The sequence below is a fragment of the Mytilus californianus genome, unplaced genomic scaffold (genome assembly GCF_021869535.1).
Source record: "Mytilus californianus isolate M0D057914Y unplaced genomic scaffold, xbMytCali1.0.p SCAF_2, whole genome shotgun sequence".
Taxonomy (NCBI): Eukaryota; Metazoa; Mollusca; class Bivalvia; order Mytilida; family Mytilidae; genus Mytilus; species Mytilus californianus.
Genome location: NW_026262668.1, coordinates 27,761,053 through 27,833,141, shown reverse-complemented (window position 1 = coordinate 27,833,141; position 72,089 = coordinate 27,761,053). Strand labels below are relative to the sequence as shown.

Genomic DNA, 72,089 nt, shown 5'->3' with positions numbered 1-72,089 from the left:
TTCAAATCTAACGAGATCTAGATATATGTATAAACATTAAATCTATCTACTGAAGAAGTCCGTAAGTTGCTCTCTAAATAGCTCTCTCTTTGCTTTGTTGTTTGTTTTGTTGAGTTGCTGTCTCATTTGTATACGATAGATATGAACAGCAGATTTATCAGTCGTTTTTGGCCTTTGTAAATTAGAATATAAATTCTTTCCTTGCTACGATCTTCTATATCCTTTCTGTAAAGAAGAGTTTACTGCTTGAAAACTTATCAATTGGTAATCAAACCACGATAGTTTACCGATACTCAAGTCTCATTTAGAATATACAAATACTCCCTCACTAAATAAGATAAAAAGAAATAAACCGAGGGAATCAATCATGAACCCCCAACGTAGCGAGACAGGGTGCGTCGACAAGGTAAGCGTCTTCTACTGTGCATGCATCACCACGCAGGGAATGGAAGACACAATTCAATATTTCAAACTGGTATGATTCTTCGAAAGTTTGATTAAAAAAAATCAATACTTTAAATGTTAATTTTTTTAAATTTAGGAAGTTATTTTTACTACTACAACTAAAAATATGTAAATTTGCAAAAGCCAATAACAATTTCTAATATTTATTTTTCTTATCAAAATTTCAAAAACTAAAACCCATTTAAAAATACTTTGACTATCTTTATTATTGTTGGTTACTTTGCGTCCTGTAGCAAATGTTCCATGCATATCCAGGTCGAAAACACGTTTACAAAAAATCTAAAAAGTAAAGTTCTTTGGATAGGGGCAGACAATTTGCCAATCAGAATTTACGACCATCTATGGACGCCAACAAAAGTTGTTGCAAGGGTTGTTTAACATGCAGAGAGACATCTATATGTGGCACCCATTTAGTTCGGACGTGAATGCGTATTTGTACATCCTTAACAGCAAAATATACGTCTCTCTAAAGAAGAGTTTAACTGCTTGGTGGGAGAAGTCCAGGTGACAATACTTTTATATCCCAGTCGTTCTTTGGAGTGACATTTTGAAGTTGATAAACGTAATACGGACCGCACATTCATATATTTATTCAGTGTCCATTTTATCATCCATACATCAATCAGTTCGTCAAGAAATCGACTTATTTTTCAATATATATCCCCATTCATCCGAAAGTATTTTTTGAAAAGAAAACCTTGTATATTTGTTTTACTTGCAGACGTTCATTTATAAATGCATTTAAAAAGTGGACAGATGTGGCAAACATTAACATCCGGGAAGTTGGTGGAAGCGACGCAGACATTTTAATCGATTTCAAACGCCTCGATCATTACGATGGAAGTCCATTTGACGGAAAGGGTAAGAATAGGGATACACTTATGGAATAAAGTAAATTATTGAAATGTTAAAAAACAAAAATCCCCACAATGTTAAAAAATAATGGAAAATAGTGAAAAACAGGAATTTATGCACTCGAGTTTATGCATCTACCACTGACCTTTTATCTAATATTACCAAAAATACACTCACTTGAATGTACGTATTACAGGGAAAATGCTATAAGAAAAAATTAATGTATGCATGCATGAATATGAGATGTTTGCTAACCCTTTAATTTTCAGGTCAATTCTTCTGATATTTTGGAAATTGGAATACAAACACACACACACACATATCTTAAAGAAATTTTGAAATTTATTGATACAACCATTTATGCTTACTACTATATTACATCATACTGTACATGAATAGAATGATAATAGACAAACATGGCATATAATATAAAAATTAGAAGATGTGGTATGATTGCCAATGAAACAACTCTCCACAAGAGACCAAAAACAAATATGATATACAGCAACAAACGACAACCACTGAATTACAGGCTCCTGACTTGGGACAGCCACATACAGAATGTGGCGGGGTTAAACTAGTTTGAAGGCGCGCCAACCCTCCCCTAACCTGGAACAGTGGTGTAACAATAAGAACAAGCTATAAAAATCAGTTGAAAAGGGCTGATACAAAGCAGAAATACATCTAACAAAAAACAGAGTGGATGTGGCAGGGTAATTGTACATCCCACAACAAAAAGACTCTAAGTACAGATCTGAGAGTACTCGCAGTTACTGACAGGCTAGTTCAAAGCCAATAACAACTAATAAACAAATCATGCATCTAAGACTAAAACATTAATCAGTACACATCAAGCATCCAATGGATTATGTGTAAAGACGTCATTAACAGTCAGAGTAAAACATGACCTTGTGCAATGCCAGGATACAGGTATCGACAGATTGTAGAGCCATAAATGTGCATATGTATATTACGGTTACATTTACGGTTACATATATGTAAAATAATTGATTTAAATTACACAGGTCGGACACTTGCTCACGCTTTCTTTCCTGGTGCACATGACATCTCAGGTGATACACATTTTGACGATGACGAACAGTGGACACTTGGTAAAAAGGAAGGTACAAATTTGGAAATAGTAGCTGCTCACGAGTTTGGACACGCACTTGGTCTGGGCCATTCGACGAATTCAAAAGCTTTGATGGCACCATATTATCAAGGATATGATCCCGACTACAAATTACTGTATGACGACATTTATAGAATGCAAAGTCTATATGGTGAGAGTTGTATACAGTTTGAAAGTGTACTAGTATATCATTTATAATGCAATTCAGCCCATTAATTTTCATTCTAAATGGTGGGTTGAAAATATAAACTTAGACACATAAAACGATGAAAACGAAAATAATTAAACAAAAGAGATTTATTAATCTAGTACCACCCAACAGAACGTTTTTAATATTGAAATGAATATGAATATTTCTTTGCGTTCCTTTTCTCCATTTTGATTTCACCTTTATTCTTATTATATGTAAAAGAATTAAAACACAAATAATGTTGTACGGTACTGACTATCTCGTAGTCTTATGGTAACGTGCCCACCTCTAGTGCGAAAGGTTGTGGATTAAATGTAAATAATTCAGGGTTTCCCCTGGCGCCAGTTTCGCATTTTGCAAAATAATAAAAATTGTGGGATTAAAATTCATTATTGGAGAAAGAAATTGGCGAAAGAAATATAACGGTTCGACTCGATCGTCAACCTTGTTTACTTTTTTCGGGTTTCTCGGACTTTTTACCAGTATCAGAAAATACTTGGAATTCACCTTGGGCTCTTATTTAATTTTTATCCTTTAAAATAACTTAAATAAAAATAATTGTGGGTACTTTACAATCGTTTTAGCGCACGTGTTTGAAGCATAGTTTTTACGTCTCAATTTTTTTAACGATTGTCCGTTGTTATGAATAAAAATATTCCCAAGTAAGGTCAATCTCTGAATTAAGTCTTTATCTTTCTACTAGACGTGAAGTATCCGATAAACTTATTTAAGATGAATCCCTTTTTCCTAGAAGTCAAAATTGATGATTTTTAATGATCTATATTGCGATTTTATAGTATCTTGTAAAAAGTGAATGTTTGTTATTATAGAGTGTTTATTTATTATAATGTAGATTAAAAAAATAGATGTGTAAAATTATAATAAACAACAATGCGGCGCACTGATTTTTTTTGTTAGAAAGAAGGATAAATTTAAACGAAAAATATGATTATGTTAGTTATGCGAAATAAAATTGAAAGTGGTGAAATATAAATTGTTGTTGCGAAAGAGGTGGCGAAATAGAAAATTTAACCTTGGGAAACCATGAAATAACTATAAATTGATATTTGTTGCTTCCTTATGATTTCATTAAAAGCTAGCCATTCTTTCACCCATTCATTCATTATACGTTTAGAATGTATGTCAAGGAACGTATATATAAATCTAACATGACTCTAATGCTGTACCCATTTGGTTGAAAAATTACAAAAAATAAAGAATTTTCGAAATGTTGTCGTTTGGATCCGTTTTGATCTTCGGTATGGAAGTTAACAACCAATAGATTAACACAAAAGGAAACGTTTGGAATTGAGATAAGGAATAATGCCCTATTTTGTTTGATGCTACATGTATCTATTGCACATTATTTTGGACACCATACTTCATGCATATTCTAGTGGACGTCATTTGATTGGCAACGCTTGGTAAATCCCTTGGTGTTGCCCTGCCTACGATAATAGGGGTCACTGTGTGTTTTCCGATCAGTGCTTTCGTTCTACCGTTCCGATCAAGTTAAATTTATGGTTTAAGGATGTTCGCTAATCTGTTTCAAAATAACAAGCTTTTTAAAAGACTGTTATAAATTGATAGTATATAAATAAAGGCAATAAAAAAGAAGAAAAAAATGAAGGGTCCGTGTGCTTGTTTTCGAGATATAAGCCATTGAAAATTTGGCGGGAACTGATTCTCTCTAGACTTTTCATATATTTAACATTGGCACCCTTTTTCTTTCAAAAACTATGAAAAAATAACGAAATTTATGGGATTTTCAAATATGGCTTTTTAAACTATATGAAATAAAATTATGAAAAAAAAGTAGGGTTTAGCGGGCAGAATTTTTAATGGCACTACATGGACAAAACCAGAGGATTCCGAATATCTGGCAAAAATTCAAAAAGAAGAGAAGCTAACATCCTTAAGGTAGAAGTAAAACATGAAGTTATTGTCGCATCGACTAGAGAACTCTTTTGACCTGGATTTCGCGATGCACTATAAGTGGCAATGAGATACACGTAGTCGGTGCGTGATGTCCTGTAGACAAATATCCTGTTTTTCTCTATTTAAATTCATTTTTGTCATAGCGCTGTTTGTCATTCTTCGATATACGATTTTTTGTTGCCCTTTTTCTTTTCATGCTTTTTTAAACAAGATAAAATTCACAAAACATTCATAAGTATATTCTGTATTGATGTCAAACAGAAAAAAGTTTTATGGGAAGTCATGAGCCGACAGCGTTTTATAACAGATTTTGAATTGAATAATTCTCATTTATACTTCTTTATATAGGTGGCAGAGCTGCTACTAGACCAACTTCTCGTCCACGCGTGACAACAAGAAGACCAAGAGTTACAACAAGACGGCCCTCTACGAAACCAAGTATCTGTGATCTGAAATTCGACTCCATATTTATGAATGGTATATCATCAATTTAGAAGATCTATCACATGTATATGAAATTATTTATTAATCGGCGATTCGGCTCAATGTATTCCAAAGTTAAAAATTGTTATACAGAATTTTTTTTTAACATTTTCATTGATTTAAAGAAATATGGTTTATAAAGAATAAATGAATTCTACATTTTTTTTCACTTTAAACACAGACCACATAGACAACAGTGTATTTGATACAAAACTAGTACAGAAACACACTAACGAATAGATAAGTTATAAGAATACAACCCTGAATGATAACAATCTCAACATTATCTTAAACCACAGGTGATGATCGTCGAATTTACGCCTTCCGGTATCGAAAAATCTATCAATTTGAGAGTGACAAGAATGGTATAGAAAAGAGCTTTACTAAAGTTTCGAGGAAAGTATTAACCCCAAGGGTACCTATCAATACAGGAGCTGCAGTCGTAGACAGGTACAGGAGACTGTATGTATTTAAAGGTATGTCATTTCTGAGCCAATAGACTATTTTCATATTACCGACAGGTTACCTTTTCTGGGGTAGGTCATCCTGGTACCAAGTCAAGTAAGAGCAAGGTAAAGAAGTAAAATAAAGCTTGCAATTGGTATAATTTTTTGGGAAAATTAACTGCTTTACATTTTCTTTACATGACAAAATCATCGGAGAACAGTAAACTTTCCCCTCAAATTACACCGATTATGTGTTTGATTTTACTTATTTTGGTTGCTCTTAGTTGACCGAGTACCAGGATGTCTTACCACAGAAAAGGTAACCTGTCGAAAATTATATAATTCAGAGTCAAAAGTCGGTAATATGAAAATAGTCTAATGAGTCATAAGGTGTATTTTGAATGATCTGTATTTTAAAGGTTGATATTTCACATCGTATTGATCAGAGCTAGGAGTCTTTAGCCCAATAGTGTTCTTCCTTGCTGTCTGTCATAACTGCTTTTTCACTTAATGTTAATAGCTTAAATCAGGCCGTTAGGTGTTTTCGATTGAATTAGTTTACATTTTGTAATCCCAAGGCCTTTTATAGCTTATTATGGGGTTTGCTTATTGTGCAGAATGTGCGGTGAATTGTCATAATTTGTATCCTTGCACTTTGGTCTTTTGTTTAATAGTTGTCTTATTGGCAATATCACCAGAGTTTTATATAGACATTGGTGTTACATTTGTATATACAACTGAATAGTTGTCTCATTATGTCCTTATTTTATCTAAAATTCATTTGTTTTATCCAAAAGGTACAAATATTTGACGTTACTTAAAATTAAACATACCAGACTAACAACTTTCTGAAAGTTTTTATTTTATTCACTCCTATCCAGGAACTCTCAAAACCAAAAGTGTTGAATAAGTCTCTAAATAATATGTGATAAGAAAAGAGACCAATAAGTCATCCAAATTTTGACTGAGAGGCAGTGAAGAATGAAACCCCGTTTAAATCAAATAAGTTTCTTAATTTGTTTATATTGAAACGGAAAATATACATTTTAAATGTTTTTTTTTCTAGAAAATATAAAATTATAAATTTAAAAAACAAATACATAACACCATCCTTGAAAAATGTCATACGTGTAGTAAGTGATGGAAATGGAAATTTTATTTTATTCTAAAATATTTTCAATTAAATTGATAAGTTATTGATTATGAAGAGGATTTTCTTTTTAAATCAAAATGAAATAGAGTATGGACTCTTTTTTAATTTTGCATATTTTTTCTCTCAAAATACGAAAATATTTTCTCATACGAACAATTTTATTTTGACTCTGATTCATCCAAAGTACTGAGAAGATAAAACTACACATAAAAAGGTTGCAATTTGTACCTAATTTGTACTTGTTCATTGCTACAAAAATCTAGAAATGGACTTATATAGTACATTTATGCATTTAAAAAAGAAAATATGTTGTAACGACTATTATATTATTTAGTTGTGCGTTTCTCTGTGCTGAGTGTTCTTGCGTTTGTTTGTGCTGTATTTCTGTCACGATATTTTTTAACATTGCCATATTAGCGGGAGGTTTTGGCTAGCCATAAAACCAGGTTCAACCCACCATTTTTTCTTAAAATGTCCTGTACCAAGTCAGGAATATGGCAGTTGTTATCAAATAGTTTGTTTCTATGTATGTTGGCATTTGTTTTTGTTGCACTTCAGTGTTTCTGTTGGTCCGTTGTTTTCCTCTTACAGTTGATGTGTTTCCTTCGGTTTTAGTTTGTAACCCGGATTTGTTTTCTTTCAATCGGTATACTACTGTTGCCTTTATTGCATACCAAATCTTAATTTCAATGCTGTTCCTCTCATTACCAGGAAGCAAGTTATTTCGATACACAAGATGGCGACTAGATGCTGGTTTTCCAAAGAGGATCACCATTCCTTTTTTCCAGAATGTAGATGCAGCTCTCGAATATAATAATATCATCTACGTCTTTAAGGTACATTTGTAAATAATTTAATTTTAGATGTAACACGTCTTCTGATTGGCTGAAAGTTGTTTGTCTATCAGCTCATAGACATAATTTTGTCATGTGACCGTGACGTCATCAACGTTTTTTCATGATTTACTCCTTAAAAATGGAATTTAAAATTAAATTATAAGGAATGACTGTAATATTTTTTCTGTCTATTCGAAATAATCTCAAAAAAGTGGTGCACACTTTTAAATAACACGCTACGCGCGTTATTCAGTGTGCTCCACATTTTTGATGTTATTTCTTCATAGACAGAAAAAATATTACAGTCATTCCTTAAATATATATAAAAATACTTTTTAATGAAGACAATTTTATTTAGAAAATTAATGAAACGATTAACCTATCAATCAGATCTGTTAGAAATTAAACTGTCATTCATGTACAGTACACCCAGCATCTGAAGGTAATATCGTGTATAAAGCAAATGTGTCTAGGAATTGTCCATTTCATCTTTCTATTTGGTTGAGAAGACTTATTGCTAAAGGTTATGATTATACTGTTGTTGAAATTTCTTTTCTTTCTTGATTATGACGATAAACGTATTTTAAGTAAAGTACTGCTATTGTTTTATTAGTATTGCGTATGGTAATCGATAATCGTATTTTCTTACCTCAATTTACAAAAGGATTGTTGGGCGGAGGGTATCGTTTGTGATATCACTCATAGTTCTAGTTGCACTTCCTTTAATCGACCTTTCGTCTTTCAACCTGTCACATTTTCCATGTGTCTGTCCTTATCTAGAAACCTTGTAAGTGGTTTTCATTGATTATATATGCTTTGATCACGCAAATAAAAAAAATCGTATTCTAAAGCTGCATGCTGACTTTGACAAAATTTATAATGCTATCTTTAAAGCGGTAATTATACATTTCAACTGAAAACTTAAAAAACAACAGTTTTAAGCAGAAGATCATTTCCATGTGTCAGTAACTGCTAGTAGTCTGTTGTTATTTATGTATTATTGTCATTTTGTTTATTTTCTTTTGTTTCCTATTCTGACATCGGACTCGGACTTCTCTTAAACTGAGTTTTACTGTGCGTACTGTTGTACGTTTGTTTTTTCTACATGGGCTAGAGGTATAGGGGGAGGGTTGAGATCTCAAAAACCATGTTTAACCCCGCCGCATTTTTGCGCCTGTCCAAAGTCAGGAGCATCTGGCCTTTGTTAGTCTTGTATCATTTTTAATTTTAGTTTCTTGTGTATTATTTGGAGTTTAGTATGACGTCCATTATCACTGAACTATTATACATATTTGTTTAGGGGCAAGCTGAAGGACGCCTCCGGGTGCGGGAGTTTCTCGCTGCATTGAAGACTCATTGGTGGCCTTCGGCTGTTGTCTGCTCTATGGTCGGGTGTTGTCTCTTTGACACATTCCCCATTTCCATTCTCAATTGTATATACAATACACCGTAGATCACTAAGACCATGTCTCATTTTCGTTTACTCCATATCTCCTTTATTCAGGTTTTTGACGATAAATCACAGGTTCTAGTTTTAATATTATATAAAAAAAAACATAGCAACAAGTCTGCATTGTGCCTTTGAGACATCTTATATTCTTATATATCTTTGTGGACGTGAATCATTGATTTTACTGTCGTAAATTTAGAATGACCTAAATGATAATGCTTGGCAAATAGGAAAAGAATTAAATGCATGCATGCTAACCATATAACAAATGTATGTACAAATAAATTTTTAAAGAATGGTGTTTTATAGGATGATAAATTTAGTATCTGGCACGAGAACTACAGTAGCGGCCCACCTTCTGGATATCCCAAACCAATCAGTAGCTACTGGAAGGGCATACCCAACAATATTGAAGCCGCTTTGAATATCAATGATGGCTATACATACTTCTTCAAGGGAACCAAGTGAGTAAAATATGCCATCTGTATGATGTTTTGCTTATAATATGTGTATTATCTAGGTTCTCTTTGCTTTGATTTTTCTATTATATCCCAACTCTAGGATGTTCGGCTATACTGCAACAATCTTGTCCGTCTGTTCTTCCATCACATATTTTCGACACACTTTTTCTCAGAAACTACATAACAGAACGATTTCATATATGGTTAGCAGCTTGATATATTGATAAGTTTCAATTGTAACGTGGAAGCATTTTTCGGATCTGTCAGATATCGTCTCCCATTTGCCATTGTACTTTGAATGTACCAATATCTTGAATGAACTTAGAATTTTTCGTTTAACATTTCTCCAATACTACAAAACAGATACTTTGTCAGACACTTACTTACTATTTTAGGAACTTTGGATTAAGAGCGCATTCTTTTTATATATGGCATTACTTAAATCAAGCCTTTCTAATTTTTGAATCCGTACTTTTGTTTGGCTGAAAGCAATCGAGAGGCATTCCAATATCAAATTGTATTTCTCAATAAAATTCAACATTCATTACAGCACTTGCTTTTCATGGGAACGTCACAACAATATATAGGAAAACAAACGAAAAATTTGCTGTAACTCGTAATTTCATGGTTGTAGCATAAACATGTAATGCTTCTTTTTGTAATTTTATAGGGTTTTAAAAGCGTTGATCGTGCGCTTCATACAAAATGTGATACGGTCAACGCTTTTACGCCTCAATAAAATTACAAAGAGAAGCTTTCAATTCTCAATTGAATCATCGAATATCAATGTGGTTTGTCATTAGGAGGTTACCATTTAATAGTTTAGACTAACAAAATATGCTTGCAACAACTATTGAGTATTGCCTTCATCCTTTTAATATGATTAACATTTCTACAGTATGAACTAATAGCATTGTAAATAAACTCACCACAGCTACCAAGCTTTAGAATTTGTACGACAGACGCATGTTTCATCTACAAAAGACATATATGTGACGGTCGAATAAAACATGTTAAAATAGCCAAATGATGTATGAAGTTCAAGAGCATTAAGGACCCAAAATTCCACAAGGTTTTTGCAAAATACAGCTAAGGTAAATGCCTATCGTCATTGGCAACTTCTTAAAAATGAAATATATCCTAAATCCAACCACTAGTCAGCAAGTGAAATCTTTAGGCTCCTTTATTAAACAGTCTATGGAACTGAGGACAGGGGGCACTTGAGGTCATTTGTTGTGTTTAATGTTTTGTTTTATTTTTATGTAAATGTAGATGTCATCATTATATTGTTGTTATTAAATGTAATTGTTATGCCTTTGACCCTCTTATGGGTGTAATTTGTGCTTAATAAAGAATTTAATCATTTGTTTTAACTTTTGTAGGTATTTTAAATACAACAATAGATACCAGAGGACAGAATATCGGAAGGATAAAGCACCGGGATGGCTTGGATGTGGAAGGCCTGTTCCCAAATAATTTATACTTGAAGGCATGTACGAATACATGTTGACTTTACTGTATTGCATCAATGCTTTAACTTTTAAAACGAAATACCTCTATTAGCATCTTTCAATAACGCTAGAAGAAAACATTTTGAAGTTATTTTGATCAGCAACAAGTATTAGGATTGCGGAAAAAAACGTCTAGCTATACTGGGGAAAATCATACATCAAATTTTTCAGTTGTGTTAAAAGAGAAATTTCTTTTATTTTCCTGGTTTATCATTAATATATAAAGGAAATATGTTTGTCAGAATAAAATTACAATGTTTTTTTTGTATATGTATAGTTACTGAAGATGGCACGTTATATAAATAAAGGCAAACAGCTCAAAACTATGAACAATGTTATATGTGTATTGTAGCATAGAATTCAATAAAATGCATACTCATTTTTGTTATTAAAATGTTGTAGAATTATTTATTGCAGACTTCATAAATCAGGCCGTTGGTTTTTGTCGTTTAAATTGTTTCAAATTTTGTCATGTCGGGGCTTTTTATAACGTACTATACTGTATGAGATTCTCTCATTGTTGAAGGCCGTACGTTGACATACAGTTGCTTTACATCCACATATCATTTGGACTTCGGTAGATAGTTGTCTCATTGGAAATCATACGGCATCTCCTTATTTTTAATTTCAATCTGATTGCAATGCGCCCAGTGATTCACAATGAACAAAGTATGCTCCTCCTTTCTATAATTTAGGTTTTATGGTGCTTTGTTTGAATCTGATTTAAATATTGTTTCGATGTATTTGCATTCCATTAATCTTTCTTTGTTTATTACATATAATCTGATTTCAACGTGATAAACAAACTGACCTTTATATGGGAAAGAAAACTGTTCTCTCCCAGACCACCTTAGATAACCCCTGGTGTTAAATAAATAAAAAAAAAAAATAATAAAAAAAAAAAAGAAAATATAAGATACACGTCTTTTTAGATAACAGATATTAGGTAATAGTTTCAGGAAGGTTAAATAAGAATCAATCGATGTTCAAAATCTCATAAATACATTATGAAGATACAGTTCAAAGTAAAACAAAAGTCGTGTGTTGGTGCGGTTCATAAGTGTTTCTCGTTTTGATACGCCAGTTTACGGTACGTATCATAGTATACCGTTGTCCGTCCGTCCGTCGTCAATATGTCGGGCAATAACTCAAAAATGCTTTAACTAATTTGCATGAAACTTTGGTGAATTGTTTATATCTATTGACGTGAGCTCCCTTTCGATTTTTATAAATTTTGAATTTGACGTTTCCGAGTTATGGTTTTTTTTTCATTAAAAAAGGGGGATTTTCCAGTTTTCGGACAATAACTCACAAAATGCTTAGAACAGTTTTCATGAAACTTTGGTGACTGATTTATATCTATTGAAAAAGCGACGGACATATCATGTGCTCATTGCGCAGCTGTTTATTTTATATAGATTGGACCGTTGGTTTTCCTGTTAGAATTGTTTTACACTAGTCATTTTGGGGCCCTTTATAGCTTGCTGTTCGGTGTGAGCCAAGGCTCCGTGTTGAAGGCCGTACTTTGACCTATAATTGTTTACTTTTTATACATTGTGACTTGAATGGAGAGTTGTCTCATTGGCACTCATACCACATCTTATCTATAAAAACTGAGGGAATCGCATGAACTCCAAAAGGAGCAAGATCCGTATCAATTAACCAAATCGTGACGGTGACTATAAAGCTTATGTTGACAATTGGATTGTTGAAATCGTCACATTTGTCATAAATTTGAGTTTGAAGTCGTTCATCTGTATCAATATTAAGGAAAAGATCAAGATATGAAGGCGACCTTCTTGTGTTTAGTATTACTAATATCTAGTTATCTGGGATTTATGAGATGCAAATACTCACTGAAATGTTAGTTTATTGACTGACATGACATCAGCAATATATCTGAACATAAAATTGAAGAGGTTTTGCTATTCGTTTTTTTCATTGATATAAATTTACAAATGAAAAATGGTTCAATATTATGAATTCATCTGAACACAATAATTTAATAAAAATAAACTCAACACTTGTTTATTTGATGAACTCTCAGTGTGTAGACATTGTTTTTCTATTAATAAACACAGAATATACGGTAATGTTCAAAAACTTCCTTTCTATACTGCATAAACAATAATCTACAAAGATAAAACAATTAATGTGTCACTTTACACATAAATATACATTAAACAACAAACGTAAGCCTCAGTTTATATGGGAAATAATAAATTACATATATTATAGATTAAAACATTTCAGAAAAATGCATTTGCAGGACGGAGTGTGATACATATTTGCTTCTCTGAAAGCGGACTTCGAATGATAATTAAAAAAGATGTATATAGTCAATTATTTCTTAACCTAACCTATTTGCATGACGCATTTTCAATCATATAGCCGTTGTACTATTTGCAAACAGACGTACATACTTTAATGAGTATATCTATGTTCTAATTTAATGGCATTGAACATTAATAATTTACAAAATATACTCAACATTTTTTATCCCTTGTTAGCCCTTGAAAATGATAGAAAGGGTGAGATGTATAGAATGTAACTTCTGAAGTATTAGGGTAGTGGGTCCTTCAGAGACTCTGTCGCCTAACCGTTTTTTGTTTTGCTGTGTCATTTGTCCAGAGAACAAGTTTTTTGAATAGGTGCACTATATCAGTCGCAGTGGAAGTGAATGTCTCATCTCAACGGGAACTATGCAGACTAAATTTTGTTTAAACTTCGATATTTTGCATGCATAAAGATAGTATTGCACACGCTCTTGTATATGACTTGCGTGAACGTCTAAGTTTATATGCATAAGTAGATTTTCAAAAATATACAAATGTAAATATGGATTCTGGTGGAGAGTTGTTTCGTTGCCAATCATTACACATCGTCTTATTTTTATATCATTATATTTTGTTGTAATACCAGCTTACTTGAGCTTACTTGAGATACCGTTCTAAAATGGCAACAGGGAATGTCGCATTAGTTGTAGAAATCACTTCATCCTCCCTTCTCTGTATTTAATTTCAAGCGAATAAAACTTTATCTTGCATGCCTATTTATCATATTTTGAAAGGTGAATCAAGTACAAGGACATGTATAATGTAATGACGATAAAGACAAATATTTTATGTAATCTCAATCACTTACAGAATATTTTAAAATGTAAAATTACAAAAATGCCAATCAAGAAGTCCCTTATCAAATGGTAAAATTAAAAGCTCAAACACATCAAACGAATGGAAAACAAATGTCATATTTCTGACTTGGTACAGGCATTTCCTTATGTATAAAATGGTGGATTAAACCTTGTTTTATAGCTAGCTAAACTTCTCACTTGACAGTAGCATTAAATTCAATTTTTATTGACAACAATGTGTGAACAAAACAAACAGACATAATATTTAAAAATGTCAAAAATAGGGATATAGCAGTCAGCATTGTGTTATAATCTTAATAACTATGAAAACAAACAAATCTATCAACAAAGAAAAATAAAATGGCATAAAGACAAAGCACATAAGCAAAAATGGAAGACAATAATACAATAAATGACCACAGCACAATAACATAATGGCGGGATGTACCGAGCCACGCCAAAAGGATATTACCAAAAATTGACTAAACAGTAAAGGTTAATAATTTACAAAGACAAAAAAAAAAAAAAATAACACTGTAACACGTAATCAAAATGATAAACAACGTCAGTACCTAGAATCTATACTTCAAGACCATCATGTATTATTTTGTGAAGTTGAACGGAATTTTTATCATCAAGTCCTTCGTATCTTCCGATGAACGTTTTTTAGGAAAAGGACATGACGTTATTTTACATAACATGGTTCATCAACTTTCTGCTCAGACACTGGTCAAGTTTTATAAAGTCTGAGTAGCAGCTGCAAGCTCTTGAATACCGAATGAGTTTGGAAATGTATTTCCCATATGCAGATGAAATTGGTATATTGCTACTAAGGTGGGGGAAATTAATAATTTCAAAATTAAAATCGTCTCGTTTGATATATAGATTCTGGTACTGAAATGACCGCTGATGTCAAATTCGAGGTATAAGTGTAAAAATGAGGTGGGGGAATACTGGTACATTTTCTGTGTATTTAAAGAAGTTCAACGTTATCCCAAACAGTACTTTGTTGATGTGATTTTCAAAGGACAATGAACCCCGACTAGTTTACTGTAACCATCTTCCAAATCGGTTAATATCTAAAAAAATACAATGAACAATCTATATTATAGAGTGTTGAAATGAATTTTATGTAAATGAACAATACTGCTGCATAAATAACTGGGCCGTACTTGACATCTTTTTTTTTACCCTTCGTGCTACAAGGTATATGTAAAGTAGGTCTATGGCAAGTTTAACAATACGTGTAAAAATGCACATTAGTGCAGTTGAGACTTGTCATCATTTGTCGATTGTACTACTAGTATCAAGTTTTTCAACCTGATCAGTTCATAAGTGAAAACTTTTCGCAGATACCAGGCTTATAATTTGGAACGCCATACGCGCGTTTTGTCTTCAACATAACCTTAAGTTGTACTTTAATCAAAACAGTTGGAACAAATAAGAAGTCTTGTTTTCCATGTCAATCATAATTATGTGTGCTGTACGTTTTTAAAATTAATATCCAAGTGAAAACTTTCCGATTTTAAATCGAATTTATGATGATATTTTTTTTCAAACCGTTCAATAGTTTTCCAAGCTTCGAGTTTAATTTATATGTATCTAAAATAAAAGAGAAGCAAAAGATACCAATAGGAATATTCAAACTCAAAAGTCGCTAATAGACTGACTGCCATGACGAAAAACCCAAAATGACCAAAAGACAAACAACAGTACACAGAATATAACACAGAAAACTAAAGACTGAGCAAACTCGAACCCCACTAATAACCAGGGGTGATCTCATGTACTCTGGAAGGGTAAGCATATCCGGCCCCACATGTTGCACCCGTCGTGTTGCTCATATAAGTACAAATCCGGTGATAAGCCCAATTCAGTAGATCACATTCAAGGAAACGAGGACGGGATTGTGGTTACGACCAATAGAACATATCCGTTATCATCTGTGAAACCGATGTTCCATAATTGTGAACCAACATGTGATGGCGTCCGTGAAATATTCGAAGGAATGATTTCAACTTCACCACTTGGAACTCTTGGTTTAACAGTTTCCATGTAAGCAGCTTACATATATCAATGAAATTGTGATAGAATTTCGTACCAGCAAGGCGATATATACTCCATATGCAGGTGATACTGGAATGTTGCTAAATAGAAATGGAAACATCACAATTGGGATGCCGAAATCAACCCTTTTGTTGTGACCCTCATTGTCAATTTCTAGATGTATGCCAAGATATGTGGCAGACTTAACTGTATCTGTTTTATCCTTTATTTAAACTTCGATGGGGTAGGTGCGTTTAACATAGTGACCAAACTTTTAATTATTTAAAAAAGATGAACTAAAAGACATTTAGAGGATGACGTACAGTCTACAGTTCGTACAATAGTTCAAGTAATAAATTGTTCTGAGGCTATAAAGGGTTACGCAATCTTTTGAAAATTTTGTTTCGACGTGGTACACAAAAGAAAACATAAAACTGAGGAAACATTTCTAAATAACGGTATAATAGATGACAAACACACAATACAAGCAAATAGTATTCAATATGTAACGTATCAAGAGTGTCCGCAGTTACTAAAAGCAAGCTCAATGTACTAAACCTGCTGCCATGAAAAGAACCTTTCTGCACTACGATATAGGATGCTGTAAAAAGATCCTTTACAACGAGAATATAACAATGATGAAGGACACGGTATGGTACAATGCCTAAAACAAACCAACAGGACTCCTGGCATGCAAATAAAAAAAAATATTATTGATTCAAATTATAAAAAGCTAATTGAAGTTATCCATGCAAAAGTACAAGACGTAGTGCTTGTAAATATTAGTCGTCGTCATAGATATAAAACCTACTCAGTTTAATATTTTTAAAATTTCCAAAATGTGACAATGTTTTTGTGACGTCTTTAAAACTAAGTTTTACTAGGAATTTAACGACTGTATTACAATATCTTTTAATCAGTTTAATTCAGGTCTGGAGCTGGCATGTCAGTAACTGCTAGTAGTCCTTTGTTAATTTATGTATCATTGTCATTTTGCTTAGTTTCTTCTGTTACCTATTTTTGCATCGAACTCGGAATTGTTTTGAAATGAGTTTTACTGTGCGTATTGCCGTGTGTTTGTTTGTTCTGCATTGGCTAGAGGTATAGGAGATGGTTGAGATCTCACAGTACAAGTCTAAGAACGCCGCATTTTTTGCGCCTGTCCCAAGTCAGGAGTCTCTTGCCTTTGTAAGTCTTGTATGTTTTTTTTTTAATTTTAGTTCATTTATATGTTTCGAAGTTGAGTTCAATTTAACACATTTTTGTTTAGGGGCCAGCTGAAGCCCGCCTCCGGGTGCGGGGTTTTCTCGCTGCGTTGAAGACCCATTGGTGACCTTGGGCTGTTTTTTGCTCTTTGGTCGGGTTGTTGTCTCTTTGATAATTCCCTATTTCCCTTCTCAATTTTAATATTAATTTACAGACAGTCAATTTTCAAATATACCTATATATAAAAATGCACAACTTACCCTAACTAAAATCTTTCAAAATGAAACTTGTATCCATACTGTAGCTACCGTATATTTCAATATTTCTCCCACTAAAATTCAAATTTCAACTCGCACTGTAACCAAACTTGCAGTCAAACTTAAATTCAATTTTGATCTAAAAATATTTCCAAATATCAAAACAATTCAATTTTAAAATTTTGAAATACTTTTTTTGAATTTTATGGTATAAGAATAATATTGAGTTTCCAAGAATGTTAATGATACTTTGATTATGACTTGTTAGCTAATAAGTAAAAAAAAAATAACAGCAATGAGATACGTGAAATGTTTGATTTCCTAAATTAAACTAAACAAAAACACATTAAAATTTGTTACTAAGTGGTACAAGAATGAACACAGTTGATCTTGCATAACATTTTGTAGCAAAACATTTATCCAAAATTAAATTTCGTGAAACATGTTTTTAGAATAAATATAATGTCTAAAAGCATGTCTATCAACTTTACGAAAAATAATAGGCTTAGAATGGCTTCAAAACCTTCCGTTGAAAAATCAACTACTTTATTTCCAATACTTAAGGCCAGGAACACGGTAATCAAAAACATTGAAAAATCCAGCACAAATGAAATGATTTTATAGACAAAAATCATCAGCCAATACATGTCTTCTGTACTGTCGGATTCACTTGAGGTACAAAGAAGGAATAAATGCACCACAAAGACCAAAAATAAGACGATAATTGCAACAATTACAACAATAAAAGAGTTGTAACTATTTGCGCTAATCAATCCATCATTAAAAGCGTCCGAAATTGTTTGATTATATTCTCTAACAAATACTCCATTTCTGTGCTAAACTTAATCGATGTTAGTAGTAAACCTACAAATATTTGAAAACAATAAAGTCCTCCCAAAAATTGGTAATCTGTGGCTTTTTCGTCATCACATCAACCACACATATAACAACAACAAAACCGCATGATGTATGAAGCAATATCTGCCATGTCCAAAAAAGACAAATCTACCATTGTATCTTATTGGAAACTAACAATCCTTTGTCCAAAATGTATTTCAAACTTTTTTATTTCTCTTTCCAAACACTAATTCAATTCTGTCTTAGTTCATTTCGATATATCATAAACTCATTAGTCGATACAAGCCAAGATTGCATCATAACCACCCTGAAAAAGATGCTAAACTTTCATCATTATTCGAATTACAAATCTGTCATGAAGTTGCTGAGATATAAAGATGTAGTATATGATCTCTCCCTATCAGAAACAAATCGTGAACTTATTATAATTATTGAATATCATTTTGATAATTGATTCTCCGATTATCAAAGATGTTTAATACGTTTGAATCAGTATTTATAGCACCATCATTATATTTTAACTACTTAGTTGTTTACTGAACATATGAAAATATTATAAGAAATATTAGTGAACCATGACTAGAACCGTATACACATTTACAACATATCTTTGATGGAGAGAAACAATAACTGATTTCCATGTTTGATTCAAACAAATTGTTATTTTTTAAAGTTTATAGCGATTTTACTATAAATTAAACTAAAGAAAACCATATGAATTCTGAATTGTACTTGGCTTGTCGTTCTTCACAAAAGTTTCATTAAATGTTTTTACATACAATAACGAGATGTGGTATGATTGACAATGAGGCAACTTTTCAACAGAGTCCAAATGATGTAAGCAACTATAGGTCACCATACGGCCTTAAAGAATGAGCAAAACCCCAACCGAGTTACAGGATCCTGACTTAGGAGTGGCACATTTAAAATGTGGCGTTGTTAACCATGTCAAAAAACGCGTTCCACCTATCCCATAACCATTTGGGACAGTGGTGTTACAGCACAACATGAAAACAAACGGTTAAAATCACTTTGCCGTACAGTTCACTTCTACTTCAGTGGAAAATTCCAATTAACAGATTATACATATAGCCCTTGACCACAAGATAATCTCTAATGTTTGGACAGTCAAGCATACTAGTCAGAAGAAGTTACGAATTGCAGTTCCTGTCTCACCATCTATTTTTTCAGGAAAAAACAGAGAGACGAACAGTATCTTAAAATTACAATGGCATTCGTATAGAAAATCGAGAGGAAAATGGTGATTAAAAAATGAATCAAGAATCATTTGAAAATTATATGAAAACAGTGTTTGAATTGAGTGCTAATATGAACTGCACCAAAGATGACACTAGAAAGTGTAAGTTAATATCACGAGCAATTTTAAGTATAATAGGCCTTGGAAGTTCACAAAGAAAGAGGTTGGGAGTTGTGTAAGAGCAAACCTAGAACAAGTAGATGTGCTAGAGAAGATATATGGATCAAGATAATATCCAAATGATTTAAACCATAAAGGAACTTTGATAATTCCTGAAGGAAAACATTTTGAAGGGAACATCAGGATATGCAAAGATGCATTGCCGAAGCTCGAAGGATCGGTCACAAGGAGTTACTCATAAATAGCAATTAAAAGTAATCGTCATTAAAAAAAAAGTTTTACCATGTTGAAGTGTGATGACTTGACGAATTTGGTAGAGAAGGACATCGAATGGGTTCCAGTCGATGATTAGATCAAGATAGAAAACAAAAGCGACGCGTTGACAGGTTAATACAGCGTTTCCATAATGTTGGAACTCGACAGTCAGAAGATGAAAAAGGATACAGTCGATTACGTGAAAACGTGAAAATGTAGGACAATTTTTGTTGACGTGTGGGAATATTTAAAAACTTTAGGAAAACTGACTGCTGTCTTTTGACGGGAGAACATATATTGTAAATGTTGAACGAGCCTTACAAAGATTATAGAAATTTGTTGAAATGTTAAATGAAAACAAAAACCACTTGTTCACCATATGAATGCTGTTTGCTAACCATGGATTAATATGTAATTGTACTGTAAATTTTATATTTAATATTTTGTCTGTGGCATTCCATAACCAATTTATTAAAGTTATTGCTTGTCGAACCAAGCTAAATGTAATGGAAACACGTAGAACCCTGAATGTAGTAGGAAGTTCATATGAGACTCCTAAAAGACTTCTCGTGTTTATTTTGACATTAATATTGCATTCACTGTTTAAGGCAGAAGTAAAAGAAGCAGAAGTAATGAGAGGGACAGTACAATTGCATATTTTTAAGAGAGACCGACAACATCATTTGACAAAAAACGATTAAAAAAGAAAATTTCGGACTACAAAACCCTACATAGATAACTACAGTGAACAACATGAATCTCACCAGAACCGGGTTGAAATTTGGTGCTCCAGAAGAGAAAGCTGATCCAGTTCTACATGTTGCTACGTGTTGACTATGGTTGATTCAAATTCAGTGAAAAGTCTCTTTCAGTGATGTCACAAGTGAGGAAAATAGGACGGAATTGTCAATGACAATCTTCTGAATGAAGATAAAATTAACAAGATCATGTTTTTTTTTCTTTCATCATGACGTTTATATGATTTTTATAAACTTAATTTAAATGTGCGCTGATAAATAGTTAAATAGGAAACGTGATGTATTAAGCGGTTTGAAACTGGAGCTAGCGATCAGTAATTGCAAATATAATGGACATTGGTATTTTGCTTCTTTTGTCATTTTTATAATTGTTTCTATGATTAGTTCAGATTTGTTCTAATGTTGCGCTACTTCATCATTGTCCCAGATTAGGGGAGGGAGTTATGAGTTCTTGCAAACATGGGTAACCTCCCCCAAAATAATTTGAACAGTTACTTTTGTTTCATTAGAATGCGTCGTCAGTTGTCCCTCTTGAATTCTATCACTCCTTGCAATTCAGGGAGCCCATTAAATTGAATTCAACTTAATATACAATTTATGTGATTGGGTAATTATGGTAATCTTGATAAGTTGAGTATATCCCCATTATTTCGTTTATAGTGGATAGGTCTCTAAATGGCATTTATATCCCATTTCATCTCTTCATTTTTATATAACACCCCTTGTGCTTCCTTTTTAACAGTTACTTTATAGATATGTCTGTACATTTAAATATGCATGACTTATGACTCATGACATCAAATGATGAAAACAAATCTAAAACTATATCATATGGGTCCTTTAAAAAGGCTACAACACATACATTTGTACAGAACCCAAGATATATGAAGTACAATCATTATTTTATTTAGAAATGCATGAATTACAATTTTAAAGAACTAGAAAGCTATGTCAACAATCTGTTTGACAAACTGTAGGCCAAAGTTGCCACTGATATTCATTTGTCGTTCATAGTATTTTTTTATCATCCTGTTCAATTACATTCTACACTTAACTTTATGAGCGTACTGTGTAAGCTCTTTTGGTTTTCTTTCATTGTGTTTGGTAGTAATAAATCTGTTCTAAAAGTGATTACTCAATTTAAGCACCAAGTAATCGTTGGAATTTATCGCCATGTTGACATAAAACAATACCCTTAAAAAGCACATGATTTGCATTATCACGTGATTTGATACATCCAAGTACTTATCAGGAAACGCCGTATTTTGAAAAGTAAACATTTTTCTCTGAAGACTAATTTCGTAGACCTTTTCTTCAACGAGAGTCTCAGTACAATCCAATGATCCCAGATATTTGAAAGCGAAGCAGGGACTGAATTTACAATTGAATCCAACGTGGAGATAGGGAAAACAATTCCGGCGACATAATGGAGAGGACATTCAACAGACATAGAGTTAAAAATTGCGTTCATGGAACAGAAGGTCAGAGCCCCTAACAGTTGATTCAGTCACTTAAGCTTCATCAGACAAGACATCTTGGACGTGCACATCAAATACAGTTCTATTCACCTTTTAACCTGACTTTGAATGTTCAGTTGACAAATTGACACAAACAAGCCAGATTTATCAAAGGCGTACACAAAGAAGTAACAAGATCACACACCGTATACAATAAGAATACCTAGCATAATTGCCAACGAGACAGCTTTCCATCAGAAACCAAATGACGTATAGGTAACTGTACGGCCTTCAACAATCAGCAAAACCCATATCGCATAACAAGCAATAAAAGGCCCCGACATGCCATATATAAATCAATTGAAACAAAAACTAATGACCTGATTTATGAACAAACAAATTAACGAAAAACCAATACGATACACAGCAACAAACGACAACTACTGAATTACATTGTACAGGTTCCTGACAGGACATGCAGATACAGAACCTGGGAGAGTTGTGTAACAGCACAACATGGAACAAACTATAAAAACCAGTTCAAAAAGACATTGACACTATATAGAATATCTAAAATAATATCAGACTATTTAAATAAAAAAAAGGTAGCATTCAAATTATTTTGGCTTTAAAACTTTATGTATATAGTATTATTTGTATACCTAAATATTATGTAATATTAAAATGTTTTATTACAATTATGCAAGCCTTTTTAATTGAGAAAATTATTTTTAAATTATGAAAAAAAACAAAACATTTTGATAAAATGAGACATGATTCGACTATTAATAAAAAAAAGTATATTTTCTATATTGATGTATGATTTTAACCCATTAAAAGCAATGTTATAGAAATTTAAATATGGTTATAGTTGAATCAAATGATTTATGACAACAAAATATTTTATATCTCAAGCTACGAGAGTCTTTATTATTGTTCTGTTATTATAGAATAAATACTTCGTAATGTATTATCCACTGTATTGAATCTCATAGCCAAAATATTTCTATCATTTTCAAAGCTACAGGGGTCTTCAGTTTCTGCTTATTAAAAACTAAAGATAAAAAACAAACGTTGTACAAGATAAATTTAAAACGTATTTGTACACATGCTAATACCCTTATTCTCCCTTGTGGTTTTAAATCATTTTATATATAATGAATGTGTGTATGGCAGAAATGCAATGTTTTTCTTTATTCATTATTCGGCATATCCCAAACGATTCAGGGCCTGATAAGCATCACCAAAACCGTCAAAGGACAGTTTTTACTGTCTGTCAACCAGTAGCTGGACATATAAAATATTCTTTGTGTAAGATACAAACGGTTATCCCGTAAAAAACGTAATTAAAGTAAATAATATAAAGACATTATCCAAATTACTCGAATTAACGATATTTTTTGTGAGAGAATTTAGCGTTATGCATGAATTTTTTTATAATAGACTAAGTGATAACTATAAATATCAACAAATGTCCGACAATCATTGCATATCGTAGTTCTCTAATAAACAAATCAATAGAAATTCTTCTTGCACGTGCCAAATTAAAAAGCTTGGCAATAAAAGAGCTATAAGGAAACTCGAGATGTGTTATGGTGGAACCAAACTTATTTTACCAGAATTAAAAATGGGCATTAATATTTCCGTAATCAAAAACAAGAGCTTAAAAAGTCGCCCAGTATTTAACTTTTCAATAATAATTCATATTTAAAAAAATCAAAATGTTCAACTGCCCGTATTAATGTCATTAAAACTGAACACAATCTGTATGTGCGAGTCCCAAGTCAGGAGCCTGTAGTTCACTGGTTGTCGTTGGTTCATGTCTATCATATTTGTTTTTCGTAATTTTTTTTATTATAAATTAGGCCGTTAGTTTTCTAAATTGAATTGTTTCATATTTTTCATGTCGGTTCTTTTATAGCCGACTATACGGTATGGATTTTTCTCATTGCCTATAATTGCTTACATCCTCTTCATTTTAAATTTGATGGATAGTTGTTTCCTTGGCAATCATACCACATCTCCTTATTTTTAAACACATGTATACTCTAGCAACGTCTAAAGAATATTTAACAAACCTGTCCCTAGAAATTTATAATATATCAAAGCAATCTAAAAAAATGCAGATATTTAAACAAAATAATTTCCTCTGAAATGAACGCTTTTGTAAAAGAAAAGCGGAAGATACCAAACTGTTATTCAAGCTCATAAGTTGAGAATAAACTGACAACGCCATTGCGAAAAAACGAAAAGCGACCAAAAGACAAAAATCAGTATATACAAACACAGGAAATTAAAGACTGAGCAACACGAACTTGTTAGCCTAATGTTCTACCGACAAATGGTTCTCATTACTGCTGTAACAGGTGTGAATATAATTGCACATATTGCATTGAATTCGATAGCTAGAAAAACGGTATTAGATAAAAATAAATAATATACAAAACTTAAAAAGATGGACAATTCCAGAAATTTTATTGATTTTGTGTGCCATTTCTACGAAAAAGTGCAAAAACGTGGTAAGCCTTTTATTCCCTGTCAATTTGGAAAGAAGAGGAAATGAAAAAGTATTTGATCTACGTATGATTTCCGAATTAAAATACAGCTAGCTGTATAATGATGGTCTTTCGAGGCACTATACCTGTAGGAAATGTACTAAAACTAAGATTGAAAATCCCTCATGGAAGATTGGCCTTTGACGGTTTTAGTGATGCTAATCAGGCCCTGAATTGTTTAAGGGATAGGAAATATTTTGAACAACTGATTTTCTTAATCATTTGTCACTAGTGAACATGATTGTACCCGGTGAAAATTATTAAAGAAAGACTAATATTTATTCCAAAATACTTAAAAGTGTTCAAGAAGCATTAATTTAGCGAAAAGATTGTTGCATCTCTTACTTTTAATTTACTGAAGACTGTTGACTAAAATAAGCAAAGAATAAAAATTATATCCTTTTTCGTCAAATAGAATTATCAAAAAATGTTATATATTAAAAACTATCGTATATACAATGTATCAAATCAAAAATGTTTAACCTACTTGATTCGATTTCATCAGAAACTAAACCGTTTTTTGTACATGGAGTACTAATCTATTTCATTTTTATATAGCTATGTAATAACTTTGCCCAATCACAATCAAAACACGTTATGAAATTTAAAATTCACCTAACTTCTACATATTGGGTATATTACGCATGTTTTCTTTCATTTATGCTGCATACTAAACCACCTACAAGGTAGATTAAGTGTTCTGTTTAGATTTTTTTTTTGTGTGAGTCGGTCCATTTTTCAATTTAGTAATATTGCGCCAGGTAGTTTCATATTCCGGGAAGGGTTTTCCGATGTGCGTTTGACATTTATTATTAACTCTCTCTTTCCTGTGTTGACGATACCATCACCTTGCATTTTACCGTGTTTGTTAATAAATAGACAATATCTTAAGTCGTACGTTTGTGTAGTGATTTACGGGGATCTTCTTCCTCTTTGGCGTGGTGGCGGCGATATTACGTCCCAGGTTCTTTTTACAAATCTGTAATACAAACATTACTCAGTATATTATTAATCTACATATTGTTTATAATTATGGTTGTAGACATGTCTAATACATATTCCAAGGAATGCAATAAAAGATCGAAAGTCAAAGAAGAAAAACATCGTAAAGAGTCTTATATAAACGTGTATTAACGAAAAGCGCGTCTGTCGAACTCCGCAACTATTCTGCATTACAGAAATAAATAATATTCCATTTATTTTATTTTTTCTTTTAAAACAGCAGACCACCATGCTGCAACTTATATGAAAATGGCAGCCAAGCTACATATATCCGCTTCAGTTTTATGTACATAGTGTCAGTTTTAAAAGACAATGCCCCAAGGGGCCATACAAAAATTCCAAAACCATGCAATATAAAAAACAAGAAACAAATAACAAATATGATATATTGATATACAGCCACAAGAGACAATTACTGAATTACAGGCTCCTGACTTTGGACAAGCACATACAGAATGTTGCAGGGTTATAACAATACTATTAAGTTGGGTTTTTAATTAATATTTATGCTGGTAAAAACGATATTCAAAGATCTAACTTCAGTGTTGAATGGTAACCTTTTATAATAAATAAAATTACAGGATCGAAAAGTTTACCCGGATCGTATCTAAATTTACTGGCTCGGTAAACAAAATCACCGTAGGCGTACATGTTAGGTTGTATTCGGCTCGAAATTGTTGAAGGGCTTCGTAAACATCGCCATTCACAAGTTTCTAAGCCTAATACAAAAAAACATTGATATATTTCTGACATTGACCGAATATTGTAGGTCAAATATTCAGGGTATATTGCCTTAACTTAATTAAAGATACATGTATCTGACTTTATAAATTGATACATCAGCCTCATTTTTCAAAGCTGATTACGATTGTAAGGTAGCTGATAGCGTAAAGTCCAGTGGCTTATATAGCATGCTTAATTAACTATACGTACCGATCTGACGAAAATACACAATTACTAGAGTGACAGGTTTGTTCTTTTTTGTTAAAGACGATCGATTTTGAATCTACAACCTACGTATTGTGTGTGTTGGTTATTTGAACATAACTTCTACTATATACGATTTACTCCTCGGTAATAATTCAAAATAATTTAATGTAGAGTCCCGCTGATTAACCCCGTTCACACGACACATCAAAAATTGAAATCCGATTTGACAACGATACCTGTATGCATTAACGCTCCGAATTAAATGCGTATTTGTGAATCCAAAGTCAAACCACTTGAGGTAGGTTGTTTGACATCAGATGTCAACTAGCATAGGATTTGAGTCTAAGATGAAATATACGTGTGGATGCAAATACATATTCTAATCCAGAATATATCAGTTCGCATACTTCCCGCGTTAACGTTTTTGTACCAGAAAATCACATGCATGCCTGAATATTTGTTTAACAATAAAATTACACATTACAGAACCAAGTTAGAGCGCAAACTGAATTCAATCTGATAGGATAAATCCAGATATTCGTTGGATTTCATAATATCCGATTTGAACCAAGCATGCGTGTTAACAGAGTAGCCTTCGTTTTGTTTTAATCAATGTTTTTTCTCTCTCCTATATAGGTTTAATAAAGACGAACAAGGATCTATATCTATATTAATGATTTCAGTCTTTTACGGTCTTTTTATACACGAGTAATGTCACCCTCAGCTCAAGCTTTTGTTGTATAACCTTCTTAATACAATATTTCGGAGGATTATCTCCTTGTGGTTATTTCACTAATATATAAATGTTTGTACAAACTCTTAAATGCATAAAGAGTTAGGAAGAATAATCGCAACACATAAATATGTTCTACTGTCGCCATTACAAACTGGCTGATCGTAACATTGCCACAATGTCTTAGAAAGACTGACCCCCTGTATTCTATACTTAGATAACCTGATAATTAATAATTCAAGTAAGGTACATGTTTACCCCGTCAATAGAACACATTGAAAACGAGGATATGTGATATGATTGCAAATAAGACAACTAGCCACCAGAGTCCAAAATGACATGGATTTTAGTAACTGGAAATTGGTTTCCGTACGTCCTTCAACAATGAGCGAAACCCAGTCAGTTATAGAAAGGCCCCGATATGACAAAATATAAATCAATTCAGACGAAAAATAAATAAAAGGTCTGATTTGCCATAAAACAATAAACAAAAACAAATAATTATCGTCATCTTTGTGTGTAACCGGTTTCGACATGTTCCCTGTCTTGACATTTAAGTTTCGACGATGACTGGTAGCTGGAAATACATATGCTTACCGGGCATATCCTTTCGTTTATAGTTTTCATGTCTTTCTTTGAGTCCCGTACCTGTACGACATTTTCTTTCAATCACAGAGATATTTGAATATCCTTTGCTCTAAAAAAACTCATCAAAGATACCAGGCTTATAATTTTGACTCCAGATGCGCGTTTCGTCCACATTAGACTCATCACTGAAGTATTAAGGCCAAATAAAGTGCGAATTTGAAGAAGAGCACATAGGATCCACAATTCCGAAAGGTTTTGCCATTACAGCTTAAATACATTTGACTTACTAGTATGATAAGTATCATCGATGTATCGGTGGAAGGCCATTGGTAAAATGATACCCTTTCACAAACTAGTGTAAGTTGCTAATTCATGTCAATACCTGTCAATTATTTTTTGTCATATTGTACCAACAGGGGTTGAATGGAATATTCTTGGTGATTGCCAATAACATAAGTTACATGTTCACTTCTCATGATTTAATGCACATCATCGAAATCTTAAAAAGTTGGAATTAATAACAAATCTGTATTCCAATTCAATTCGAAAAAAAAACCCGTGGAGTATTGAATCCATTTTGACTGGCTAGCCTGAATTTAATTTTGGAGAGTACATCTCCTCTTCTAGAGCGTTTCATGTGTATTTCATAAACAGCTATATAACTTAAAACGAACTAAAGGACACAACTGTACAATATCCCAAAAACTATCCTATTGATAAAAAGATGGATTATCATATTTATAAAATTATGTAAAAATGGTTCATTATAATTACTCAGTGTACTAATCTTTCCTGCAACGAAGAAATACTATTTAACTGTATTTGTGTGTCTTGCATATAGGTATGTTTAATCTAAAAATCATTCATATATTTAGTCGTATAGAATATGCATATTCCTGCAAATTTGTATCTGATGAGCATACTCCTGGATGACAAGGGTATAGAAGTATGGTCACGTAGACGTCTAGCGTTCGGTAACAAGACCAATGATACCAATATTAAGGGTGTCCACCTATCTGTACGGGATGTATCAATACACAATCACGCTCTATCTGTACGGGATGTATCAATTCACAATCACGCTCTATCTGTACGGGATGTATCAATACACAATCACGCTCTATCTGTACGGGATGTATCAATACACAATCACGCTCTATCTGTACGGGATGAATCAATACACAATCATGCTCGGTACGTTAAATTCGATGCCTTGTGTTTCGAGAATTCCCGATCTCTGCACATTAAAGAACCCTTGAAACAACAATTTATGGAAGTCTTAGTTGTTGCAATGCTCTATTTCTTCCCATTTCGACCATACCCTCTTTTTCCAGTGGTAGTCCAAAAATGTCCACCCTTCATCAACTTAAAGTTGTGCAATTCTATAATTTGAGGTCACAAATTGTTATATACATGTCGAAACAACGTACTAATTCTTCATAAGCAGTGAGAAAGACCGTGAACATTTTAAACAGATGCGTACACAAGCAAAGAAAAAATATAAAAAAAATACAGAAGCATAATAGCTAGCATAAAAATAAATATAAAAATTAATGAGATGTGGTATAATTGCCAATGAGACAAATATCCACCAGAGTTCAAATGAAGTGGATGTTAGGAATTAAAGGTAACCATACGGCCTTCAACAATGAGAAAAACCAATACCAGAAAGTCGGCTATAACACAGTACAAGTGTAAAAGAACGATCGCAAAATGAGATTTAGAAAAAAAGTGCCTAGAATTATGGCGAAAATACCTTTCCATAGGTTTCAATTTAGCATCTATAACATGTATTGTGTTCAAATATTTACAAATAAAATATTACTGATATGATAGTAAGTATATCAACTTATCAACTCACTATCATACTTTGATAATAAAATGTAAAACTTGAATTACAAACATGTATGTTACTTCAACATGGTCATTTTGTCTAGCCTATTTGATTCAGCAAATATACTCTGTTCATTGCACACCAACAAATTGTAAGTACAAATGTAATCATTTTTTGTCAAAATACTGAAGATTTTAGCTCCGTTCTGGAAAAGTTCTTTAAGATAACGGAAAGACAATGTTTATAGATATGTCTTATAGGTAAATATGATCATACAAAGAAGTCATTCAATGTTTGCTGCGTTCAATATGAAAATTGCAAGATATAGTATAATTGCCAATGAGATCCATAAAGACCGAATGTCAAAAATAGGAACAAGCACAGGTAACCATAACCTTGAACAATACCTTTCTCTAGATATGCCTTTACCAGGAGTGCTAACAGACAAAACTTTTTGCATAAAATGACTGGAGACATATCAAGTTATTTTGGTTATTTCTGTGTTCGTCTTTTAGCGTTTACCCCATTTCTTCTTTCATTCATGCATGATAAGACATTAAAACCCAAAGAGGCTTACAAGAAATAGTAAAAATAGTGGGGCATTGGTTTTGCAGTGCAAGATGTATAAATTTGAAGTCACTAGCGGTCATAATTTGGTCGTTAGATCCGATGCTCCGTGTAGACGATTACGCGCTCTCTGCATTTTTAAAAAATCCTTGCAACAACTCTTTGACAGGCCTGTATGTGACCTGTTGTAAAGATACATTTCTGTCCCTATCCAAAAACACTATTTTTCTCCAGTGGCATTTAAACTTTCCCGCCCTTTATCCCGGTTAACCTCAATTAAATGGCACGTAATACAGGAAAGATGCAACTATAAAAATAGATCACTGATCTTGTCTGCCTACTGTCTTCCAATGGACAAAAACATACTATTCTAAATCTAAAATCCAGTTACAGTGAATGTGACAGAGAATGGTGATTACGCTCTACAAGTCAATGGCGTTACTTGGTTACAGAATGCTCCAACATTCTTTAATGAAAATGGTACAAAGTTTTCAACCGAAGATGGAACACTGAACCTTACTACACAACTTACTACATATCATGGAGCAGACACCGTTGGTGATTTCATCGGATATAAGTTTCAGTATACAGCCTCATCAGGCCAAATGATGGTTACAATTAAAGACTATTCTCCTCAACCATATGTCATATTTGAACAGGTTTGGATTTTTTTTCTAACAATATAATATTTAGAGCAAACTGTGTTTGAAAAACAAACTCCATTACATTCATTTATTGGCTATTTCTATGGAAGTCGCTTCAAACATTTCTGCCGTAACTTCTAAAATAACGAATTTATGGTTTTAGTCAAAAATGCAATCCTTTCTCATTTTAGATGTTAAATTTTTACATGGGATTTATTTTCAATGTTTTCCATCATCAAGCACTTGAAGGAAGCAAACAACTGCGCTAAGCTTAACACACATGGACTTTTGACTATTAACAACAGTTGTACTGACTATTTTGATAAGTTCCGCCTACTCACGCGAGCATAGTATTAAGTATTAACAACAAATGTACTCACTATCAGGCCATGGATAACTACTCCAGAAATAGACGAAATGAAGAATTTAAATTTTCTAATAACATTCTTACAGAAAGTTTGATAATTGATGTTTCATGAATTATAATCTATGGTTTATATCGGAGTAGTTCTTGTAAGGAAAATATTTAAAAGAAATGCACAATATTTAAATACTACAAGAGTCCATATAAAAATATCAATTTGAAATTATTTGTATTCAAAACCGAATAAAAGTTTCACCTTAATTTAATAGAACTTAATTCTACTGCTTTTTCAGTTATATATCATTTGATATCTTATAATAGTAGGATCTGTTTTAATGCAGAAATACCTGACGAAAACCACGAATACAAAGAACAGTGTATGTCCACCTCCGAAATACCCTCCTGTTCCTTACCTTGGAACTTGTTTCAATGAAACTATATCAGGATTTCCATCATTTCTAGTTCAACCACCAAACAAAACAAAACTAGGTTTTCTCAGTCTTGGCGGGAAAATGTTTGGTGACTTCGCAAAGTCGACAGGACGGTAAGATATGTATACTTCATATTACGCAGTTATAATAATCATTAATGTTGTATACGGTATGTGTTTTCTACTGTAAACGAGCCTTTTTGGTTAAGTAGCAGACTAAATGCGTAAAGTTTAGCGTATGAAATTGCTCAGTGTTTTGTTTTCTATGTTGTGTTTTGTGTACTGCTGTTTGCCTGTTGGTCTTTCTATTTTTTAGCCATGGTGTTGTAAGTTTATTTTCGACTTGTGAGTTTGAATGTCCCTTTGGTATCTTTCGCCACTCTTTTAATAAGCCTGGAGCGATTAAATAGTAAAAAGTCGTGTTGAATACGAGGTTGGCATATAGTCACATAAGTACATATGTATATACACTTCAATCATTGAAAAACGTTAACTATGTCTTTTTGCGGTAGTGGTTTTTGGTGATGATTGCTGTCTAGTTGACGTATACTTGTACCCCAAATATATTTTTTTCAAACCATAGAGGAGTGACTTTATACACATTTACACAGGAGTTACTCACCTTGTTTAAGCACCTTGTCTTACTTCGTTTGAAGTCCACACTAATATCAGTTCTACTCGTCTTCCTACACTGTTTTGATATATAAAGCAATATAATACAGCAATATAGGACAGTATCAGCTCAGATATGATTCCGAAAAAAATCTATATTTTTCTTTCACAAATTCACAAATATCACGTTAAATGTTTCATTTGTCAGGTTTAGAGATTCGGACATAGGCATGATAGCAGACGGTATGCGAAGTGGACCTTTAGCAGTATTTGATGAAACCGGTAACACCTTACTGATAGCACCTTTTACGAAGTTTATGACAACATCTTTATGGTACGAATCTGGGCCGAGTCCTCGTCTTAGCTGGGGGATTATGGGCGGGGTAAATGAGGTACCGGCGGATTATACTTCAAACACTATAGTTATTAGAGGTTCTGGAATTAACAGAGTAAGTATATTGTTATTCTAATTTTTCAAAAATGATCAAACAGAATTGTTCAATATATACCTTCTAAAATGTAAACCCTGAAAGCGCTTTCGACGCACGAAATTTATAATTAAAAGTGTTTATTACATTTACTAGTACTGGGTCGATACTGCTGGTGGTAGACTGTTAGTCCGTGAATGTATCATATATCATCAGCTCAGTAGTCAGTGCTTCGGTACTGACATGATTTACAACATAATTGTACTTATACAAATTTACCCATTCATATATAAAGAAATTATTAAGAAACTGAGGTTCAAACTACCTCAGTCAAAGCTGACTTTAGATGAATAAGTTATTCTGATTACGCCCTTTTTGTTCAAGTTTTTCAGCTCTCAACACTGCACCGAATAAACGCATCCCTTGCTTCCAAATGTTTGGGTATGGGCGTCCCTGATAAAGGTTAATTCAGAAATGCGCTCCGGACGCACGAAACTTATAAAGCGTTTATTTGATTTACTAGGATCTGGTCGATACCGCTGCTGGTGTACTGTTAGTACCATAGGGTATCTTTAGCTCAGTAGTAAGTGTCTCGGTATTGACATGTTTCATAACATATGCTTATTTAAAATTCCCCGTTCATAAGTCAAGAAATTATTACGAAACTAAGGTTTCAACTTTCATAAGCGACTTAAGATGAATATGGCTTATTCTGCTTAGGTCCTTTTTTGTCATATAACTCATAACATTGCAGCGTATTTACACATCCCCAGTCTTTCAAATGTATAGGGTTGAGCGTCCTGGTCAAGGTAAATCTAGAAAAGGGCTAGGCACGCAATTTAAAAAAATAAAAATGAAAGCAGTATACAATTATAGAAACTGTATTGAAACAAATGGACAAAGTATTATATCTTATGGTAGAATAAATTACAACTTTTTGCAAAGCGTTACAGCATATATAAAATTTTAATTAACAGTAACATATTCGTAGGATATAATAAATTATCTAGTAAAATATATATCTATCGTTAAGTATAATTTCAATTTACGATCATTAGATCACCGTTTTGTAGGCATTTCAAACTTACGGTGCCATTTTGAGAAAATACTACTCAACGGATGTACAAAGAAACTCAGCAATTGAAAAAGACAACACAATTCATTACTTGGGATACTGGACAGATAACGGTACATGTATATTTTTATTTTATGTCACAGCTCAACTTCCATTAACTGCAAGCATTTTTGATTCGAGTTTACAACCGAAATTAATTTAAATTTCTTGAAGAAGTAATAGTTTTAACAAAATAGGTATAACTTAAACTTTAAACCAAAACGTTTTATAAAATTCCAGGTGCCTTTTATTACTACAATCCAGAGAAAAACAAGACATACGAACAGACTTTGTTGGATGTTAAACAGTATTCCGTGGAGCAAAATATTCCTTATAGGTAAGTAAATGAATTGCCTTCAAACCCAAAGCTAACATATTTCAAAAAGAAAAAAAAACTGTTGTGTCTCTTACGTATTCGGTAGAAACAAATGACCTATATCCAGCTTTTGTGTTTCCTCTAATAAAATTGACCATGAAATACGTATCATACAATAACACGATAGACTTTAAAACAATGTCATACCATCATTAATCTTTGGATGTAGATTTTCCCATCATTTTCATTACATGTGAGTTTGATTTCATTGGCATTGACATTTACGTACATAGCTTCTTTTGCATATGTACAATTTTAGTACTATGATTTCAAAGTACTGAAAATGTAGCTGCATAATTTATTACTGATTTTAAAATATTTTCACTAGAGTTGTACTACATTGTACAATTCTGACAACAATGTGCACCTCCGTTGTGCACTACTATAGAGGTACAATAAATATAATAATTCTTAAGTACTTTTTTCTAAAAAGAAATTTTACCGAAAGCCCAATACAATCAATAATATTCAAAAGTACTGAACTGGTACCACAAGGGTTTGTACAAAAACTGTACTACGTGATAAAAGTACAAACTGGTACTGAAAACTTTAAGTATTAATCCAGTACTTTAAATTTATGGTACTGAAATAGTAATAATTTTAAAGTACTTCATATATATCACATTATATAGGTATGTTTCAATACTTCATATTTACAGTCCTAAAAGTGTACACATACAAAAGTACCTTGGTATGGTTAAAGTGATCTATACATTTAAGTGTGATAGATGGTATGCGAAGTGCACTGTTTATTTGTCTTTAAGTGCCAGTCTTTGAGAGAATCAGACAATTGAGAATACATGACCGAAACAAAACTGTCGACCTAATCATCCTATTTTGAAGTTACCCTCATCCCGATTTAGAAATGTGAGGTCTTTCGTTTCTCTGTGTCTGGTAATTCGAGAAATTCAAGGATACATTTGGTTAGAATGTTAGCAAATCCCAGTGTAAGTTCCCCTTAATTGTAAATTTCTAGTGCATTTTAACCAAATTATATCTTGAAATACCAGAACAAGACAAGGAAACGAATGTTATATTCATGCACCAGTATACATTTTGAACTTCAATTAATGTAAACTTGTGCGGGTTTTTGTTTTGTTTGTCATGTTTTCATCACTCTCTGATTCTTAGGCAGATTGGCACTTAAATAGATAATCGATACTAAAAATAACAAAAAAATAAATAAATCATTAGTTTCAATATTTATTATCAGGTGATGCAAAGTTAGCGAGGAAGATGCAGCTGTCAATTTGAATTTTGACCCATTCTGTGATCCTTGAGCACGCTACCACTAGGTTCATAATTCATGATACTGCATTACTTAATTTTGATTATCACTAATGTATGTACATTGCATATTATCATTAGACACATAGGGGCCCCAAAAAATGAAAATAACAACAAAAAACGGAAGTCTTACAAGAGGGTCTGGATGGGGGTTTACAAAATAGAAAATAATGGGCTTAAAAAAAAAATAGAGAAAAATGGACCCAAAAAATAAAAAAAATAGAGAATGGGCAAAAAGTATAAAGAATAGAGTTTGACCTACAAATAAAGAATACAGAAATGAAGGACCCCATCCAGACCCTCTTATAGTAGAAAATCGTTGAATATTTATGCATATGATTAGATAATCTTTAAACTCAAGGCCTGCTGAACACATACATTGTAAAAAACAAATTCCGCGTGGGATCCGCAGTAATGATGCAACATAAATATCAACCTTTGATCAGTGCCACATATGCATTTATTGTTTTTATCAATACTAATTTAGGTATCTTCAGCTTGATTCTTGGTGGTATTACAAAAGTAAGAATTTTGAGGCATTAAAAGAATGGATCGCCCGACCTGAAGTTTTTCCTAACGGTTTGAGGTAAGCTCTTCTGGTATGACCTTTTGTACATATTTATAAACGATATTAACGTTCGTAACACTGGTGCTGTATTAATGCCGTATTGCAGAAGAAAAGTTATAGTTATTTGTAGCAGACAAAATAAACAGGAGTTATCTTTCTAGGTATATATTTTAAGTATATCAAATCTTTTTATCAGATAAGTTCAATTTCTAAGTATATTAGAATATTGTCTTTATTTAAACTTTCTAGTTTTTCATTGTTTTTACAGAAAAATCATTTTAATCAGGTGGTACTTTTGCGTTAAATACAAATTCCATGTTTACCGACCAAAAAAATTGATTGTTCTTATGCCAAATTGAATGCTAGGCCGAAAGCCATATAACACTAATTAAAAGTCATTGTTTGAACCTCTTGTGGAATCGCACTCACTACCCTCACTGAATTTGTTTTCTCATTTCACCCTTAATTTCCAAAAGAGCTTACTAAATAAAAATATTTTAAAAAATAAATGAGAATAAAGTAGACCAGCATATAAACGTTTTACAGGCACATTTACACAAACGTAACTACGGTACAACGTCGGCAGCAAAACACTATAAATTTTAAAACTTAATTTTATTTTGATGAATTATTTACTCCTGACCAATGCCAACCTTTTTGTATTATCAGGAGTTTGGTTATTCCGAATAAGTATACAAATTCAGTCATTCAAGTATTTAACCACCAACATTTTGATTTCAGTAGTGCACAAATGTTTTCTGGATATTTTGAACTTAGAATGTACCCAAGTTTATTGGTTGTTTCAATATTCTTGATTTTGTTTTCAGCTAAGGTTATGTTCGCTGAACTCTTGTAGTTGTGATTATGTGATTAACGTTTTTACTGCTTTCTTTTTTGTAGCTTTACATTGTTATTTTTTTCAGAAATCTGACTCTTGCTACAAACTGGCCTATCGCCGCCCACAACAGATATTGGTAACTATACTTAAAAAGCTGATCATAAAACTGAAAGTATATTTATAAATTCAAAAAAAATTACTTTTTAGCTGTTTTAATTGTTGACATGATATATCAGTGTTAGTGTTGGCATCAATATCAATGATATGTAACACAAAAAGTTCATTTTCAACAAACTTGCTGTTTATAAAATGTTGAATCATTCGAAACTCTAAGGTTTTTCTACCTCCAGAAAGCCGTAATTGGCATAACTTTTCGGAACGTTTTTTTTTTTTTTTATAGCTCTTTAACTTCGTAATTGATTTTGCTTCCCATTGTTTTAATTCGAGTGCCTCTGATGACTTTTATGTAGACGAAACGCGCGTCTGACGTACAGAACTATAAGCATGGTATCTTCGATAAAACTTCAGTACTGACTATATTGATTTAGAACTGTTTGGCACTCAGGTGAATGGTATTAAAAAAAAAACGACTTAGAAAAGTGTAGGACAAATAACCCCCGATTAACCATTTCAGAATTTGGCCATTTTCAAAAATCTGTCCATCTTCACTCAGTCTAAATTAGTTATTAAAAAAAATGAGTAAAAGAAGTACGCAATATTGTTAAAAAAATGTTAAGGTATATTATATATATATATATTCTTTTAAATAATAAATTGTTTAAAAATTTGAACAATTTTCTGATTTTGACCGTGTGAGTAAAAAGGACTGCCTGACTCTAGTGTGGGCACCATACAATCCGTCAATGCATGAAGGCGTGTTCTTTTTAAACACAAATTTTTAAGATTTATTTAATCAAATTTACATTGACTTGACACAAAAAAAGCCTAATATTTTGGTACAAGCAGCCAAATTGTTTCTAAATTATATTACTTTTAATGATATACATGAATAGTATAATATTCTGATTAATTTAATGCAGATACGTCGTTTGTTGTTTCACTGTTACGTCATAAACATCGTGCAGTTGAGATATATGACCAGAAATCCTTAAACATAAATTGATACAATTTCGTTATACTTTCGTAATATTTATTAATAACCTTAACTCCCACAAGCATAATTGACACCCCCTCCATATTCTGTATCTATGCTGGTCTCAAGCTAGAAGTCTATATTACAATGTTTTTCGGTGGTAACTGACTGCTAAACTTGTTTTTTCGTTTATTGTTGTAATATAAATTAGGCCGTTGGTTTTTTTCGTTTGAATTTTCTAACAATTTTCCATCCTGGAACATTTTAAATATAAAAATAAGGAGATGTGGTATGATTGCCAATGAGACAACTATTCACCAAAGTTCAAATGAAGTGGATGTAAGCAATTATAGGTAACCGTACGGCCTTCAACAATGAGAAAACCCCAAACCGTATGGTAGGCTATAAAAGGCCCCGACATGAAAAATATGAAACAATTCAACTGAGAAAACAAACTGCTTAATTTATGACAAAACAATTTACGAAAAACAAATATGACAGACATGAACCAACGACAACCACTGAACTACAGGCTCTTGACTTGGGACAGGCACATAAAGAATGTGGAGGGGTTAAACATGTTTGTGAGGGCTCAAACCTCCCCGTAACCTGGGACAGTGGTGTACCAGTACAACATAAGAACAAACTATTAAAATCAGTTGTAAAAGGCTTCATTCGTTAGATAGATACAAATAGAAATACTTCTAACAAAAACACAGAGTGGACGTGGACGGGTACTTATACATCCCCACAAAAAGAAAAAAAAACAAAAAAAAAACACCAAGTACAGATCTGAGAGTAATCGCTGCTAGTTCAAAGCCAATAACATATAAAAAAAAAAAATATGTATCTAAGACTAACATATCAATCAGTGCACATCCAACATCCAATGGATTTAGTGTGCAGACGTCATTAACAGTCAGAGAAAAACCTGACATTATGCAATGCCAAACTATAGGTATCGACAGATTGTAGTATCGTGAAAGTACATATGTGAAATACTTAGTTTTGTTTTAATTTACTGATAACAAAGTCAATATTAATAGCAATAAAAACAATATTCAAAGATTTAATTACAGTGTTGAATAGGTAACCTTTTAGAATAAGTTTATTTAAAGGATTGATACCAGGATCGTATCTAAATTTCCGGACTCCTTTTACAACATCACCGTAAAATTTAGGATGTGCTATATCGTTTGAAATATGTTTTCTACAGGTACAGCCAAACTTGCAGACCAAATTTTTGTATCTATGGAAGAATTTAGTAAAGATTTAAGTAATTTGTGGTAACGAAATCCCTGACTTAATAATTTACTAGTAATACATAGGTTACGCTCTACTATATGGTATGGAATTAGCCCATTGTTGAAGACTGTACGCTGACCTGTAATTTGTTACATTTTTGTCCACTGGTCTTCAAATGGATAGTGGTTTTATTGGCAATCACACCGTTTTTTTTTTATCTTTTGTATATTTATTTGAACTGTAAAAGTGTGCAAATAAAATTTAAAAATGTGTCTGCTGATCTCAGAATGAACCGTTTTTTTTTCAATTAATAGAAATGTTTGAAGACCTTATAACCAAATATACAGGACAATTGAAAATACGTTAATTGCTGACATCTACAGACGTTTAAACATGTCTGAAGATATGTTATTCATAGTGATTGTTTTTATTCTGAAAGCTAAAATTGACGTTGATGAAATCTCTTTTTTTACTTTTACTATTTAGTATTTTTATAGCAAATCAGTCTTATCCACACAGGTCAAGCGAGACAGTGTATGCTAAGCAAAATGGAGGTCGTTATACATTTGTCAAGGAATACATACTGTCACTACCCAACGATCAGGTAAGTAAAGAAGTCTAACAACTCGATGACTCGATGATAATACATGCATCAAAAGAGATTGATTGATTGTTGGTTGCTTAACGTCCAGTGGCAAATATCATCAAAAGAGAGAACATATTTGAAAGAAATCGACAAAGATTTATATCAGTATGATTTAAAAACTGTGCAAGTAAAACTGGACCATTTACCTAGGTACAAGACACATGTTGAGATATATCTTACGTCTTATGTCGACAATTTACGCGTTTTAATTTTGAATGGTATGTGCCTTTTATGAATTCTCTCGATATCTTGGTAAATGGGTATTTTTTTTTATTATAAAACAACAGTATCTTTATCAACATTGATCGGATGTGGATTAGAGCTTGATGTATATTTAAGGAATGACTGTAATATTTTTTTCCGTCTTTGATGAAATAACATAAAAAAATGTGGTGCACACTGAATAGAGCTTGATGTATAATTAAGTAATGACTGTAATATTTTTTTCTGTCTATGATGAAATAACATAAAAAAATGTGGTGTACACTGAATAGAGCTTGATGTATATTTAAGGAATGACTTACATTTTTTCTGTCTATGATGAAATAACATAAAAAATGCAGTGCACACTGAATAATCCGCGTAGCGGGTTATTTAAAAGTGTGTGCCACATTTTTGAGGTTATTTCGAATAGACAGAAAAAATATTACAGTTAATCCTTATTATTTAATTCTAAATTCCATTTTCAAGGAGTAAATCATGAAAAAACTTTGATGACGTCACGGTCACATGATACTTTTATGTTTATGAGCTGATAGACAAAAATCTTTTAGCCAATCAGAAGACGTGTTACATCCAAAATTAAATTATATGGTAAAAACCGCACGTTTCAAATTTCTCAATACAGAAACGAATACTTTAGGAAGGAAAACTTTGTTGCAGGTTTTGCCATATATACAGCAACATCTCATCTGCAAAAAAAAAACTGCTGGAAATTCATCAGAAATCGTAGGGTTATACAGTGCTTACAAAAACAAAATATCATAAATAGCGTCTATAAATTATCCCAACAATGTAAGATATGTACATCACCAATGTAAAAACGCTCAAGCAAATAAGCGCGAAGAGAGATGATTTCTGAGAAAATACCCACAAAAAAGAAAAGAGGGCGACATTTTCCCTCAAAAAACACTATAAAAATATTTCACGCACTTAATATGAATATGAGGAGATGTGGTCTGATTACCAATCAGACAACTATCCAACATCCAGTTAAAATGAAGTGGTAGTAAGCAATTATAGGCCACCATACGGCCTTCAACAATGAGAAATACCCATACCGTACGGTCGGCTTTAAAAGGCCCGGACATAAGAAATATGAGACAATTCAAACGAGAAAAACTAACGGCCTAATATATTACAAAACAATCTACAGAAAACAAATCTGACGAACAAAAAGCAACGACAACCACTGTACTACAGTCTCCTGACTTGGGACAGGCACATAAAGAATGTGGCGGGATTAAACATGTTTGTGAGCGCTCAACTCTTCCCCTTACCTGGGTTATTGGTGTATAGTGCTGTAACAGCACAACATAAGAACATATTGTAAAAATCAGTTGCAATTGGCTTAACTCAAAAGGTTGGTATGAGGCACACACACCACTTACATAAAAACAGTAGTCATAAAGCGAAATTAGAATATGGATGCCTCTTAATTGTGAAGAATGAATGTAAATCATGTTCTTAGTAAGGGATTATTCTATTATTTGGGTCTATTTACAGTTCAAAACAAAGAGTTTCTATAAATGAGTTACAACTGTCCCGAAGCACATTTATCAGATTGGAAGAATTTATCACACAGTGATTGAAACTGACTAAAAGTTCAATTGTGAAACAAACAAAAATCTCAAAATAAGTTGAAGTTTACTGGTGCAGTAAAATTTGTACCGTGAATGTCATTATGAAAATATTAATAACTTCAAATTACTAAAAAAAATTAAACAATACCAAAGCAAAGCAAAAAAAAAAAAAAAAAATTTCAGATAAAAAAATAACCTAAATCTTTAGCTTTCCAAAACTTTGATTACTTAATCAGTGGTTGGGAAGAATATTTATTTCCAGTATTCCGATGAAAAAAAGCCGGAATTTAATTTTGAACATATTAAAAACTTTTAAAGGCATTATTTTTGAACATTTTTGAACATTTCCTTGAAATAATGAAATATTATTTGATGTAAAAAGCCGGCCCAAAATATTGGCTGTGAAATTAAATTTAGTTGTAACTCAAACATATTTATTGATTTAAACTGTAAATAAAAAAAAGGATAATTCCTCACTAAAATATTACATGATTTACATTCATACTCACAATCAAGAAACATATCCAATTCCTACCTTTTCTTTCTACTGTTGTGTCACCTAATATCTATAACGCTTTTTTAAAAAACAAATATTTCCCAAATGATATGAAAGTCCTTACATCAGTAAAACTAATCCATAAATGACATGCCCAAAAAGGAAGTCATGCATCAATTATAAACATTGCACTAACAATTGAAACTAATTCTTGAATATATCATTTGAGCCTTGAGCACTTTACAATATTCTAAGTTTGTAAGAGCATGATAATCCCTTACTTCATGATAAGTACTCGCTTACGCTCGTACTTAATCATGAAGAAAGGGATTATCATTCTCTTACATATACTAAGAGTACTCTCAGTGATTGAACGCTAGTTCAAATCTAATTACAACTAATAAGTAAATCATGTTAATATTAATAACACTATCAATTCAACTGCATATTTTCCATTATCATTCTATCTTCAGGCATTCTGGAATGATCTATTATCAAATGGAACTCAGTGGGGACTTGTACTTTACGAACAGGTTTTATACATATTTTTATATCATTCTATTAGTTTTGAGTTTTTGTTACTAGTATTTGTTTTTGATCATGAAAACGCAATGAAGATCGGTTTTAAAAGTATGAAGTTTTACTTTATGTTATTGCAGCCTTGGCTTTTTTATTTAAAAAGAAAGGGTATGGTTTATCGATTCATGACACAAAACCTTTACTTGCATATTTAAAGAGAAAAATCAAAGGGAGACTGCTTAAAAAGATTTTCAGTCAGTTTTTGTTGTTGGTTGAGTTGTATCACCAAACATTTCAACGACTATTGATAGATACAAACAATGTCAAAGGTCAATTCATTGCATAAAACATGCATGAAATCATCATCCTGTTTTGTATATTTAGTACTGGATGGACATCCAAACATTGCTTACTGGTGCACTGTAATTTATTTTTAAGGTACATGTACCAAAAAACATTTTAACGACTAATGATAATAAAACTGTCAATTCTTTTCTTGAAACACGTCTAAAAATCATCGTCTAATCGTTATTAAATTTTTAGGACTGGCTGAACATTCAAACATTGTTTACTGGTTCCCTGCAGACTGACCTCAATCTTGGAGAAACGTGGTTAAGACAGATGGGAAACGCAGCAAAAACCTATGGATTGTCTCTTCAGTACTGCATGGCATTACCTAGACATGCGCTACAATCTCTAACTATTCCACAAGTTACGCAGGTATCCAGTTAAAGTGCGAAATGATTTTATAAGTCTTTGAACTTTATCAGCACAAGTATTTTATTTTTCATTATATACGGTAACTTATCAAATAAAAGTTAGACATACATAGTCACAGAATTTGGTTCTGAACGGATGTACATTTCGAAGGTCTTGCGGCATGCGCATCTGACTAAATGTCTCGTGTTTATTGTTATTTGTATTCATATATTTTTTTAACAGTTTCCCAGTACAAAAGCAAGAGCCAAAAATTTGAAAAGACAGTAAAAAGACTCAATCATGTTAATATATTATGAATATCTCTATGGACATGTATATGCGTGAAATTCACGTAAAAACCTAAAGTTGCTTTTAATTGAAGTTCAGCTGAGTAAAGAATGTAAACAGATAGTCCTTTTGGAAGTATACTTTGAACAAAAGTTCAGTTTTATCAATGGAAATGATAAAACATATCACGTCATCCAATTTTTCAAAATGTTACTTTTATTTTTTATTGTAGCAAATGAAAATAACACCTTATAAATTTTCTGAAATAACCTTCATCAAGAACGCTCAAATCAAAACATTTGAAAGCCAGGGATGTATAAAAACATGTACCATAGTTTGTTTAATTTTCCATTGAAAAAGTGTGAGGGTATCTACACATACACCACAGTTCCATATCAACCCTCTGATTGGTTTACCAGAAGATTGAAAATGATCATGTGGCGTATGTTAGATACCTCACACTTTTAGCCAGAACCTACAATGTAACATTTTCTTTCCTGTAATATTTTTCAACTCTAAATTTTTGCTAAAACTATAGTGTTGGGTAGTTGTCTCATTGGCAAATACCCCATATCCTTTCTTTTTCTTAAAATAAATACAACAATGAATTTTAATAACTGTATTATTTAAAAAAAAAATGTGAAACTAGAAGCCACATATATAAATCCTCTGATCGTCGAGAATGCACACTGGTAATTTCACTACAAAAAAAAATGCATAAAATTCCATTATGCAAACATTTCACTACAAAAAAGGATGGAATTCCAAAATGCATATATTCCTTTGAATATAGACACCACATAATCCACAAATTATGAAATACTGAAATAATCACAAATATATTTAACTTCCACTATTAAAATTGAACACACATCCAGTGAACAAACTTCCTACGCCTCCTGCAGCACTTTTTGATGGTTCACGATTTTCTGTGCGATTCTGAATTTCTGTGCTGTCTTCATGTTTAATTTTCTTGCAAATGCTTTCGCTCGGTTCAAGGATATTTGAGATATCCTTTAACATCTCATTGGAAGCCCTTTTATATTTTCTAACACTCTCCACTGACCTATGGCCTGTTCTGTTCATGATTTCTTGTTCTGGGACTCCTGCCTGGTAAAATGTCGTGGCACATGTCCTTTTACAAGAGTGGTTAGTGAAATACTTATCTATTCCGGCTTCTGCACACATGGTTTTCATGATATTAGACAATTTGTTGACCCCTACTGACTGTTCACCAAACTTAATACTTCCTTTATCTAGCGGTCTCCTGTAAAAGGCTGTTCCATTTAAATCACGTACAATATTCAAATATTGTTCATATATCTTAAAAAGTACTGGATTTTGTAGATAATGTTTTAAGTTTTTGGCGCTTAAGTTCCGCTGATTGAGTCCACCTGAAAAAATGAAGTATTGACATAGAGTGACATTTAAATCATACACTGAACAAAACTAGTTAATGAAATATGAAACAGTTTTATATCGCCTGGATTGGGTAAAATGTAATAAGCATACACGCTACGCAAGATATAATATACCCGTTTTTACAATGAATTTGCATAAATGAAGCACCTGTTGTAGCGCGAACCTCAACGAAGACACCCGGATTTTCTGAAAATCGTCAGTCTGACAAGTATTGTGACCCAAATTACACAAAAGAACGAATTAAAATACACAAGTTCACTGTCACAAGAAAAGAAAATACTAAAAAAATTAAACTGACCTTTGTACGTTTTGTTGGCTCTGCCCTTGAATAATATATAGCTTCCCGTCTGATCCTTTCCCAGTTCGAACTGGTCCACGGACAGATTCCGATGCTCATCTACACCTCTGAGTCCAAAAAGTTTACTGTTATAGAAAAACATGGTATTCATTATAGCTTTAGAACTGGTACTCCCAAGCAAACCCTTTCCCAGAGAGTGCTTTCTGTTTCCTCGCTTATCGCCTCTGCCTGTTTAGTAGTGGTGCCTATACCCTGTTTTGTGAGTTCGGTCATGCGTGCGCTTAAAGAACGTCTGAAATCATAAAATACACAGGCTTTTTCGTCCAAAGAGTTCATATGCACACCATTCTCTCGGTGAAATCTCAGTATGCCAACGCATAAAAGATATAATGTCTTTGGGGGATACGGCTTACCATCTTTTCTTCTGGTCTCTATTACAAACTTGCTAAGCCACTGATTTACATCATTGGCGGTAAACTGTAAAAGTTCTGGAATGGCACAATAATTACTTTTCATTCGCGCAACTCTCCAGTCGTTAAATGTGGCGACACTCCAAGTAGTATTTTTCCGTGTATTTCTGCTTTCAGTTGACTTAACTGATTTATCAATATCAATATCTTCCACAAAAGAATAGCTTGAATCCTCGTTACAATTCACAGTAACAGCCTTTTCCAATTCTTCAATAATATTATCCGCCGTAAGGGGAACCTGCGTAAGTTCAAAATCTGGCAAGTCATTCATTTCAAAATCCACTCCATATTGGTCCAAAGCCTGAGAAAGAGTTAAATCCTCCAGCTTTTCGAAAGCAGTATTTTCATTTCAGCATCTTTGCATGTTTGTGATAATGTTAGATCGTCTATACTGTTGTCCCATTCAGGAATTACATTCAAAAAGTCAATGTCACAGGTCTCCATTTTTGCAGCCATTTCAGACGACTGAAACGCGCAAACTGATAATTCAGCGGGAAAGGCACTTTTCATCACGTGATATCAGTTAATTGTGACGTCTAATGAACTTTGACACATGTCATTTACCAAATTAAAAATTTGATTGGGTATGTGTAGATACACCACAGGATGGACTAAATTTCACTCGAAAGCAAAGCTTTCTCGTGAAATTTAGTCCCTCCTATGGTGTATCTACACATACCCAACACTTTTTAATTTGGTAACTATAACGTAGAAACTATATGAGCTTTTTTTTACTGTAAAGCCAAATTGATTTATGGTCAACTTTGCCTGAATTTCTTTAAATTTTCTGAACTTATCAACGGAGAATGTCAGCAAGAATCGATGAAGATATGTCAAAGAAAGTAGACCTATCGCAAATATGTCTTTCATTCGGAAAATCTTCTTTTTTCAAAACTGAATGTATCAAGAGTTGTTTTCTCTTGAAACTGGGAAAATGAGCATGCATACCCTCGAACAACATGTTCACAAACACAACACTGGGTAATTCAAATACTTAATTGTACAAAACAATACCGAGTTTTTATTGTTAAATAAAACATATTAATCTAACTAAAGTTAGCAGCAGTATACCGTATTGATACGTGTACAACGCTTCCGTATTTGCGTAAAACCTAACTTTAATAGGTTAACGAACACAATTCAGATGAGTTTTGACTGAAGTTAGTTTTAAGAATGTTTTCTTTGAAGGTTAGAGTCAGTGAGGATTATTTACTGGACCCTTTGCAGTGGAAGATTGGTATATCATCAATATTTGCATATGCATTAAATGTCAGACCATATAAAGACACATTTTGGACTACTAAAAACGAAAGTGTCAATCCGAGATATAAAGGTAGATCTAAAGTGTTTTTTAGCTATTCATGGACATGCAAACTTTTGACACCATTCAATTATCTAAAGAAAAATAACAAGGCAATATGTATATGAAACACTGTTTTAGGTTAAACCTCATTAGTAACGCTCAAACCTTTAAGTTTAAAAAAAGACAAAGACATTTTGTATTATTAAATCTATTGAGATTTAAATAATAAAAAAGGGTTAGAATAGCTTTAAACGTTTGAGTAAAATATCACAAACTGTATTTAACTGTTGTTTTTTGGCGCGTATGAGAGTAGTAGTACACACAAAATCCTTAATAAAACATAAAAGTCGCTGAACAGTTTGTTTCCGTTATAGAAACGTCATTTAACATGTTTATCGCCGAATAAATTGTGAAGTTAAAAAATAGTTGAAAATGGATCCAAACAGTAAACAATGTTTTTTTTCTTCTTTATAATTTGCTAAATCAGTATGTTTTAAACTTCATTGTTGATAGAGAAAACTCCGAGATAACAAGGTTAAAGTTAAAAACTGATCCTTAAGACAAAAGAATGGATTTAAGATTTCCTATCTAAAACTTTCCAATTCTATGCACCAATTATACTAATGTATAATGCGTTTACTTCAGTTATTACTAAGCATCTGACTTTTATATTTGTGAGACAACAAGTGGAGCAAATACTTTTGACTTTTCTAGAGAAAATGAGTTCACCACTGGGGTAATATTGTGCTAATGTGAATCAATTACAGTTATTTTATGTAGTGTTCTGTGTAATGTTGTTTTTCTGTTTTTTCTTCGCCATGGTGTTGTAAAATTTTTTCTACATTTATTGTGGTTGATTGCTCTCTTGCTATCTTCTCCTTCTGTTGAAAAAATAAGTTGTTCTATAATTAAGTGATATATTGGTAGATTCAAAGTAGACGTTATCTAAATAAAAATCAACAATTTTTGACATCACAGCAGTTTGTAAAGTCATATGCAAATGTACACATACTATTTTGTTATCACGGAGCCGTTTATAGCATACAATACGGAACAGATTTTGCTCATTGTTAAAGGCCGTACTTTGACCTGTATTATTTGGGTACTACCTTGCCTGTAATGGATCATAGTTTCCACTGCAATCATACTACATGATCCTACATCTCTCGTAAAATTTACTAATTAATTTTCAGAGAGTAAATGGAGGATAATAAAACTGAAATCTAAATATTATAATTTGTAGGTAAAACCGAACCATCTCCATCTCTTCAGTCTGTGGTATCTACGTTGAGTACAGGGCCAGTTGGACCAGGTGATAAAATAAATATGGTGAACAAAACGGTTCTAATGAGGTAAGTATTAATATGCACTTGTATTCATGTGGGGGGGGGGGGGGGGGTTGAGAGTAGTTGTGTAAAGACCTTGATGGATTGACGAAGTAAATACAAGGGGAGGTAGGAGCAAACTCAAAACCGTCAGTCTTGTAATTTTGTACGCCAGACGCACGTTTCGTCTACAAAAGACTCATCAGTAACGCTCGAATAAAATGAAATAAAGAAACCAAATATAAAACGAAGTTTAAGAGTATTGAGGACCCAAAAGTAATATAATATACGTACAAAAACTGAAAGATCATGTGTACAATTACGACAGCAAAACACCAAACTGTTTATATAAAGGAATATCTACAAAAAAAAAATAAAATAAATAAAAGGAAAAAAAAAACGGAATGAAATGAAACCACAGAAATTTGAAACTGATTTTTACTAAGTAAAACGTTTTTGTTTTAATTTTTGTCAGGTTGTAATGATTATCATTTTTAAATTCATCTTATTCTACAATTTATTAAAATAACAATCAACAATAATCAGTATTGTTCAACTGCTAAACAATCAACTAAGCTCAAATGTTATCACTTTCATTCAACGCTAGACACTACAATCCTACATTGATTTTAACCTTGAAATAATATCACTTTGAAACGAACTCTTTAAATGCGTAATGAAACCATACTTTAATGACAATGATTCAGTCTGAATTTTTTACTTCAAATTTAGTGTTAAGATATGATATTTCACATTTCTATTTTTTTTTTAATATGTAATTTCTGCCCCTGCTACTGTAGTGTATGCACAACTATAATTGCTATTTTAATACAACATATGCTGTACTACGTCTTGTTATTCATTTCTAATTAGTGTTGGCAATATGAAACCATATCTGTTTGATGAATACATGAATGCCAGAAAAACAACGATTAATAAAATCACTAAATTGATCCACTATTGTTAAATGAAAAACCACTATTACAAACAGTTAATTGTAAGTGTCAATTTAAGGTGTTGCAATGATGACGGCTTGATTTTAAAACCATCAAAACCTGCCACTGCTATTGACAAACAGATAATCAAGGTATTTCTTACGTTGAACTATTTTTATTATTTACTACTATTGCAGTCAGTTTCAATATAATGTTTACTTTTGGGTACACCTAGGTAGAGGGGTATACATCTTAGATCAGTATTGCGTTTGTAGTAGTCATTGTCACCCATTCTTTTTTGTACTCGTGTGAAACCGAAGTAAAACAATCTGTGTTACTTAAAGATTGCAAAAAAACAATTGATTCCCCCATAGCCGACAATCGTAGCAGACTTTAGAAAGTTAATTTTTAGAACAAAAACTTGCTAGAATTGAAGAAAAATTATTAGGACAGTACTTTTAGTTACACAAATATAGAAACCGTGGCTTTTCTTAACGCAATTTGTACTTTTCTCCCATGCCTATCAATTCTGCGGTTAAAAATACATGAATATATGAAAAAATTCTCATGTCCTTTAGGGCTAAGGAAAATATATGGCATAATACATGAAGAGTCTTGTAATAAACAAATTCCACTACACACACCGACCTATCACGAATTTTATTCTGAATACCATATTATCGTCATAAAATGGCTGCGCCCATAATATCTAAAGGTTTACTGTAAAATGTAAGCTATGAAATATATTCATGAAGATTGTTGATACAACCATACAACTGATCTTGCAAATTTACGTCCCATATTCCAGGTGTATCTCCTTAATCAGCCCAAGAAGCAGGTTAACTAGACAGTCCTAGTTTAAAAAAAAAACAGTGCTTACTAGCATATCCGTTGGTTGGCTAGCAGTTGTTTGAAGAAATGAAAACAAACTTTATAAATTTAATCTGTCCGAAGCGCTTTTCTGGATTTACTTTAATCAGGAATTCACAAATCCGCATATTTGAAAGCCAATTTTATTTCGAACTTCAACTATATTTGCACAAATATTTGTAGTGTTATTATTTAACCAAGATAAACCATTTTCCAACTATATTTAGATATGGATATACATGTTTTCTAATTAATTATAATATTTTGGCAATTGATCATCACTGAGAAAACAAAAATTGTCGATATGCGCATTTGGTGCAGCAAAATTTGAAACTTTAAATTTATAAAATTCAAGAGTACTAGAATTATAAAAAAGTCTACATATTATCAAAACAGTATTACTAGGTTTCAAACTGATAGTTTACCATTGGCTATAAGAAGATAAACCGTATTGTCTTTAAATACTGATTAGTGTATACAATCAAGAAGAAGACATCAATTGGGCAATACAATTATTAGTGTATAAAAACAAGTAGAAGATATCAATCAGGCAACACAAAATTATATGTGCATAAAAACAAGAAGATATCAATCGGGCAATACAAAATTATTATTGTATAAAACAAGGAGAAGATATCAATTGGGCAAGGGCAATACAAAATTTTCCGTCGAAGAAAACAGACAAGACAATGGACAAACAGAAAAAAATGTCAATAAGACAGGCAACGGTCAATAAAACCCTTCACAGAAAATCAAAGATGGATTATCACGGATCCTGAAAAGCTGGGGTTAACTCAGGTATTCCGGAGTGTTAAGCAGTTGATGCTTATCTATTGCCCCCCTTCCCCAACGTGTTATTGTCGCAAGAAATAATTTGACGATAAGTCGTATTCAGATATATTCGTAAGTAGGAGCATGATATATAGATGTAACGTCAGGAAAGGTTAATATGTTACTGTTCACACTTACACGCATCTTTGAGATTCATGTTTTTTCACCGGGAATTTGGAATATTTGATTATGGACACACCAGTCCAGCGGTTGGTGTTAGATGATTTTTGGTATCTAAATCATAATGTTAAATTTCTATTTTGAAGTATTTGACATCACTGGTCATTTATATCTTACTATAGAGGTTAGGTTTGTTCATTGGCGAAGGACGTACTGTGTCCTATAGTTGTTTTACATTTCATTTATTTGATCTTTTTTAAAGAAAGAAATAAATGTATAATTGATAAGAATATCACATATCCTTATTTCATACTGATGCTGACACTTTTTAAATTAAAGTTGAAGTTAAAATGGAGTCAATAAATCAAAAATCAAATAAGCATTTTATAGACAATACACATGGGATTGCAAAATGCTTCCAAATGTATATAAAAAGAGATTGATTTCATAGCAGAAATGATTGCATTTTAGCAAATACTCAAAAAGTCTTACGAGTTGACTAATGCTAGGGACAATAATGTATTAAGCGCGAGACGTCCTTAAACATTTTAGAACGCTAGATAGTTTCCCGCAATATCTAAGGCGACAATTGGGTAAAAAGCTTTACATGGCGCTGTGAGTTTATTTTCGACTTATGTGTTTGAATGTCCCTTTGGTATCTTTCGCCTCTTTTATACAGAAATAATGTTGAGACTATTTTTTATATTAGGTACGGTAGCGCACACTTTTATGTTTTCATTTCAAAATTACACGAAAAATATTAGAGAAATGACAAAACAAGAACTTTTGCCAAACTGCTAGATAAAGTTAAGCAATTTTAACTTATTAATACCAACAGTCAACCCAATTTTTAACGAAACAATGCTGTTGACATGTAATTCAACTTTTTGCTGATGCACCTTTATCTGAGCCTTGACATGAAGTATCTTTTTTTGAAAATCTTAAAGTTGTCAGAAAATTTCATCGAAATTACCCAAATTCCCAATTTTGAACCTCATTTTTCTCGAATTCAAACAGAGTAAACTATGATTTAAAATATGACTTTTCAACGATCTTATTTCGATTTGCAGCATATCGTAAAACAACACTATAAAAATGATAAAAAAATGAAAAACTGTATCGATTCCCCTTTTATAAAATAACGTTGGTGAAAAACTCTAACTATTTGTTTCTATATTTGTGTGTCGTCGCTTTTTTAGGCAGCTTTACGTATGACTGATGGTCCACAAGGCGAGGTGTGGTCTACATTTTCTGCAATCAATGGACTACCAAACACAACATTTGGAATAATACTGGTGGCTGACCTGACTGGATCATACAACATACATCCTTCTGATACGGGATTGTCTTTTCAGGTTGTTAGTCTTAGATATTCTTTTGTGATTTTTTTTTAATTACGCCTAGTTGCCTGTTTTAGATGATAAATACAGATTTAATCAAGCTTAATGTACCACGATACTAACAAAGCTTTTCTTATTAATAAGGGTAAAAAGTTTAACCGTATTTTGCTTTATACGATATAAACGTCATATACATTATTTCAACACAACGAAATGTTAACATGCTTCTATTTTTGAACTGAAATACAATAATATCGGAAAAATAACATTGCCAAACAATGGCAGCGTATTGAAATGTATCATGTTTTATACAACTAATCACACGACGTTAGCATAGTATATTCTCTGTTCGATTTGATGTCGCATTGAAAAAAATGACTTAGATAAATATGCCTATTCTGGTTTTATTTTGTTATGAGATAGATGTCTCATTAAAGTATACCAAACATCTCTTTAAATTTATAGAAGCTAAAAACATAGAATTTAAAGTTCAATAAATAGCTATAGGAATTATGATAAAACGACCAAACTCAATTGCTTTGAAAAAATGAATAAATTCTTGTCCAGATTTGACATCCGAATATTAACATTTCACAACAAGCATGTTACAAATTGTTCACCATTAATTTCCGATATTAATTTGAAAAAGTGATTACTACAGAGAAACTCATGTATACTTCATATCTACATGTTTCGTTTTTGAAATTGACAGAAAACACGATCTAATGTATGCTATAACAATAATCGAAAAACAAACACAGCAGATAGCAAACATATGTCGTTTTCCTTTCACAATTGATTCAATGCCAACATATGCTTTCCTCTTGTTATCCACAGATAGAAGATATATAATTTAAGACAACATACTTCAATTATGTTATATACTTATCACTAAAAGAAACGGTACACGGCAATGCTTTGGTTCATATATAATGAAACTGAATACACAGTACCAATCTAAATAATTGCCTAGGTGATATCACAATCACAGATGTGTTGTTGTCTTATTAAAGCCATCGATCTTAAAGCAATATTTGTTATTCGCAATTTTTATTGATTTCAGAAATCATTTTTTTTAAACCAAAATTTCGATAACCAATATTAGATCTTAAAAAACAAGAAAAAGTCTTTGCATATGTTTGAATCCTTATATTTAATCTTCGAAATTACGTGCCGATTTTTGTCCTCATTTTCCGCAAAATAACAATAACACGGTATCTTCTTACTTTCAAACAAGGTAAGATTTTTTTAATCATGCATAAATTTTGTAAATGAATGTTTTTCATATGATAATTATTTTTTTCCTTATTATACAAAATGGATTTTATTATAATATATTTGAGTTCAAACTGGTGTGTCGTTACATTTATTGACTAGTATATTGGAAAGGTTTGAAATGCAAACTTCACATGATCTACGCTTCGGCAGTACGGATTGCAATAGGCTGTCTAAGCTTATACACATCATATAATAGAATTATTTGCTCTTTTATGCTTGTTCTATTAATACAAATAGTCTTCTGATAAAACGTTTTGCGACTAAAAAATTCATCAAAGTAATCAAGCTTACCATTTTGTACGTCAGACGCTCATTTCGTCTACAAAAGAGTCATCAGTGATGTTCGTATAAAATAATTTAAAGGCCAAAAAAAGTACGAAATTGAAGAGCATAGAGGCCCAAAATTTCCGAAAGATTTTGCGAAATACAGCTAAGGTTATACAATTATTTACCGTGGATTCGTGTTCAACGAAGAAATACATTTTTGATAAGCTTGTATGCAGACTTTGGCAAAACAACGAAATAAAATATATTTCAATATACATTCACCTCAATTCGCGAAAACTGGTACTGTTGTTAACTTTGTTGTACTAATATAATGTCTGATGCCTATCAATTTGTAAAAATTAGCTGTGAGTCATAAAAGGAAGTTTTTGGTAAGTAAGCGGAGATAACTTACTCAATAAAAGAGAGGCGGAAGATACCAAAGGAACATCCAAACTCACAAGTCGAAAACAAACTGACAATACTATGGCAGAAAACAAAAACTACGAAATGACAAATGAAATATCATGTTCTCTGAAAGAAGGGTAAACAGATCCTGCTCGACATGTGGAAACCATCGTGAAGTCACATTCGATGAAAAGATATTATAATAAGCGTCGTATCGTGTCGAGCAGCTCATGCACTAAAATTTGAATAGCGGGAGATGTGGGTTTACATTTACGAGACAGCATCTTAACCACAAAAAACTAAAAGAGGTTAACATACAGTATTAAACAATAGACAGATGTATTTACAATATGTCCCGCTCTTAATCGTACCGAGTCAATAAACGTTGTATAAAAATTCAACAAGGATCTACCATCATTGTCCAATTCTTATAACAACGATAAACATTACGATATGACAATCGACAACTACTGACGAGGTTCTTGAATTAGGACAGGTATATGAATACATATATCTGCATACAGGAAATCTGATAAACGATTAATTTGATTGTGTTTGTTCGGGTTTTCATGATAAAAAAATAGATTTTCTTATACAACCAAACCGGAGGAACACTTGATTAGCACGGTCAAACATTTTGAGGTCAGTGAGGTCAGTGATAATTCCGATCATGGTTGATTCCAATATATTGACTTCCCAAAGTCATAATAAGGGATTATACAAAGAGCTGAATATGATAACACAGGCGCAGTGACCTGTAGCAAGGAACGTTGCCCTCTAAGATTGACTTTCTCCTTGTTACAGCGTTTTCTTCATATAATTAAATGAGGTAATTGTAACTAATGTCTTCTAAAGAATGGACACTCGCCGGTAACCGAATACGTTTTTCATAGAAATATGCTCTCAGACTTATAACTGTAAAAATGCCCCCAAAAAATGCTGTACAAAAACAATTACAAACACATTGTATACAGTAAAACGGAATGGACCAGAAGTCTTGCTATATATTGCTGAGTTTTATAAAACCCATGAAAACAATTACGAAAAATGTAAATATTGTTACTGATTGTCCACGTATCCATTCTAAAGTTCATTCGACTGACTACTTTCTCAACTTGCTGTTCCTTATTATTACAGAATGCACGAGTAGTATCTTACCAAAGTCCACTGAAATGGTCGAACTTCGATGCTAACAATACATTACAACTATCTGGATGCACTGTCGCAGAATTTTGTCTGCATTACTTCTCAACACCCATAATATTACAGTGAGTATAATTATCCAACTTCAATCAATGAAATAAGTAGTTGTTATGATTGAAACAACAGATTTACTTTAACATTTTAACTGCTGGTATAATGGAACTGATTGTTTGCAATCTACAATACTTATTGTTTTTTGTAGATCTGGTAAAATAGTATATATATTAGGTGAACAATCTAAATGGGTTCCAGTGTCGCCACAAAGAATAACCAAAATAGAGGTTTTACCAGATACCTTACATTTGCACATTAATGGGACATCTTCAGAGACCATCACCATGAATTTCATTGTAGATGACAAACTAAAACACGTGACATGTACAGTTCCAAATGATGTCAACATTTACATTGACGCAGTGAAATCTACATGTTCGAACACAACTCCATCTAGTGTAGCAACGAGAACAAGCATAAACACAACTAGTTTCATGTTATTAGTTCTTTCCATGACATTATTGTTTTAATTTGTTTCGAAATTCACTACTTTGTCTTTTTTTAATGTTAAGTGTTACTTTGATATGTTCTTTTATGTTATGATTCAGCCAACATCCTTTGATGCGGAATCGAGGAATAATTTTCTTTTCGATACGGTGTTCCAGTTTAGTTCATTTGTATCTAACTCTACATTATACAATGAAGTGCTTTTTCTGAACCGTATCACAATAGGGTCTTTAACATATAATGTGTTTATCAATTGATATAGAAAAAAAAAAAATGATAAAAAACTAGGTCATTAACATATATTACATATCAATGTGTCTTCCACAAGTCAAGAATCTTGCCAGTGGTTGTTTATGAGTACAGCTTTGTTTTTAGTTTTGATGACAGATCTTTGGTTGTCTCGTTTAGATTAGTTCACTATTTGTCCAAGCTCGGAATGAATAGAGATTGCCATATTGTATAGACAACACCACTTTCATGAAGACATGATGTTGGTATCCAGCTGTCTTTTAAAATTTCAATGTTGTTTTAGAATATTATAAAAAATCTATGCCTATGCATAGTAAAATGAAATTATATAGTAAAGGTTTTAATTTAAATTTACATGAGACATGGACTGATCCCTACTCTAAGAGTAGAGCCAAATAGATATAAACAAAAGAGACCTTTCATGCTGAGACATTGTGACACTGTTACAATTGAGCAGTTTGTGATTGCGACTGTATGTACTTGTCTATTTTTGTCGTTTATCCTCATTACTTTACTGTAGAACCTTTGACTGATTTATTGACGGGTACTAGCTCCAGGTAGACACCTTTGATTTTTTTAAGTGAAGAGCACGCCTCTATAATTAAAATCAGTACCAGGATAATATTCTCGGAAAGATCGTATTAATTAAAATTTGTAAACGACAAAAGCTTAAACAGACGGTGTTACTGCTACGGAATAACAAGTTGATAACAGAAAGAGAAATAAAATTATCATTTTGTCATAGAAAGTTGAAATCGTTCATCTATGACAAAATCTAGAAAATGGCATAAAAATCAAACAAAGCTTGTTCACTTTTCCCGCAAAGCCTGTAAATCAAATACGAGTTGATGATGCAATGGACACTTGCCGATGAAGTTTAATCCAAGTGCTTGAACAATAATGTTCAAAGAACCCAGGCTTTTACTTTTATAGACCCAATACCCGGTTCGTCTAAACAGGATTCATTTATTGCGCTTGAACAGTTGAAGTATTAAATCAATATCGAAGTTGAACAGCACTGCAAACAAACTTCCAAATAATTATTCCAAATCTGCCTAAGACAATACATGTCTAGTAAGAAAAACCTTAGAAATCAGAATGGTTATAACACGTATCTGATGTACCAATAACCAACATATCTGTGGGTTGTAAAACACTAAGTACGCCTTTCAAACCAGACCTAGACAGTCACTCTATTGATTGCTTATCATTTTTCAGTAGCTTGCAACACTGACAACAAGTTCTCAAGATATTTAACACTTTTGCTGTACCGGAAAACATATTTCTTGACCATTATAAAAATATATAGGGTATAGAGCTTGGATCTGAACATGTTCCAAGATATTAACATTTTATAGTCCGAATGTGTGGCCTTTCGACTGTTTTAATTCGAGTACACTGATGAGTCTTATGAAGTCGAAACTCGCGTATGGCATACCAAATTATAAGACTGATACAATTTGATGGGTTTTTAACATATTTAACAATTTATTATATGATGAAATGAGGTCTAAGGCTCGAGGACAAAACCTATGGTGCACTAGAAATGTTTTATCATGGCAACTTAGAAAATATACCGTCAATAGTGGAGATCTGAATGGTTTCTGGGACATTTAACAAATGTATCATACAGAGAGGATATACAGAGAGGAATATCCCAAGGCAAGTGCAAAAGAAAGGTCTAACCATGTCAGAAATAATATATATAATGTAAAGTTGGACAAGACAATGTTTCCATAAATCGATTATTTCTTCTAGAGAAAGTTGAGGAAGTCATTCGTAATGATAATCAACAGATTGTCATGAGTTAATGAACAAATGTGCAAAATATGAAAAGTCTACTTCAATGGATAAAAAGTTATGACCAGGACATGAACATGTCTCAGAATCAATTATTATATATTAAAGCTAAAGGACAAAGTTACATATAAGGTCATGGTGATACACGACACACCGTATTATGGTAATACACCTTTAAACCAAACACCATACATGCCTTTAAAATAAATTAAAAAAAAAACAAAGGAAGAAATGCTTCTGTAAAAACTTGTTTCCCTTTGTTGAGGATGCATTATATTCAATTGATGAATAAATGAATTGACATTTTAAAGAAAGTTTGACAATACATGTGGAATATTTTATTCAGCTATCAATCATTCCAAGTCGAATTAACAATTTCTTAAATGCATCACAGCTTTCCTGGTCTACTTCGCAGGCTCTACCATCTTTACATTTTATTGTTCCCTTGGGACCAGAATAAGCTAACATTCAAGAAAAAAATTGGGAGACCGATTTTACATTCGATTGCTTGATTATACAGTTAATATAGTTATATGAATGATTGCGATATCAATTTGAGCTCATTGCTATTCCTTAAACTAAAATACGTCATGAGAAACCATCAAAAGGAAAATATCTATCAGTATAAGGATAAGGCGACATTGTATATGTATGATTGTTAATATGCATTTGCTACAAAAATTAATATGTACCTGCGAGAAAAGGAATATGATTCCGAATGAGAAGATTTCAGGCTTAAATCTGTTTCTCTTTTTTGGGATATTGATTCATTTTATCCTAGATATAGAATTCGTCATTTCTCCTTACAATCGTATATAATACAAACATCGTTCACAACGAGCATAGGTAGTTTGAATTTCAAAAAGTACTGATAAGACTTTCAAATCACACACGCAACTGATCCAACCCCATATAGTGTTCATTGTATGTTGCTGCAAGGGTATCATACTGGTATGTGTATATGTTCCCGACAAACCCGAATTTGAATACTAAAATATGCTTTTAGAGTTAATCTCAAGTGTACTAATAAAACAACTGGTAATCCTACATATTCTTTAACATCATTTACCAAGGATGAAATTTTACAAAATCACAAATCTGTCCTTCTTTCTTTTGGTATCAACATAAAAAAAAACGAAGAAAATTTACCGTCATTATACTGGATACCAAAACTTCACACAACTCCATATAAAGAACGATACATAGCTGGATCATCAAAATGTTCGACTAAACATCTTTTTAAAGTACTGACTACTATACTTCTACAGTTAAAGATGGCCTTCACAAATATTGTGATGAGATATATTCTACCAGTGGTCTTAACCAGATGTGGATTGTCAAAAATTCGAAATATCTACTGCTTAATCTTCGATCACAATCTTTGCAATTTTGCAGCAACATAAAGACTTTTGATTTTTCTACGCTATACACTACTATTCCCCATGCTCAGTTGAAAGATCGACTTCACTATCTCATTAAACAGAGCTTTTTCTATAAAAATGGGAATCGTAGATACAAATTTCTTGTTTTGGGATTATAATAATTCTTATTTTGTGAAAAACCACACTGAATCTACCAGAAAATATACTGAAGATGATATTATCAAAATGCTGGACTTTTTGATCGACAATATATTTGTTGAGTTTGGAGAATTGATATTTCAACAAACAGTCGGTATTCCAATGGGTACTTATTGTGCACCCCTACTGGCCGATTTGTTTTTGTACTCTTATGAAGCAGAATTTATTCAGAACCTTCTAAAAGACAAAAAGAAAAAGCACCTTGCGAAATTCTTTAATTTTATTTTCAAATATATTGATGATGTCCTATCATTGAATAACCCATATTTCAGACAATACTTACATCTCATATATCCCAGTGAACTTGAAATTAAGGATACTACTGATACTAGAAGGACTGTTTCATATCTTGATCTTTTCCTCAATATTGACACAGATGGACTACTTCACACTAAAATCTATGACAAACGGGACGATTTCAACTTCCCAATTATCAATTTCCCATTTCTCAGCAGTAACATACCCTCTGCCTCTTCGTATGGTGTTTACATATCTCAGTTGATACGTTATGCTCGTGCATGTTCATACTATACGGACTTCATATACAGGAGTGTGCTCCTTACGCAGAAACTGCTCCAACAAAGTTATGAGGAGGAAAGATTAAAAATGACACTCCGTAAATTTTATGGACACCACCACGAATTGGTTGACCCATACGGTGTTTCTTTGTCCAAACTAACTAAGGACATTTTTACCACGTCTTAGATTGTGGTTTGCTATTACGTCGTCTGATCTTTTAAGTACCGAACGTGACCTATTCCCGATTTTGACTGTTTTGGTGAGTGTGAATTCGCATTGCTATAAGACGTGTCACGGTATTTTGATATCGAAAATTCTTGTATTTAGTTTTGATGTTATATTTGTTATTGTCAAATGTCGTATCGTTTGTAGTTGTAATTCTTACTTTTTTCTGTTCTATTCGTGTGTGAGTGTAAAGATAATTTATCACCCAGTTCATTTATAAGACTTCAGTTTGGGTCAACTAAACTTACACTATGTATTTGGTTTTCAGTTTGATTTAGAAGAAATACCGACATAGCTAGATAATACAATTAGTTATCTAATTACTAACACAATTTTATATTAATAAGTATTGTAATTTTCATTGTTATCAAATACATGTTATATCAGTATTACAAACTTAATCTTGAACTCTATCCTATTTTTTGGAAATTTTTAGAAATTTACCTGTGACGTCACTTTTGTGCGTCGATCTATTCGGCTGACATACAATGCGTTGTTCGGTTGTGCTGTTTTTATGTTCTTATCTAGGTTGTTTTACGTACTCGTTTTTATTCTGTAGTTAGTCATCACTTCGGTGTTAACATGTATATCAATTATATGGTCATTTTTATATTTTATAAATTTACTGTTTGCAAAAATATGAATTATTCTAAATACTTAATATTTTCTTATCCCAGACAGATAATCTAGCCGTATTTGGCACAACGTTTTGGAATTTTGGGTCATCAATGCTCTTCATCTTAAGGCCTGGCACCTTTGATAAATATTAGCTTGTCGTAATGTTCTATTGTATTGTTTATTTGTGTGTTTCTCTGTCCTGTATGTTCTTCCATTTATTTGTATTGTAGTCTATCATGTAATGATGTTGTCATTTCAGTGTTATATTTAACATTGCCATTAACGCGGGAGGTTTAGCTAGCCACAAAACCAGGTTCACCCTACCATTTTTTCTTAAAATGTCCTGTACAAAAAATGTACAGGAAAATGGCTATAGTTATCTTATACATGTTATAGTTCGTTTCTGTGTGTGTTGCATTTTAGTGTTTCTGTTGTGTCCTTGTTCTCCTCTTATATTTGATGTGTTTCCCTCAGTTTTAGTTTGTAACCCGGATTTGTTTTTTCTCAATCGATTTATGAATTACGAACAGCGGTGTACTACTGTTGCCTTTATTTATTCTACATAATAACTTAACTCTGTTGTGATAATTTGTCCTAGAATGTTATCACATGGCTATAAAAGATCACAGTAAGCTACCTTTCAAATTTCATAATTATTATTTTTGCCATTACAGAATTATTGAAACATTTTCTTAATATCCTTGGATTGATTTATTTGAAACTGATTGTTGTTATGGGGTTCAGCAAACGTACGCTCCCTTTTGATTTCAAGCTTTTTTGGTTTGTTGATTTAGATTTATGTGACAATAGCCGTCAAATTATAGTCAATCCTGTACATGTCACACACTAACTCAAGTATGCTTTGATAAATTTATTCTACAACTTTACAGTAGTGTCAAGATTACTTTATAACTACCTTTCGGATTTGAAAATTAATTGATTTGTCACACGTGTGTTATGTTCCAATTGTCGTAACTACAATCCCGTCCCTATTCCCCGAATGTGACTGATCACCGGGTTTGTACTTACATGAACCACACGACGGGTACCACATGTGGAGCAGGATCTGCTAACCATTCCGGAGCATCCCTAGTTTTCGTGGGGTTCGTGCTGCTCAGTCTTTGGTTCTATGTTCTATGTTGTGTTTTGTGTACTGATGTTTGTCTTTTTCTTTTTTAGCCATGGCGTTGTCAGTTTATTTACGATTTATGAGTTTGAATGTCCCTTTGGTATCCTTAGCTTCTCTTTTATTGGACTAAATTAATCAGACTTTAGGAAAGTTTTACCTGTTGCACACTAACTCAAATATAAATCGTTCAAATTAGTTCAAACTTCATATCGATGTTTAGATTGGTGATACGAAATCAACAATCAATTTTAGAAATTTGATATTTGTCATTCTAGAGTTATGAGGCTTTAACATTAAATTTCAGGCAATTTTTCTCATGTCATACACTAGCTTTGGTATGCTTGGAAAAGTTTCTTTCAAATTTAACGCTGTTGCCTGGTTTGGCGAAAATAAGCTGTCATTTTGTTTTTTCTTTGTCATAAGCAATTTAAAAAAAATAACACAATCATTGGTATGAATAAAAAATAAGAAGATGTGGAATATTAGTAATTGTCAATGAGACAAGTCTCCACCAGAGACCAAATGACATAGAAATTAATAAGTATAGGTCATCGTAAGGCCTTCAACAACGAACAAAACTCATACCGCATAGTCAGCTATGAAAAATGTAATTCATTTTACAACTAAGATCATTAAACGAAAATATACAAGAAACTGTTTTCGTAATGACATGTTAAGTTAATCTTTCTTAAAAGACATAAACACGAAAATTAATATATCTTTCAGAATTTGTCAATATTTTTGGCTAAAAAGATGTGCAGCTTTAAGCACATTTGGTAAATAAATAACATATAGTATTCATTGCTATGTGTTAAAATAACTCACAAATATAAAACATTACTAAAACATAAATATGTCAAAATATATGGTACATGATATAGTCCTGAATATTCGGATTAAAAATAATATCTTTGTACGGCTCCTGTTGCTAAGTGCGGCCTCCCCAGGTGCTGGTATAAGTTTCTCATATTTCCAAATAAGGTTCCAGTCGGTTACTATGTATGATTTTTGCAGATGTCGTGGACCCTCTTGAATTTTATATAGAATATCGGACAAGATTAATATTACTGTACATGGTCCAAACCAACGGAATTATATGAACCCTGCTTTGTACAAGACAGACAAGCTAAACAGGATTTTCATAGTGATATTTTAAAAGGTAACAGTCCTCTTGAAGGCATGTTTCCCTGTTCGGACTTATTATTCCTATTCGAGGTAAAATTTGTGTTTGATTTTACACCCCAATACTGTGCGCTTTGTGGAAAAAAAGCATAGCTGTACCATGTTTTTGTTTTTTTTTGTGTTTTTGTTTGAACTAACCGATTCGAACATTATATATGAACTTGGAGTGGTTCTGCAGGTTTTTATGGTTCATATATATACCTGAAGGATAGTTTATATTTTAATATATTAATAACATATGTCAATTGAGATGATTGATGGTAGTATAAACTAACACAGCATCTATTCATTTTTCTAAAATCATCATACAATGATCAGTTGTGTATTTCAATGAAATTCAGGTAAGAAAGTTTCATTCTTTTTGCAATCATCTGAAAATTATAGTCTAAGATTGATATTTTCGAAAAATAAGTTTTGTTTTCGTAATATATAAATAAATATTGAAATTCAGAGTCATAATCACTATCATATATTTGCTTAACATTAATGAATTATATCTTATGCGACTGTCATACCAGTGAGAGGTTTAGCTATAAAACCTGGTTTAATTCACCATTTCTACATAAGGAAATGCCTGTACCAAGACAGGAATATAACAGTTGTTTTCCATTCGTTTGATGTGTTCGATCTTTTGATTTTGCCATTTGATAAAAGACTTTCCGTTTTGCATTTTCCTTTGAGTTCGTTTTTTTGTTATTTTATTTTTTATAGTACATTTTTGTACCTGTGTTATTTTTTGTTTGTTTTGTTTATTGTGCATTTAAACAGTATTTTCAATAATTCATCGTAACCGTTTCGATTGTTTTGTGGTAGTGTGCTCGTCTCAAGTACATGTATGGTCTCTGTTTGGTCAAACCATAGACCTCTAAATTGATTTTCCTCTATACACATAGCGTTTAAGAGTAAGGAGTAAAATATGGTAGAATGAAAGTTAAGTATGTCTGTTGTAAGTTTTTATAAAGCAAAAATACATTTCTCTCTATTTGTGCAAAAGTATAAACCTTCTATTTGAATTTTCAAAGTAAAAATAGTTATATGAATAAAAAAAGATATCCGGAATACGTCAATGAAACAGAAACATAACAACACAAATACGAAAAGACAAATTCAACATTATGGTATGAATACACTAGTCCTTTAGGATTTCTAGATTCCATTTTTCTTTTGCATACATAATTTTACGTTAAGCAATCAACAATCAATCAATAAATCTTTTGCATACCATAAATTAATGTGTTGTTTTCTAGACTAGAATCATTTATTTTTATACATTACGTGTGTCACTTATATCGGTCCACTTCCTGTTGTAGACCTTTAAGTCTGTGTGAATTTGTCTTAAAGTAATTCAAAGTTACGGTTTAAAAAAAAAAAAAATAGAGATTATTCTGGGGAAATCTAGCCACACATTTCAAATTTGCATTGTGTTCTGAACTTTTGCTCATTGTTGAAGGCATCACAGCAAATCATCAATAAAAACGTTGTTTCTTTGCTCAAGATTATGATAATGTTTTGTTTACTGATGTTTTCTTTTCGTCTTTTTTTTTTGTGGCCATTTCGGGTATAGGGATGTTTGTCTTTTTCGTTGATTTATGAGTCTCACCTTTTCGATTTTTTTCTTCATTTTTTCTTAAAAAAAGTGCTAACTAATATGTTGTATTCACTGTAGATTGTTTAATTTCGAGGAGAGAAAAAAAAACTTATTTAATAGGGATAGAAATATAAAAATACATCTAATAAAAACGTACCGCGAAGTCCGCCAACCGCGATGAGTGAGGAATTTTTTGAACTAGCAATAACGTATAATATATTGTTTGATCGAGGCAGAACTTTGGCCCACACAAAGTAATCAAAGGACACCTCAAAGAGTTTTCGCAAGGTATCTTTACATGTAAAACAAAAGTAGAACTTTATTAACGCAGGACAATGTTTATTGGATATCATTATTTATACCAAATAGATATTGTATTTGATACAGCTTGTAAAATTCATTTTGTGGTTCAAGTCAGTGAACGTTAGTAAAATTTCTATGTCCACGCATCTTTTTTTTTGTTTTTTTGTTTTCTCCTAAAACGTATACACGATCATATATATTTTTCTCAGTTAAGTGTTGTCCTATGAACAACAACACTTCCCATTTATCTCCAAGAAGAAGAGATTTTTTCGAACATGTAAACAAAAGAGTATTTCATTTTATAGGAATTACAATGAAAGTATTCTGGAGAATGTTATCATTTCTAGTTGCAGCTTTTGACTCCAACGAAATTTCAGGTAATATAATGTTAGAAACATTGAAATATTTTGTGTTGAAACGAAACTTTAATATTTGAGTGGTCAAAACAGGATAGCACCTATATTTACAACATACCAAACGGCACTTAATCTATCTGTACTAGTTATATGTGTATTCTGGTAACGTTGTATTCTTGGAATGCATTGATTTTCTAAAATATCTATCCCTCGTATGCCAACAAAATAAATTGTATAGATGTTGTTTTAGTGAATGGGTTTTGTTTTATAACACAATTTAATTAGTAGTTTAGAGGTATTTTGAATCTTAAAAGTATCACTTTCGCAATGAAAAAAAATATGAAATGGAATGGAATAATAGAAATATAGTAGAAAAATGAAAGATAAATGAAATTGAAACAAATAAAGAAATAAGTTGCATTTATATTTATTTTTAAAATTACAGAAACGACCTGCTATTTAAAAAAAAGTAATTTTTGTAAAAAGTGACCTTTCATGTTGTAAATTTAAAATATAATGTACTTAATTTGTATGTGATTGTATATATATATATATATATATAATGGATGGATCTGTTGTATAGTTGTCACTTGTTTAGACGTACTTATCAAATAATTATTTCTGTGACTGCATCTTACGATCCTTTACGACAGATAATTTAGCTTATCTGCAATCAATTCCATCTTCATGTCTAATATATCATGTACTGTGTCATATTTTATTATATATATACTAACTCTAGATTCTACTGACGAGGAAAGGTAACACTAAGCCACCGAAAGCTGAGTTTTTGTTCGGTCTAGGTGGTCGAGTGGTCCAGAGCGTTGGACACAGCGCAGGCGGTGTTGTCACGATATCCCAATAGCATGAGTTCGAAAACTTGGCGAGGGAAGAACAAAATTTGCTTCCGCAAATTTGCAGATTTAACATTGTTGTGCTGATATTTATAGTAAATATATATATATATATATGTGTTTGTGTGTGTGTGTTTTTTTTTACATAATTATAGGGAGAAATCTGTTTGCGACAAAAATGCGTCCTTTCGTGCCACAAAGTTTTAGAATACCTAGTATCATTTACGGCAAAAATGCAGTATTACACCAATTCGTGGATATAATTTTAGTATTAATATTAATTTTACACTATAGTTGAAAGCTGTTTTAGAGAAAGAAAAACACAAAAACCGATATGAAAGCAAGTGACGACACCATGTGAATGATCCATCGCTAAATATATCTTATGCATCCCAACAGAAAAGGTTCAAAAACTCTCAAAATCAACAATTATAATCATTCTAAATAAAACTCTTCTGTAATCAACAATACTCCAAATTATTCCATAAAGTTTTGTTTTCTATGTACATGTTCTATAATTTGCAAAAAGACAAAGATACTTATCAGGTTCATAATTTATTGTTGGTTGCTTAACGTCCGGTGGCAAATATTGCATGCGTGTTCAGGATGAGATTAAATTTACAACACATTCCATAGGTATGTTCTGTTTTTTGGATAGCTCCTTTTAGCGAAAAATTACCTGGTTTAATAATACGCACCATACTAAACCATGTACAGTCATTTATCCTGGCTTAATATTTAAGATGTTTGCATTTACAATTTGTTTAAACATGGAAATAAAAAGAGGGGTTAAAGATACCAGAGGGACAGTCAAACTCATAGATCGAAAATAAAGTGACAACGCCATGGCTAAAAAATAAAAAGACAAACAGACAAATAATAGTACACAAGACACAACATAGAAAACTATAGACTAAGCAACACGAACCCCACCAAAAACTGGAGGTGATCTCAGGTCCTCCGGAATGGTAAGCAGATCCTGCTCAACATGTGGCATTAATGTTGTTGAAACAATCAGGAAATGAAATTGCAATATGTGAAGGACTGATGAATACTATTTTCAAATTGCAAACAATAACATATATACAAAAGAAAGAAGTATCGATGAATCTGCATTTCAATCCAGAAAAGATAAAGAGAAGTAACAGTTCTTAGTGCAAATTAAATTAACAGTATTGTTCAGGGGGTATATCAAGAGCACATTACGTATGTTCCATGTGATCTAAATTCCAGTCGTAAATGGACTTTGAGGTAACATTACAGACATTGCGTGCTGTTAAATTGACTTGATATGTTTACGTTGTACTGTCTTGATACTATATAAATTTGTTATACTAATATGAGTTAATTTCTGTCGCTAAAATTGGCGTTGATAATTTTACTTTTAGCTATAATAGGTTAAAATTTTTTCGCTAAAATAGGTCATATTTTAGTGCTACAACGTCAGATCTTTTTCGCTAAAATGTCCTATCAATGTGCTAAAATGTCCTCCGCCAGTTTTCCGACAGATTTTAGTTACTGTTTCGACTTCACTTTTTCTTTAATCAAACCTGTATTTTGTCGGCAGATCAAAGGATGAAGGCATTACAATTGAAAAATTAAACCATGTAACTTTAGGGTCTTTAATGAACAGACTGATAGGGGTAGTTAAACTAATTGAGAACAATTTCATATTTTATGAAATTAGAGTAACCAAATCTGGAGAAGGATCTGCTAATTCTTTCCGAGTACAGGAGATCAACCCCGGTTTTTTTGGAGGGGTTCGAGTTGCAAAGCTTTTTAATTTCTATATAATGTTTTGTTAACTGTTGTTCATCTTTTGCCGTTTTTCGTTTGTTGCTATCCCTTTGGTATGTTCCGCTACTCTTTTATATATCCAAAGAGAAAACATAATTTATTTTAAATAATATACAGCAATATGATAAGCATTAGCTTATAAAACTTATGTGATTGAAAGACTATTCAAAATTCAAAATATAAGTAAAAAGAACTAACATTCATTCAAGACTTACTATTTAATCCGTTTATTTAAAATATGACTTAAAGAGAAAATATAGATAAATGCCCCTAAATTCCTCATCATCAGTTCTGTTCTAAATCATGACCAGAGAGATGTTCTAATTTACGTCATTTAGAACTGTTCTACCCTAGAACCGATTTGACAGTTCTGCCATAAGACACATTTGGACAGTTCTAGCTTAGAACTGATACTGATAGTTCTACTCTAGAACAGTTATAGCTCTACTATTTCAGCATGCTCATATACCAATAACAAATTTTTTTTTTCTATATTTCTTTTTAACTATTTCTATAATGTAATCCCTTTATCTTAAATATGTTCTACGGGAAAAGTCCAGTTAACTGTCACTGAGGACAGAAATCATAATCGGAGCTGCTCTAATTCGCGTCATATAAAACAGATATTCAATAGAACGAAATCTAACAGTTAAAACCCTAAGCAAAAGATTGTTTAGGTCAATTCTATTTTAAAGAAAATCATGATTATCATCAATTCTAAAAACAGTTGTATGATAGATTAGGCTGACAGTTCTGACTACACGTAGAAACTGATCCTAATTGTATTGTTTGCTCTCTTGTGAAATGTTCTAAAACAATTGTTTTCATCCAAAATAAAGATAACCGTCTAAGATGTTTTATCTTGATTGTTCGAAGTTCAGGAACTGATTTTAATTTGTTTGAGAAATATATCTGCTATGGAAATTAACTTTTTTGGAATGACCACATGTCTAGAACATCGTACGCCTTGTAACGACGGAAGTGGAAAGTGTTACTTTACACTAAGTAAATGTAACAACGTTCCTAGGTGTCCCAATGGCTCAGAAGACAATATAGATGTTTGTCTAGGTAAAACCATTACAGTGTATAATATACTTAAACTAGTACAAAATGAATCGGTCATTGAATATTCCGGATAAATAAGTAGACATAAAAATATGCAGTCAATTAAAATTAATGTTGAAGTTTTGGAACTTGACTGTTTTGACACGTTATAAATTTGATGCGTCCGAAGCGCTTTTCTGGATTTACCATCATCAGGAACGCTCAAAGCCAAATATTTGAAAGCCAAGGATTTGTAAGAACCAAAACAGTTGAACAGCTGTATAATCAAAAACCAAATATGTTATGGAAGACAAATAAACTAACACTATTGAAAAGCTGACTTTTGAGGCTGGTTATTGTCTCGTTTGTGACATATAGCGCCGTAAGTTTCTCTCCCTCTGTAGTATAATACCATTACATGGAAAAAAAAAACAACACAAAATATGATAATTCTGTAAGAATGTCTAATCTTTATAATAACATTGAAAAAGAACCTTTTATTCTTGATTTGATTATTTTTGTAGGTCCACCCGTTGAAGGATTTAGAAAATGCAAAGATCCTCGTTACTGGTTTCCAATCGAAGCTGCATGTGATTACTGGCCTTGGTGTCCAGACAACAGCGACGAGGAACCAGAAATGTGCCGATGTATTTTGAAATTTATTCTTTTTCCTCATTTACTTCCTTTCAATCTCTTTCCAATTATTGTGTACAATGTATTTAGTTCTATATAAAAAAACAGTTTACTCTGTGAAAGATTAAAACTGATAATTTGATCAAAGCAAAACTATAACTTGTGTTGTTAGGTCATAATTATACCCATAACACAATTGGAATATTGATTAACTTTAAGTCACTTGAACATTTAAAAGTTGAACATGAGAATGGTTGGAGCTTATTTGAAACTAAAAAAAAAAAAAAAAAAAAAAAAAAAAAAAAAAAAAAAAAAAAAACCATAATCATATGGCATGCTCAGTGATTTCAGTTTCACCTATAGACAGGTTAACATCCATCTTCATAAAGTAAATTTGAAAAAAGTAAGGAGATGTGATGTATGATAGTTTTGATTGGAGACAACTATACACCTATGGTCAAAGAAAAGGATGTGGTTATCCAAATGTTTATGTACGACTTCATCAATGAGAACAATCAAGACCATATAGTGAATTAAAATAACTCTTTGTAAATGTGGTGCGCTAGCACTTAATAGGGTTTATCGTCACCAGGAACGCTCAACACTTGCCCGGGATTCAAACATGTGAAACAACGCAGACGATAAAAACCAATGGTCTATTTGAAACTAAAAAAAAAAATATCACAGAAAGTAATCAACAATAACCATTGAAATAAATGTCTCTGGTATGAGACAGACAAATAAAAAATGTTGAGCGTTTAACAATGGCTGTGAGCATTCAACCCTTCCTTTCTTTAGTTAAACAGCAAAACATCGAACCAATATTCTACAAAACGAAAACAATTATATTACTGTTAGTTCCTAATTCTGCATTCTCTTTTATACAATTCAAATTGAAGATTTGTTGAGTTCGAAAATTCCCATTATATTAACAAAGAAATAAGTACGATAACATTTACATTGTATTCGGTTGATTCTCATTACTTATTTAAGCTTTCAAATAACAGTTTTGAAATCAAGCGCTTATATTGATAACGTCACCGTATTATCATGCAATCGAATGTAATAACCATATCAATATATTTTTGATATTTTTAGCATTTCCTTGTCCAGAAGGAACAGTAAAATGTAACGATGGGAGAGCCTGCTATAAAGATCAATACAAATGTGAAGCTGTTAAGACAAAGTTGATTAAGTTTGGACTGATTGATAAAAACTAATTAAAATATTCAACTTATATTGTCACACTTCTTTTAATAGAAAATTCTTATCTTATTAATTGATTATTTTTATCTCGACAAAGGTAAGACACTGTGTTTTAGTAGCAATTCTTGCTTCAGTAATTGTTTTCAAACCTTGCAACTTTTTTTGGGTCAGAACTTCTTTATCTTTTGACATAGACTAACGATATTTGGTATAACATGTACTATATGACGGCGTAACACGAATCATCATGGTCTGCCTTTTGACTTCAAGATATATAATGGTTGACTTTGGGGATTTGTTAATGTCATAACTTTGTTTATCCTTTGTCATAGACTCTTTGGTATTTTGCACATACATGCATTAACTCAATTCAATGTGACGCGTACCATTGCAGATGTTCTCCGACATTGACCTTAAACTTCTAGATTAGATCATTAATTGTTTAAAGCATTTAAATGTCCAACCAAACACCAATATATTCTTTATTGACATGGTGAATAAACTCATTCCAG

General features: G+C 32.2%; 2 protein-coding genes across 2 annotated transcripts in view; both read left to right on the top strand.

Moving 5' to 3' along the window:
- LOC127729618 (matrilysin-like) overlaps positions 1–11,314 on the top strand; it is a 17,917-nt gene extending 6,603 nt beyond the window's left edge. The window contains exons 5-11 of the mRNA XM_052237467.1: positions 1,187–1,326; positions 2,346–2,603; positions 4,929–5,057; positions 5,363–5,539; positions 7,374–7,498; positions 9,258–9,412; positions 10,792–11,314. Coding sequence (XP_052093427.1) covers positions 1,187–1,326; positions 2,346–2,603; positions 4,929–5,057; positions 5,363–5,539; positions 7,374–7,498; positions 9,258–9,412; positions 10,792–10,885 — 1,078 coding nt within the window. The 3' untranslated portion in view covers positions 10,886–11,314. The remainder of the gene's footprint in view (positions 1–1,186; positions 1,327–2,345; positions 2,604–4,928; positions 5,058–5,362; positions 5,540–7,373; positions 7,499–9,257; positions 9,413–10,791) is intronic.
- Positions 11,315–22,237: 10,923 nt separating this feature from the next.
- On the top strand, positions 22,238–56,616 carry LOC127728932 (uncharacterized). Its single transcript, XM_052236510.1, has 17 exons — positions 22,238–22,292; positions 30,865–31,136; positions 31,827–32,029; positions 32,736–32,976; positions 34,029–34,143; positions 34,310–34,406; positions 36,220–36,318; positions 37,224–37,274; positions 39,996–40,080; positions 42,894–42,953; positions 43,483–43,659; positions 47,305–47,449; positions 48,663–48,771; positions 49,759–49,831; positions 52,700–52,855; positions 55,928–56,058; positions 56,196–56,616. Exons 1-17 carry the CDS (start codon positions 22,238–22,240, stop codon positions 56,515–56,517), a joined length of 2,391 nt encoding a protein of 796 aa, XP_052092470.1. The 3' UTR covers positions 56,518–56,616.
- The last annotated feature ends 15,473 nt before the right edge of the window (positions 56,617–72,089 follow it).

Coding starts and splice junctions, on each gene's coding strand:
- LOC127728932 (XM_052236510.1), top strand. CDS start 22,238: ATGGAGAGGACATTCAACAGACATAGAGTTAAAAATTGCGTTCATGGA. Junction 34,144..34,309: donor GGGATACTGGACAGATAACG/GTACATGTATAT, acceptor ATAAAATTCCAG/GTGCCTTTTATTACTACAAT. Junction 43,660..47,304: donor CTATTCCACAAGTTACGCAG/GTATCCAGTTAA, acceptor TTTTCTTTGAAG/GTTAGAGTCAGTGAGGATTA.